Source organism: Crassostrea angulata, chromosome 4, assembly GCF_025612915.1.
Source record: "Crassostrea angulata isolate pt1a10 chromosome 4, ASM2561291v2, whole genome shotgun sequence".
NCBI lineage: Eukaryota > Metazoa > Mollusca > Bivalvia > Ostreida > Ostreidae > Magallana > Magallana angulata.
In genome coordinates, this window is record NC_069114.1 from 21,912,263 (window position 1) to 21,984,351 (window position 72,089).

Below are 72,089 nucleotides of genomic sequence, written 5' to 3' on the forward strand. Positions count from 1 at the left end.
ACAGATCTTAAAACTAAAGATTAAAAAGTAAAAAAGATTGTCAATATTTTTAAAGAAAATTTTCAAAGTCTGTTCTTCCAGAAACCAATTTTAACAACTTATTGTATTGTAAACTGAACCTTTTTTCGTCATTATTACTCCTACTGTACATGTGATTCTTGACTGTGTTTGTGTACATTTGTATAAACTGACTTTGAACCTCAAATACCAGTGAACTGGTCTTGAGTGAATAAAAGAATTGAAAATCTTAGGCCATTCTTTTTTTTCATTTTAAATGCTGAATAGAAATACCAAGTTAAAAATCTTAAGCTGAATGTAATAAACTCATGTGAACAAAATATGACTCAAACCTAGGCGAACTGTGAGCTCTGTATCTTGCTTATAATTCTACGATTGATGCTGAAATTTTGGTTGAACATTAGAAATTCTATATGAATTAGAATATGTTAAATACTTGTACAAACAAAATAAAAGAATGATATTCTGTATATACCTACTCTCTGGGGCCCCCTCTTTAAACAATAATTAATGTGAAATCTACATCAATTTTGATAGTTTTTCAGACACGAGTAAATAAAAACGACATCTATAAAACAGTTTCCATAGTTCTGACACATTTCTGTTGCGGGGATAAAGTATTTATTGCTATTCCTAAGAAAATATCAAAATTATCCTGGTTTGTACGCGAGGTAAATAACAGTCAATAAATTTATAATGGAGAAGACAAATTTAATTTTTGAATGTTTTTAATTTGAGAAATTGAGCACATTGAGGTACAATTTTCTTTTTCACATCTATACATGTAGGATTTTTTAAATAAAAAGCAATAACTATTATATTTTTTTTTTGAAAATGCAATAACTAATAAGTAGTTGATGAAAAAAAATGTACCCATATGCTCTCATATATTTTGATCGCTTTACAAAGTGGGGGGGGGGGGGGGGCAGAACGAAAATATGAGGAATTGGAAGTTAACAACTTAACAGTCTACCCCTACCAAATGTTTAGATTTATATCTTGCATGGGATTTTCTTATTCTGGTAAAAATAGTATTTCATGAAGGTACAATGTCAAAGATTACGTGTATGCAAAAATAAGTGTAAAATTCGAATACTTTACAATATTTATTTTTTGTTATTCTATCGTGGGACCATATGGCACAATATCTTTTGAACGCCAATTGTTGCTCAGGTGAGCGATGTGGCCCCATGGGCCTTTTGTGGTTTGTTTTTTTTTTACGAAAAACACATGTCTCCCCTTCTCCCAAAGGATTGTAATATGGGGCAAATTTGATAGGTGAAAAAGAACGATGTCAGCTATATGTTATATATCATCCATATATGAAACAGGTCATTATTGTAAGGAATATTTTCATGATAATTGAAGTTTTTTCTAATGTGACCTTGAAATAAAAAATTGTTTAAAGTTTGAAGTCCTTATGTCAAAGTATATTTAGGAGTTGAACAATGAAGTTTTTCTAATGTGACCTTGAAATAAAAATTTTGGGTCAAGGTAAAAAATTATGACGGGGTTCAGCTTGGTTATATACTATCTATCTATGATACAAGTTTAAAGTCTGTATGTTGAAGGGGTCTTGTGTTATGGTCTTGACAATATTTTTTTAAATGCTTGACCTTGAAGAATAAAATAGGTCAAGGTCAAAATTTTTAGTGGCTAAACATGATTTGGAAATAGAAGACAAAATCCTGTTTTGTTTCTATAATACATGTATACGAGTTTTGATTGGAAACATTTAGATCCCTCTTGTCCCCTAATTTGACGAATTCAATTTGAGGGGCTAGCCATTTCTTTTTCTCTCTATGTCTTTTTATTCTAAACAAATTTTGTACAATATCTGTTAAGAAATTCGTTACAGTTCTTGAGATATTTGGGAAAGATTGTTTAACAGGCCGACCTTTATCTCCTTATAAGGGACATTAAACGAAACTTTGGTGGTTATATATATAAATATTACAAACGTTATTATGTTATCTCTTCTATAATGCTTTTCAAAATAGTTCTTCTTAAGATATAAATGATCAAAATATCGGAATTCTAGCCTCTTAAAACCCCTAATTATGTAACATATTAGAAAACTTTTAACATACGTTGATAAATAACTGAAAGATAAACAATTTTGCTTCTATAATGCATTACAAAACATTTATGATAAAAGATATATAGATAAAAGCCTTTAGACCCTTATTGGCCTTTAATTTGATGGGCCGGCCCCTATTTCTTCATATCAAAAGAAATGTCGTATTATTCTAAACAAATTTTGTTCATTAAGTGTTTCCAAATTTTTTACCGTTGATGAGATATTCAGGAAAGATTGTTTTTGGGACCGACCCTTTATCTCCTTATAGGGGCCATTAAACGAAACTTTAGTGGTTAAATATTATTACGAACGTTATTCTGAGCATCTTCTCTTCTATAATGCTTTTCAAAATATTTCTTCTTCTTAAGATATAAATGATCAAAATATTGGATTTCTAGCCCCTGAAAACCTCCTATTATGTAACATATCAGAAAACTTTTAACATATATAGATAAATAACTGAAAGATAAACAATTTTACTTCTATAATGCATTACAAAATATTAATGATAAAAGGGATATAGATAACAGATTTTAGCCCCCTCTTTGCCCTAATTTGAGGGGCCAGCCCCTTTTGCTTGGTGTCAGTTGAAAGATCTTTTATAGATAATCTTTTGATGCTCTACATGTGTTAACAAAATATTTCTGAGAAGAAAGATATTCACACTCAAATCTTAAATTTCCCAAAAAATTTCAAAAAATTTAACATCAACATTTTCAGGTCCGGGAGAGCTTTAAGGATAATGACCTCTAGTCAAATCTAAGCAAGCAAATCTACCTTAACCACTCTATCTTGCATATAAATTTCAAGTTTCTATCTATGACAGTTTTTGAGGAGATGCGTGGACAGTATCGTGTACCAAAATACATGAAAAAGGGGGATTATTCAAAAGCGGAAGTGAATTTCTAGAAGTGGGTTGCAAAGAGACATTCACGGAAGACATCATCCCTGTAAAAATCATTAAAATCGATTGAGAAATGGCTGAGAAATTAAGGGTCACTACCAAGAAGAAAAATAATATATAGAAGAATGAGAACGCGTAGAAAAACAGTAAGGTCTTTCGTTGAAGACAGAAGACTTTAATACAAAAGTCGACAAAAACAAGCCTTTGAAAGGGGAGACATAAATATCGAAAGAAATTAGAGAAGTACGAGTAATTGGTCCTTTTTCACATTCCCCAATGCCACATAGTCATACTTCTCCTGATGATATTGATATTGTATAAACATTGTATTTTAAAGTATCCGTTGACTTCAAAAGGTTAAACATAACAATTAATAACTGGAAAAAGAATAATTATATCTTACAAAAAAGAAATCGAAACTCTGTCCAAATATTAAAATCGTATCCCAGCTGAAACTTTGCTTTCATCTTTCAGACTAAGTTTCTATTTCAGTTGCTTTTTCTAACGACATATGAGTGGGCATGCCCTTTTGTTAGAGGAGAACACAGAAGCTCTTTTTCCAAAATTGAAACATACCATTAAATTCAATTCGATCAGCCATCATTGATCTGTCGAAAATGCGTAAAATGAATTGGTTATAACACAGCTGTCTAAATAAAATTAGCATGTTCTTATTCGATTCACTCAAACGAACATAAAATATTTATGAAATAAACACAAACTCATGAGTAGGATGTGAAGCGCTCTGAAAGTGCAGTTTTAATTAATTCCAATATAACAATAATTTCTTTCTTTCAAAACCAAATCTTCCACATCTACAAAATAAAATTGTAAATTTTAGACAGTGGATACATCTATATATTATACAATACGAAGCAAACGGCGGGTGGGTGGTACTTACATGACTGCACGAAAAAGAGCCTTCGAATGGCTTTACTAGTACACAATAACTTTCACGGTCATTCATAGCCCGTAATATGAATTCAATATTGTCACCTGACTAGGTGACAATAATAACAACCAATAGATGTAAAGAATAAACAAACACTACCACGTGTTTAAGTAACATCAATAAATACATCAATACACAGTTTTTCTTTTATTGGCACGACTCGGAGACCTACCGTTCGGAACTATCGAATAATGTATCACAGTGACTAAAACCGGACAAACTTGACCAATCCCACAATGCAACAGATATCAGTGATGTTGATGTTTGTGTTCCTGATTTATCTGGATAAATTCCATCATTGTTCTGCTGGAGCTCTGATAGGCGAGTATGATTACAATATTTCTCTAGAATCCATCTCGTTTAACGAATTCTGTATTACATAGGGCCAAGAAGAACTTTTCTGCAAAAAACCATGAAACTTCTTTTTACATTACATTAAAGGTGACCATTTCTTGTATTCATTTTTTAGGCATCAAAATGTTTATCATTCTGTTATAGTTAACGGAATTAGATTGTCATTTTTCAACTCAGCTCTTCTTCTGAAATTTATGAATAATTATTTTTTCTATTGACTTTGCTTAATTTATCCTTTTCAACAGGAGTATTGTCACGATGGAAATTGTACATTTCATTTGTGGTTTTGAGTCGAGTTACAAACAGAATTCAACGCTCACAATAATGTGTTAATGTAGCCGTTGCTCATGCCATGTTTTTATTTTTTCAATTAGATTTAACTCTCTATTTGCAAATGAATTACACAATCCACCAGTTTCTAGCGTGCGCCAAATAAGTTCTTCTTTTACGTTTGCGAGGTTAAGATCTGGTAAAATAAAATCATTCCAGAGTATCATTTTAGCGCTAAAGATACTTTATGATGGTTGTAATGATTTATTGCTTTATATGCTTTAATTCCAAGCATTTGGAATATGAAGAAAATAAACAATTTCTTGACATTCTTTATCAAATCATTGCAAAAGTAATCGAAATAACTATTTTCAATTTGACATCAATTTAAAGTAGAAGTCAGCTGTTGTCTGTTAAATGTGGGGGTTTTTTGGCGAGACTTTGGGTATTTAAGTTATATTTTATTAGTAAACAAGAGGCCCATGGACCACATCGCCTACCTGATCAACAAGTCTTGTATCTTTGTCAAAATAAAAACACACGGAACTCCTCTGAACTATTATAAAACTCACATAAATTCTTATATGTTTTAAAAATTGATAATACATGACAACATTAATAAAAAAGCTAACATGATCATAAGACCAAAGATGCACAAACTAACCAATCTTATTATCCTTGGCCTCAACGTATTAGATTTAACAAAATCAAAAAAATAAAAAACTATATAAAAATATCTATAAATTTTTTAAAAAGGTCACTTTGACTTTGATATTAGGATATGAAGATGCTTATTCTATATCTTCAGAATTTTTTTTAAAAAGCATTTAGTATTTATATGCTTAACATTTTGACTCCTCCTTTGGGCTCTAGTATTAGTCCGGTGGTAACAATTTTTACGCTTCAGAATTGACACTGTGTGAGGATACTTACGTACTAATCTCATAAATTGTATCAATGTAGTTTTGATAGGAGGGTTTTTAAAACATTTCCCCGCTTTGTTTCTATGTTGAACGTCGAACCCCTTTTAGGCCACTAATATTAGGCCTTTGGTCACTATTTTATTAATAAGAATCTACACTTTCCGAGATTGCTTGTATAATAATCTCTCAAATGGTAGCTTTATAGTTCTAAACCTAAAAAAAATCAAAACATTTTCATAAAATATTTCTTTGTTAAACTTTGATCCCCAATTCATGGCTTTAACTCTTTGGAATCTACACTGTCTGACAAGTCTTGCATATTAATTGTACAAATCGCAGCATTAAACATTTAATTCTTGAAAATAGTTTTAAAGCCCCACAAATCATACGGTAAACTTCGAACCCCTATTGTATTGTCCCATATATTGGTCCCGGTTTTATTAATTTGGAATCTACACTATCTGAGGATGCTTTGTAAGTGATCTAACAATTTGCAGCATTGTATTTTTGAGAAGATTTTAAAAAATATTTTCCCTTCCTTATTTCTTTGTTAAATGTTGAATCCTCTTATGGTCATATTATTGGTCCAAGGGTAATGGTTTTGATATTTTAAAATCAACATCATCTGAGGATGTTTGCACAGTAATGCTAAAATGTACAAAACTCTAAGAATTGTTACTTGTTTCATAGAGTTTACTTTTTATATGACAGTTTAAAATATGATTTTCATTTATATACAAGAATATTTAGGCACCAACACACTTCGTCAAACAAAGCAATTGTTATTATATCTTGAATGTCATAAACTACTTGACACCTTTCAATTACTAGATCTTGACCTTTAGCAACTTTTTTTTACTTTATGACAAGAACCTTAATTAGGAAAAAATGTGTTATGAGCTCTTCAAATCGCATGAAACTTGATAAAATCATATATGAATTTTAAGATAGTCTGAGATCTAAAAATACTATAGTAGATCTAACGATTAATTTTAATTAGTGAAAAAACCAACCTTACAATCGGAATGCTTTAGAACACTTAAAAGCTGCGCCTATTTAAAGGGAAACGATTTTGGTCAAATTTTACTTCTCTGTTTTTACTATTTAGAATGCTCTCGGAATGCATTTATAATGATCACATGGAATTGAGGGTCATGTGTAGAGTTATAAGCAAGATACAGAGCACACAATTCTTTGTCATGTGAGCAAGGTCCGAGCACTGTTTTTGCTTAATACATAGGTGAAATATACCAGTAAAATATCTTTTTCAAGCTGATTTGTCTATTTTCTAATTCATTTAATCAAGCATAAATAAACAGTTTCTAACGTTTAACACAATGATCATTTTAAGGCTAAACTCGAATTTTCACTACAATATTCAATTAGTAATAAAAAGCTTTGATTACCTAGCAAGGAATTGCACGCTCTGTAACTTGCTTATAACTTAACGAATGTCCCTCAAATTTTGGTTGCTCATTGAAAAATCCATGCATAAGCATTGATTACATTAAAATCGGAAAAAGAATTTTTGACTAAAATCGTGACAATTCCCCATTAACTATTCAAACGTGTATGTACAAAACATTGACAAACTTGTCAAACATATTTCTTATCGGAAGTTTTATGTCGATATATGTACAATAGTATACAGACAGTATTTTTTAAACAGCATTGATTTTATTCTTTCAACTTTAGTAAGTGAATAACTAACTTTAAATGCAATTTATTTGGGTTTTTTTCAGATTCAAAGTCGGGTTCGGGTAAGATACAGTCTTGTGTACTTAAGATTACGATTATTCGTGTGATTACGAAGTCTGTTCGGAAATTATAGAGGCATTCTGTCCCATTCGTTAAAAATTTAGATAAACCCTTTAACATTCATCGGAAAAGTAAAACCAAAGTAATTTTTCTGGTCCATGACATCTTTAGATCAATCCCGAGAAGTTAAGTCTATTGATTTGGAGAAAACCGCAGACTAATCGCTATATCACAATTATTCAAAATCTAAATATATATATATATATATATATATATATATATATATATATATATATATATATATATATATATATATATATATATTGAATAATTGTAATCTGATTACAATTTACCTGAATTTCAACATAGTTATGTTGCAAGTCAACATAATTACCTTGCAAGTTTATATTATAATCTCCCATGTCAACACGTTTGATAGAAAAAATAATTTGCACACAATAAGGATTAGTATGTCACCATTCGTTGCATTTCTAATTTGATACATCAAATAGATTTTAAAACTTTTTTTCAAATGATTTGCAAAATACTAGTAGACATTTTGAAATTGCAATGTCTTTTGAGAGAGAGAGAGAGAGAGAGAGAGAGAGAGAGAGAGAGAGAGAGAGTTTAGTTCTAAGATGAAAACGATATCTTTACTGTATGCTGTTATTTTCTCCCAGATTCTTGTTCTGCCGAAGGTAATCTATTAGGAGAGTGCAAACAGTCACGGTTTTGTTTCTGCGACGCTCGACTCAAATGGGTGTGCTCCTTTAATGTACGAACGATATACGGAGATCTTTATGACAAATTCGAGAAAATCTGTACTCATTGTAAGTTCTCTTTTGTGTTCACTTCTTTGTGTGTTCTAAACAGTGTTTCTCATATATATATAATCAAAAACGTTGAATTTAAATATTTACACATTGTTATGAATATCTATTCTAGGCAAGGATGGCTGTGTAAAGGATAACGTTATTAGTAAGTTGTTGTTTTTAATTTTATTAGTAAAATCTTGCATTATGAAATTTGTTTAAAAATTTGCATATTTCTATGTATGTAGTATTTTATGTTTTCCCAAAAATTTAGAAAAATATTTGAGGAGTGGTTTTTTTTACTTAGAGTCCCGACCCCCATTACTTTCGCAATAATATTGAAATATTTACAGCAATATTATTATTTACAATTTGAAAAAGGACGAGCCAATAATGCTCAATGAAATTAACACAAATTAGGCAAATTGTTTCCTTTTAAGTAGGTCGATACACTTCTTAAAAGTTCTCCAAGCAGAGATATTTTATTAGAATAACGCAGTAAATAATTAAATATAAAAAATAGTACCTCAAATTAAAGTATTCTGCATGGTTTAATCAACAGTCGACTTGTTTGGCAAGGTTAATGATAGAAACATTTATAGACTGCATGATTTATTGGACTGCCGTTTTGATTATTTTTATCATTAATGAATGGACATGTAAACTGTTTTCTATTCAATTCAAGACTTAATGCATCTTTTAGCTGAATTGTTTTGTGATTATTTTCAGCTGATTTAAACGTGACATTGCCGTTTTTACTTGAAAGAGAAGCAAATACAGATACAGCAGGTATATATATTTTTGGTTTTAAATTTAGATACTTAAAACCTAATAACATTACTAAATATAATTACCTGTACCTTAACCTGTGAAGATTAACAATGTTTGTACGTTTGTTTTCCCCATTTGTCGTGTTTTTTTAATTTAACTATCAATTGGTTGTTTTGTAATACTCCGAATTCCTAACTCTTCTGTCGTCAAAAAAGGCAAAACATCCCACTTATTATGAAGCAAGCTTTGCAATAAATACATTAACTAAAAATTTTAGAAAGTATTCGGAAAAATTATAATAGTAAGGTAAACTGCATTAAGAAGAAATATTATTAAGGTATCTAACTCCTCACGTTTTGCATTCATTGCGCATATGATCATTTTATTTAAAATAAATATGATATTATTTATTTAATCATCACAGAAAGATAATTGTTTCATAACTACATAACATTCATAAAGAAAATCCATTTGCATTAAGAAAAAATATTATTAAGGTATCTAACTCCTCACGTTTTGCATTCATTGCGCATATGATCATTTTATTTAAAATAAATATGATATTATTTATTTAATCATCACAGAAAGATAAATGTTTCATAACTACATAACATTCATAAAGAAAATCCATTTGCATTAAGAAAAAATATTATTAAGGTATCTAACTCCTCACGTTTTGCATTCATTGCGCATATGATCATTTTATTTAAAATAAATATGATATTATTTATTTAATCATCACAGAAAGATAATTGTTTCATAACTACATAACATTCATAAAGAAAATCCATTTGCATTAAGAAAAAATATTATTAAGGTATCTAACTCCTCACGTTTTGCATTCATTGCGCATATGATCATTTTATTTAAAATAAATATGATATTATTTATTTAATCATCACAGAAAGATAATTGTTTCATAACTACATAACATTCATAAAGAAAATCCATTTGCATTAAGAAAAAATATTATTAAGGTATCTAACTCCTCACGTTTTGCATTCATTGCGCATATGATCATTTTATTTAAAATAAATATGATATTATTTATTTAATCATCACAGAAAGATAATTGTTTCATAACTACATAACATTCATAAAAAATCCATTTGAATTCAAGAAACAAAAAGGTTTTGGGGGAACTATTTTTTGTGCGGAAGGATTTTTAGACAAAAATGACAGAAACAAGCAATTAAATTATGAATTTTCAATATACCTTTCTTTTCAGTTTTATGATACATTATTCATATTTTTAACATTTGGTAGTTTTGTAATATATTCTAGAGGTTCTGTGTGACATATAAATTAAACCTGAGAGAGTGATAGACGTTTACCATAAAGTCATCCAAATATATGAAAGATGTCTGAATCTTTAGCCAAATTTTACGAGAATTTAATCGGAGGCTTGATTTCTATAATTCGACATCACTTATCCCTATTTTTTATTATGTTCAAATGAGACTGAATACATATGTAGGCAAACTGAATCAATCTTGTAAAACTCTTGATATTCAAAATGGGTTTTTTTAAAGTGGCATGGTCAGCATTTTGGTCAAAAATTATTTTCCCGATTTTAATATTTACAATGCTTCAATAAGGCATTTTTAATAGACAACCAAAATTTGAGTGTCATTCGTTGAGATATAAGCGAGTTACATATCTCAAAATTTTTGCTATGTAAACAAAGTTTTGTTTACATTTTGAATGTTAAAATGTAAAAATTCCAGTTTTAGACCTAAAATGAATGTGTTATACGTTAGGAACTGTTTATTTATGCTTGAAATGAATTTCCACGAAAACTCCACGAAAATTGAACCACCACGAATTTTAACGATTCCACAGTAAACTGTAACTCCAACATTTAAAAAAAATGAAATTTCATCTTTTCTTCAGATATATGTAATGTATCAGAGCCGTGTCTTAACAACGGAACATGTGAGTCGGTAGGTAACTCTTACAAATGTCTCTGTGAAGCAGGATGGAATGGAACCTATTGCGAACTAGGTAACTCGTTTTAATTTATAGTTTTATAAATATGTTATATTTATATGTGAAACAGATAATCTTAATTTATTAATACTGAATACTGTTTTTCTAAAAATATGATTCTCAGGTTAAATGAAATATTCATGCATTTCAATGGAACTGTGAACATCATTGTAGATATCGATGAATGTATGGACAACCCTTGTGATACGAACGCCAGTGATTGCATCAACACGTTTGGCTCCTTTCGGTGCATTTGTCCACCTGGGTTTACTGGAGACCTCTGCAAGGATGGTTGTATTAAGATATCCGACATATACAATGTTCTTATGAAGCATTTAGATAAACCCGTCAAAGTGAAATCACAATTATTGCAAAATGTTGAAAATAAAAATCAAGTAGTTGTAGACGTGAACTTAACTGTTAAAGCTGGCATGAAAAATGATCATTAGTACTAACATTTCCTATCTCTCTCACACTACTATCATATTAGTTTTCGATATCTATTGTTACGTTAACCTCTATACACTCTCCATACGAGGGCTGTACGATATGGAATGTGTATTGCACGATTTCTTGAATAGTTCTATTCAATACCTTACAAATGGTGTAGACACAAGGATTCAGCTCCACAACAGTACTAAACTTGTAAACATTTCAATATTTGTAGCTCCAGTTGACCACTGTTTTAAAATGGCCAGGAAAGGGGTTTAACATATCGAAGAAATCAGAGCTTACATTAAACTTTGCATAAACAATTTTCATTCGGTTATGTTGATTTTACTATTCAAGTCGAAATAATTTTGAGATTACATACAATACACATTGCATATTGAACAACCCCTCGCACGAGGACTGGAAAACTATTAGTATACATCTTTCAACGGATACATGCATCATACATGTATATATCCAATACTTACATTGGACGGATAGAATTGAAATGAAGGGTAGAATGTTGTAGAATGTTTATCATGTCAGTTAGTCATTTAAGTATCTCGCTACATTCTAAGAGGTTCCAATGTAGAGTTACAATGTACTGAGCGGCGGATTACGTTGTTTACACATTCTAAAGTACGACTTTTTACGGGAAGCTTGTACAATAGTTTATGTCCGTTTGGATGCTAAATATTTTATCCCTCCCCCTCTCAATTTTTTATTATGTATGTATTAACATCATTAAAAATTAAATTAATTCATTAGTGGTCAATATGTATATTTAGTCCGTAATCAGTGAATTATGCCATATCATGAAATCGTTCTCAATGCACATCACATGAGATACACGGAAATTAATTTAGAACACATAGAAAGACTGATTTCAGAATATAGAGTGACAAATCAGATCCATTTTGGGTGGACTTAATTGGCCTTTTTACATGCATACAACATTTCGTAGCTTAAATTTGAGTTGTGTTATCTTCATGCACATTTGATGTCGTCAAATGTCAATGCATCATTATTAAGTTCAGTTTCTCTTTATTCCTTGTTGTTCTGTTATCTAAGTAACAATACGTAAATTGGTTCATTTAAGATATGTGTAGGTTATCTCATTTAATATCTGTTTTCAAATTCAAATAGGGTTCAATTTAACACCCGTCCCACCCTTATCGATTTAATTCGCCGCCCTAGTATAAACTACCTTCCGATGCCCCTGTGACAAATGAGCCTGGATGTCTGTTCTCTAAGTACTTTGATTTGAGCAGAATACATTTGATATAAAGATTCACGCTATGGCCATTGAAAGAATTGGTTTTCTGATATTTTTACAGATGTGGATGAATGTTCTGATGCGAGTCTTGGAAATGAATCGCTTTGTTTTAATAATGGATCTTGCGTAAACAATCTTGGGTCTTACACATGTAATTGCTCAGCAGAATGGACCGGCTCAAGATGTGAGATAGGTAATGATATAATACAACATTGCCTGATACAGATAGATGATTTATTATATTTTAAAATTTTAAACTGATAAAGTACATTCAAGGATCCAGCGTACATCATTGTTTTCTGTAATCTATCAAACTCTTGGTACATCTAATCTGCCTAGTGGAATAGTTTAAACCAACTTTAATAAAATTAAACTTATTTATAGAACATATAAGATGAGGAAAAAAAGAATCAAGAAGTATCATTGTTAAAGTTATCATTAAACTTATGATAATATGATTTTTGTTGAAAGTTTACGTTAGTTATGAAGGATAAAGTTGAAATTAAGAAATTGTCAAATAAACGATCCATTTTTCATTAAAAAAAATGTATGTAGTAATTTAATTTTTACGGAAACACGATTAAACATGTATTTAGAGTTTTTAAAGAGTATAAGAAAAAATAAAATCAGGTGTAATTATTAAAACTCTCTAAAATAATGCTAATTTTGTTTTGCGGTAATTTTTGTTAGATATGATAGAATGAGGTTTTATCAAATAATTGTCGAATAAAAGATTCGTTTTTCATGGATAAAACAGAAGTTTCTTCCTCGCATAAACAGTATTGAATATGTATTTAGAATTTTCCTATTTTTTAAGCTGAGACCTTCATTGGATAGACAGCTAAGACCACGGAAATATGCCCAAAAAACTTACATTATACAGTTTGTCAATTCGATACGGAGCAAGATTGTTATAAAAAAAAGTAGGAAACTTATTAATTCATGAGTTTTTCTTCTCCATATTGAATAATAGTATGAAATTTCACATAAAATATTATTTCATTATTTTAATTAAGCGTTTTTTTTTTTATGTTTTGATCGTAATCTGGTGATTGAAAAGTCTCCTGTTCTTCATGAGTCTAATGGATGTAAAATGTATTGCAAACGCAAACATCCATATTGAAGAGAAAACATATCGTACATAAATATTTAATTGGTTTGATTCATGGCAAATCATCTTTTGACTATATGCGTGAAAAATGCTGATGAATGAATCTCAAGGATGTTTTAAATTAACATATATGGAATTTTTCACAGATGTTGACGAGTGCATCCGAAATGTTTGCCCCTTGAACACATCCAAAAGCTGTATCAACACATGTGGGTCCTTTCACTGTGTCTGCATGAGTGGATGGACTGGGAATCTGTGCTTGGAAGGTTAACTGCAAATATGCATACTTTTTTTTTAAAGATTAATCGATTTCAAAGTAGTACAAGTTTATTGTCACACTAGTGAGTATTTACATGTAATTATTTAAACAACAAAGCCATTTCTTTAAAAAATGTATGATTGCTAAAAACTATATTCGAAAGTAATTTAAGGGAATTCAAATATTCATACATATATAGTATTATATTTAAGTTGAAACATCAAATAATACCAACAAAGAAACACTAAACTGTGCACTTTAATCATCTTTTCATTAAGGAAAATGACTATCGACACTGTACATTGCATTTGCAATGAAACAAAACCTACACATTTGGTAGTTTAGCAAGCAGTGATTTTGTTTTCAGATATAAATGAATGTGAAAATAACACAATGTGCCTCAATGGTGGTATATGTCACAATACCAATGGATCCTTTGTCTGCAACTGTACCGCTGAATGGGGAGGACCATTGTGTGATTACCGTGAGCTTACGTTTAGTATCTGTATTATAAGATGCATAAACATATAAGATATATACTGTATGATAAAGAAAAAATGTGTTCATTATGAATTATTAAGCCTACAATACCCTTATATCATCAAAGAAACTACTATGAAAACTTATTTTAAGTTTTATTATCCATTTTAAAAATTCAGCTAATCTGTTATATTTCTGATTTGTTAAAAACTGATGTGACGTTTTGTTACCATTCAATCAAAACTTGATTTTCAGCTATATTGTATGCCGAACGAATTATATATTGGAACAACCCAGAAAATCACAAAAGACAAATTGAAAATCTCAATGCTAGTCTTCAACAAATCAAATCTAACCTCACTATCGACAAAAGCCTCTTAACCTCGGAAAGAATAAAAAGAATCAGTGCCCTTGATCATCGGACGTCCGCAGCGATCACTGGATACATCGGTGCCGGGGTGTTGTCGTTTGTATTTGGGTTGTTGCTCTGCTTTGATATAACTGTTTGCTGTACAGTAAAGAAATTCAAGAGATAGAAAAGCTCAGAAATAAACCTTAAAATATTCATGGTTTTCCTCTGATAAAATCAATCGTTTTTACGTGTGTCTGTGTGTGGATCAGCAAACTTCACATACCTTCTCTATTTAACGATATTTAAAAATTGCAGTTTACATTTAATCAATGTCCTTTGACATTCAGTAGAACGATTCATATTTGCACAAATGTGAAAGTTTATTCCGGTATATCTATCCAACCATGATTTAATTGTATAAACTGATTGTTTAGTCAATATTAAAAGAAATGCAGAGTGATTAAGGTGTTTTTTTAAAGTATAGATGTGTGCCATAGCAGATAATAACTTGATGTGATATAATCAATTAGACGACATGCGGTCATTGCGTTTTGAAAATTCAAGATTTTTTGTCCAACCTAGTGTCCGCACAAAAGAATTTGGTGATAAACAGTTTGACGGAAGTGCAGCTGTACGGCAGATCTAGGGCATGAACAACATCCATGTGGTTTGAGGAAAAAAACACCCATTCAAAAATGCATGATGAACTCGTCCTACACTTTTCGTTAATTAATCAATCCGCGTCCTTTGTTACCCCGTTCTGGAAAGTTCTACCCAATTCTCTCACCAGAGGTCGTGCTGTGCAAGCGAATGAGTATTAAAACTAAAATCGCCCACTAAAAAAACGAATTGACTCATTTTATTTATTCAATATTTGTCAAATCTTAACGTCTATGTATTCTTCAAATAGGCTAACAGTAAATATATTCACTCTTTACGTAATCATTCAATATTATTTAATTGCAAGTATATATTTTAATCGAGACTATCCCTGACTTGGATCCGCTAATGTGTGTCCACCTTCTTACTCTCGTTTTTGCTAATTCGGGCTTGTTTATCGAAAATGAAAGAAGGTTTTTGATTAATTTCCTAATAATAACTTATCAGTTAAAATCAGATATACCTAACGGACAGCATCACACGTGTTTAAATACCAAAGGTGTGAGCAAGTACTCTGGTGCAGGCATTTTGTAGTTTGTTTTTTTTTTGGCAAAATGCCTTAATTTATAAGTACGAGATTCGATGATGTCCATCTCAAAGATGTAGAATCGCATAAACTAACTGAGTAACTATAAGTAACAATCTGTCGTGGAACTAACATATCAAACAACATTTGTGTTAATAATTGTATTTCTGTGTTGAATGCTATAATTCTATATGCTTATTTATTGTATTTTTCATGTTTATGTTTGATTAGATATGTTGCATTTCTTTCCCAAACCTTGTAGAGGTCGTTGGCCAATTTCCCTTCAGTGGTCACTGTCCAAGTCTATTTTTAGCCAAATTCCCTAGTCTAAAAACCTCCCAGTGACCTATTATGTAATTAAAAAATAATATGGTGTAATTCTCCCCAAATTAAATTTGATAGCCAATCAAATTAAACGATATGGTCACGTGATTTGATCCGGTCAGTATCTGACCAGTGAGAGTAGGGTCATTCTGTCTTCATCTCTGAGAGTGTAAGCACAAGTAATGTTTTGATACACCCACCTCCATCCCCGTTTCACCAATCCAATATTTGAAAGTTGCATATATATACAAAATATTGTTATTCTGTATATTTTATTTTTGAGGTGCCATCTTTTTGCTGGTTTTGTATATATTGTATATAATTTTGAACGAAATATTGTTTTTCTGTAATTTAAGGGGATCAGCATATTAATAAGTTATTTAACGTTTAACATTTTGTGTGAGCAGTTTTGGGGTCTGATACCCTACTATGTTGATTATATTTTTCTTTACTTTCTTCAGTTTTAATAAATGACATATTTCATCATGCACAAGTGTTGAGTTCATTTATCAGACAGCAAAAACAGAGCTGCGGTGAGGTTGCGCAGCATGAGAAAACATAAAATTCTATCTAAAGCATATGCAAAATTGGGTCTAATGCACAAGGTAAAATATATACATTCCTTAGATAGAAATAGTCTTCAAAAATTGTACTTCTCCTTTATTAGACCTGGCTCCACCGTTACCAAAATTTTCAAATTCCTCACTCGTTCCTCAACTCAAACCCTTTAAAGGAAAGTTCATAAATTTGAGGTAAAACCTCAGATTTGAGGCTGAGTATTGAATTGAGAAAGTTGGTGACGGCGGGGTCAGGCCTGGAATATGCCGATACTATTTGGGACAATATACCAGAATATCTAAGTCTTAACATCGAGAAAATTCTGCTTGAAGCGGTGCAAATAATAATCGTGACAGGCTCCAAAACTCTCCTATTTAAAGAAACAGGCAGGGTTCCTTCATCTAAGCGTTGGTAAGACCACTGGCTTATTTTGTTGTTTAAAATGTTCCACGGTAAAGTTCCTAATCATCTATGAAACTTTTTGCAGACTCAGATTCAGCTTCCAATAGATCACATAATACAAGACGCACAAACTCAATACGAGAAATCTACGCAAGATCTCAGCTATATTACAACTCTTTTCTTCCAAATACCAGTCGACTTTTGCACACAATACCAAGCAATGTACAGAACAATCCTTCCATAAGAAGCTTCAAATCAAAGTACTAAAGTACTCACGGGAGTTGATTTTATAGATTGTTATTTATTTTAAAATCAACGATATGTGTTTTGCATGGCAAGAAATTCCTATAAGTATTTGAATTTATATAATATGAATCCTACAGGAATTTCGTGAAAATCCAATATCAATCATGTTGTGTAATATTCAAAGAATTATTTCATCAAACTACGTATTAGTTATCAAAATAGTTATGAGCAATTGTATTAATCCAAGCAAAATCTACTCTCGTTCAATCAGACTCTCAGCTGTATCCGTTAATCTCCGACAAGCAAGAGAGACTCTATACTTGTCGGAGATTTACGGAGACAGCCGAGCGTCTGGTTGAACGACACTATATTGAACTCTGGCGTAGGAATACATAAAATGTACGACTTCAAAAAATATCTTAATTGTTCGTACCATTTAAAATCTGACTATTTACAAGGTATCTATTAATGAGTTTCCTTGAAGAACAATGCTTAAGAACTCATTACATCGAATTTATTGATTAGAACTAAATGTTGTCAGCGGTGTTAATTTGTGCTTAGGTCCAAACTCTGTTTCACTTTCGGTTTGCCTGAGTAACTGCATAGGAGAGTTGATTAAAATCAACTCCCAAACCAACATAACTATTCCCGAATACTATCATATAGGGTCTCGTATGGTTCAAATTCTCCATTCTCAACTACGTTTAGAATGTAGTATTTTAAAACTCCATATGTAAACATAAACCTTTGTCCATCCCCTCTTTGTTCGTGTGGGTCAGTAGAAAACACTGATCATTATCTTCTACACTGTCCAAAATATGATACAATACGAAATATAATAATAAACACACTCGCAAACTCTACAGATCCTAACTAACTACAATGTACTCTACGGATCTAATTTTCTTAGCACTGTAGAAATGAACAAATTTTTCACACCGTACAAAGATGTATACTTGCTAGTAAAAGATTTAGCAACCATGATATCACGTAGAATGTTGTACAATAATAATACCTTTTTTCAATTGTCTGTTTTTCTTATTCCCACAATGCATTTATATTTATGACAATAGTTAATGAAAGTCGGCAAATCCTATGGTTTTTTTATGATGTGTTAGCACATGTATTAAGTTAAAATTTCAGACGAAAATAAAATAAATGTTCGTACTGAAAACGTACACAGAACTGAGATGTAAGAAATAAAGCCACTTTTCCCTTTGTATGGGTGTGTATGAACATTATCACATGATCATGTATACTATATATCTGTTATGATGTTCAACCAACGAATATATTTTCGTGTGATATCTTATTTTATTATACTTTCATGTCAGATACTGAAATCCGATTGGTTTAGACACAGTTGGTAATCCGTTCTATTACCCTCAGTCTTACCAACACACTTGGCAACTGGTAACACAACAAATTGTTACATGTGCGTAAATTATGCGCGTACGCATCTTAAAATCTTATTTTATTATACTTTCATGTCAGATACTGAAATCCGATTGGTTTGGACACAGTTGGTAATCCGTTCTATTACCCTCAGTCTTACCAACACACTTGGCAACTGGTAACACAACAAATTGTTACATGTGCGTAAATTATGCGCGTACGGTTCGCCGTAGAATTCACTTCATATCGGTATAAAATCAGTAAAATTTTCTTTAAAAAATAAGACATTCAGAATAATAAAATAAACAGTGCCTGTTTAGGAGGGTAACTGTTGTAATTGGCACCCCTTGAAAACCATTGTCAACCTCTGCTTCGCGTCGGTTGACAATTGTTTTCTCGGGGTGTCAATTTCAATAGTTACCCTCCCAAACAGGCACTATTTATATATTGTTGACTTTTTTCATTATCTCATAAAAAGTGTTTCCAACTTTGATTTTTGACATATATTTTTATTTTTTGTTCCGTGTATTTACATCACATTTACACCTCTTATTTCTGCAGTGTATGCAAGATAGGGATTAATATAAGCCCTATGGCTTGTTTCCCGATCTTACAGTTGTAATTATCATTATGTTAATGTATTGAATCTTTAATGAATAAATATTGATTAAACTACAAAAGATAATGATTCCAATTTTAATTTTAATAGTGCTGTTTTAACGCTTATATTATACTAATTTTTATTGGGACATCATTTTCTAATCTTTTTTTTCCTTTTTACTGTATGTTTTTTTTTAAACAAGAAGTCCTATTTACGTTCGAAAGTAGAAAGTTCCATTTTTTTGTGCCACTGAATGTATGGAAGGCCGGTATCGTTATAAATACAGTTTTACTTTCTAGAGTCAAAATATGATGCTACTCGAAAACATAGAATACTATGAAATAAAACGCGCATTTTATTATGCCTTTTATGTAGCTAATAACTTTAAATACTGTGTGGACATTTAAAATTACTTCCTTTCTTGAGAACATTAACTTGTGAACAAAATTTTAGATGTATTCAATTGCCACAAACGTCATATTGACTCCAATTTACACAGCTGCCGTAAACATTTTCCTAGTTACCATTTATTGCAATCACAACACACAGTAAAATTGACATCCAAACTACAAGTATCTCCTGGTACTGGTACTTGGCCAGATGTTTTGACTTGTGCACTATGTTCCTGGTTTGGGATTTAAACAAACTGTTGCCGTTGCTTTTCCTTTTGATGAATTTGGAGCTTTGCCTCTACTATTTGTTTTCTCAAACTTAGTGTCCTATTCTAGTTTTTGCTTCTTAATCTCATAGAATTTTAAAATGTAACTATTGGATTCTTCTAGATTCCCAGCGAGAAATGGTGTCACAAACTTTTTTTGTTCATTATCTGTTGATAGCTGTGCTACTGCGTTACCCATCCGCTCTTTGTGCTCCGTCGGTTGTGTTTCATCATGGGCATAGATGGTCGCAGGTGATGTTGATTCAGGCTTTGTGTCAAAAATTGCAGGTTTTAGAGGAAAGATTCCTGTTGTTCTGAAGGAGGAAACAAGACTATAGAAGGACAGCTGCTTAATTTAGCAATTTCATAATTTGTTACTGTGGCTCTTGGATTCTGCTGCATTCACCTAACAAAACTTCTAGGTCTTCACTCTGATAGATAGAAAAATTTGAAAATAACGAATTTAAATAAAGTGAAATTTTAAACGTGTCATACCTGATATGTCTTCTCATCAATAGCACAGATAAAAAAGACCGATTGAAATCAATTACCTGTGACAAAACGTCAAAACAAAAACAATGCTTTGTATGATTGGCATTTTTTTCTAATTGATATAAGTCTTTAGTAATAGTTTTAAGGACCCGTCACAATTGGCGCACCAGCAATTTACAACACATTGCAATCAAAATGTTTGAGCTTCGCATGAGCTGTCGAATACGTTGCATGGTGTCTCGCATTCGCTGTATGCGTTTTAGTGTTTGCATAAAGTCTCCTCAAAATATTTGGCATGCACACCATTCAGACACGACCAAATGCGATCCAAGTTTAAGCAATGCACTACCTCAAGAAAAGCAGGCATCTAACTCTAATGTGAATACCAATTGCACTTCCCGCTGTGATTATTGCTTTTGTTGAAGACATTGACGATGGCACACTGTGTGGGACATGATATGGTGTTATTCCTGTTTCATCAATATTGATAATCCAGTTTGGTTTATCTACTAAATTCTTTGCAACCATTATTGTGGTAAGTTCTTTAAAGTATGCTCTTTTTTTCTTGTAAGGTTTCTATGATTTAACAATCTTCAATTCATTATGGCCACCTGCTCTTAAAATGATAAAACCGGTTATTGCTGACATTACTCCAATTTTGTTGTCAGTGTCTTTTTCAAGGACAAGGCATAATATTTTGCAATTGTTTTAATGCTGCTTTTTGTGTAACCATATCCTGCATCGGTCATATAAGTTAAATGATCTACAAAATCTTTTTTCTTTACTTTCATTGAACAGTGGTTCCTTCCCTACTTTTGCCATACTTTCATCAGTTTATCTAGTTCTGTCCCTTAGAGTAGACTCTGGAACAAGAATATTATTGCAGCTCTATATACTGAATACTCTATATTCTGCAATAATATCTTAAACATTACAACAAATCTAAATGCAAATTTTTAGACTTTTTATTTTTGATAATCAAATTTTATTTCCTAAGTGTGTTCCATACTTTTTTCTTAAGCATCACGTCACTTGACATAACGCATCTAAACTCAACAATCAGGTGACAGACTGACAATTCATTAACAATTTATAATTTAAACTAAATGCCACAAATGACAAGTATGTAATTTCTTGTAAATGATCATTTATCATTAGAATATGATGTAATTTGAACACAATATAACACAAAAAAGACTTACAGACACGTACCTCATCTTTTTTTTTACATTACTAGCATTGACATTGATACCTTATATATCCTTAATCTGCAGTCTTATTACTCAAGGTGGCGCTAAATCGCAAACTAATCAGATGAGCTATGTTGCGAAATATACCGCGATAACGCGATACAATGGACCAGCGATATAATAAGAAAGGGGTATATTAAGGGAGTGGTTAATAACTAGGTATTCAATTGTTTAATTTTGTAATCCTCCAAAAAATATATCAAAGATATGAAGCTATAATACTAAACAAAAGTTGGTAAGCAATACTTTTTACTAACGCTTTTTAATAATACCTGAACTTTATAGTTTCGCACAGCTTACAAAGTTGTTTCGAAGAATTATTTGATACTGTTTACATCACGACATAACTATTTGATGAGTTTCACCGCAATAATGTATTACATTCATTACATTGGACGGAGTTTTGTAGAAATGCATTTGAACAAAAATAATATGACAAAAACTGCACTGGTAGTGAACACCAATGAAAGACGAAACAAAACTCCAAACACGTATTTAAATCAATCCTTGAAAATTGTTGAAGGTTTACCTGTGTCTTATTGTTATAAAATCGCACTTACGCAAACCAAACACAGTAGCAGATCTAGCTGTGACATTATGGACTTTAGAAAACATAGCGTTGAGGGTTTTTTTTGGGGGGGGGGTTTGGTTTGTTTGTTGTTGTTTTTTTTTTTGGCTTTTTATCTTTTTGTTTTGTTTTGTTTTGTTTTGTTTTTTGTATGGGTTTTTTTTTGGTAGAAACTGGTACATGTAACAACGACGATTGTTTTTTTTTTCTTGGATTTATTTTCACTTTTACTGTGTTTGATGTAGTGCGGCCCAGGTCTACAATATGCACTCTGTATGAACGGTTTGTTCTTGTTTAGCACACATTTGAAATTAGGCATCGAAAAAATGTGGGCGAAACGGGAATTTGACCAGATGAGATAATTGCTTAATTGCTATAGTCTATATCACAATTCTTGCGAGGGCACTTGCCAATAAAATAAATAAAACGTAACTACTCGCAAATGATATTTACATTTATTTTATGTTACAATATTACTTGCATAAAAGCACATTTACATAATAATTGACATCCATATTCATGAATTTGATTTCAAACATTAATTTGGTAATGAACAATTTCATTTTTTTTTTAAATAAGAAAGATTATTGCAAAAAAGTTGAATATATAGCGCCTTTGTTTAACTTACTGCCTATAGGAAGTACATGTACATGCTAAAAGTTTGAAGAGAAAATATCATATGTAAATATTTAATTATTGCGTTTACTGACTTGTACCATAGCTTGGCGAGTTTCCTATTGTTAAAAGTGTGGGTTATATGTACATACCCCACACTTTTTTTTAACTCCGCCTACTATCCGAGTAAAAACAACATCAACAAAGTTGTTTTAGCGCGTCCATAATACGCCACAGTAAGAGGTCCCTCCAGATCAAAATTGCAGACACTCAACACGGATAAATGACTCGACTAACTTAGTTTGCCGAACAAATCTCATTTTAGCTCGAGAGAAAACAATACCGGCAATGGCTTTGCCAGGAAGACTATTTTAATATTCCTCTCCATGTGTCACAAGTAGAGAAACGCGTGTTAAATGAAATAGGGGTATCCTGTTTGAAGGTTTTATTGAAAATCAATCACGTGTTAGGAACGCGTTTGAATAGAAAACTTGTTTTGTGGACAGAGTGAATAGCGGTAGCCAATCGAATTTGACATTAACAATTCACGGTTTCGCAACATGCTTATTGATTGATTTTGTTCAATAAATGTATTTACATGTTTTTCAGCCACTTTTTCAAAAAATACAAGTATATTATTGATATAGAGTATCAAATAAGGTTTTAAAAAACTAATTGCCTTCATCAATTTAAATTTAATTTCAATAGTTTAAACAGAAGCATTGCACAATTTAGGGTTCGGCAAAATATGGGTTTGTACATATGAGATTGTGTTAAAATGTTTTTTTCTTTGAACCAAATATTGATACAATAAGTCGGAAAATGAATGAATATGAAATTAAAACATGACAATGAAAAGTCGATCTATTCACTAGGGCTATGACTTTTTTTTTTTAAAAAAATTGAAAAATAATTAATTTTTGTCGGGGATATAGATATTCATTTTGAAAATTCGAAAGTACAATGTACAAATATAAAGAAAAACGAATTTGCTCGGTATTATTTAGAGCCACGTGCAATCCCGATAACTATAATAAGAAAATATAATGAATAATCGTAAACTATGGTACAAGTAACTTACCCCATATAATACTGTTGATTATGTGCAGATACCCGATGGGCGTGGTCATAACAACACTCAGGAGCTACGCTCCCTCGTGTCATTATGACCACGCCCATCGGGTATTTGCACATAACCAACACTATTATATGGGGTAACTACTACATATAACATGGATCGGAGGAAATGTGTATAGTGAAAACTCTGCTAAATATTTTTCATTTATGTTGTGGCTTGAATAATCGAAGAAAATAGACAAACTGTATGATGATAAATCGGCAATTTTATATGCCTCAAAAACTGTTTAAATTATTTCACAAAACTATCAAATGTAGACCTAATTCATGCATTTTCAACCTTTTTCAGTTTGAGGTATATCGCATCATTATTAAAGTAAATCCAGTGTTCTGTGATGTCATACTTTTTTGTAAAACATTGAATTTTTTAAAATTTGTGCAATATAGTTTTATGTATTTTATGTGAATAATTATATGGAAGTAATTAGAATAATTGTGAAGTTCAAGATATTTTTGCAGCTTGGCTTTATACTAAATTTCCAATTTTTATACATGTTATCTATGTTATGGGGAAATGACTCTTCATCTGACTTTTCTCTCAGTTGTGTGTCTAAATGCTATAATTTTTCTTATCCTAACAAGTAATTTTAAAATATGTTTGTAGTTTTAGTTTTCTGACACAGTTGGCTAAAAAATTAAACAAGATAAACAAGTTTCTGCCTACAAAGATTTTACTTTTAAACAAAAAAAGTATGGTTTTCTGGTGCTAAAATATGCTTTAGTTTATGTTTGTCTGACGTCTCAAAAAGTTTGATGACATGTATATTTTTTCTAATAATTGATGAAATTTAAGTCTATTAAGTTGAAATAAGTTCTGTTTTTCAACTTTCATCAGAGAATTTTATGACTATGGAGTTACCTTAAAATTTTATGTTTGTCAGATTTTTTTTATGTATTTAACCTCTGATTTGAAAAACTAGAAAGTGACCCGCCATATACTAAAGCGGTGATGTCATAAGAACTACTATCAAGGTCGCTACTTCAAGGATTGATATATTTTGTGATAAAGATCTGTTTTCTTTCATAATATTCTTTCTGTTGATACCAAACAATAAATTACAAACATGCGTTTTCACATAATTTGCAACTCAGTTGTAAAAAGAGACACGGAGTACCCCATATGACTGTCTATGTAGTTTTCCCCTTCGTCATATAATTATCCATTGAATCAGCTTCCAATTGGCTTGGGACCAGCAATGTTTCCTAATTCAGTGGTTTTATTTTCAAGGTAAATGGACAAAAATGTGAAAGTCAAATCATCTAATCATTATTCTTTTTTATCAGTGTGCGGAAATTGAAGACTTTTTAAATATATCATTATCTTTATTTTATCAAACTAAAAAAATGGTGATAGTTATTAGTTATTAGACCTAAAACACAACATAATATCTATATTCTTGTTGTTTTATAGTTAAAGGGGCATGGTCACGATTTTGGTCAAATTCTATTTTTATGTTTTTATTACTTACAATGCTTTAGAAATGCATTTCTGATAATCAAATAAAATTTGAGAGTCATTCGTAGAGTTATAAGCAAGATACGGGGCGCACAATTCTCTGTCATGCAAACAAGGCTCGTGCCCTGTTTTTGTTTACATAGGTTCAGTATACCATTAAAAAAAACATTTTCCAGCTTATTTGTCTATCTTTTTATTTATTTTAAGCATAGATAAGCAGTTCCTAACGTTTAACACATTCGTTTTAGATTTAAAACTGGAATATTTACTTCAACGTTAAAAATGTAAACAAACGCTTTGTTTACATAGCGAAGAATTTCAAGCTCTGTAACTCGCTTATAACTCAACATATGACACCCAAATTCCGGTTGCCTATTAAGAATGCCTTTCTGAAACATTGTAGAAATTAAAACCGTAAAAATAATTTTTGACCAAAATCGTGACCATGCCCCTTTTTGTTGCATGCAGTTGTTACTAATAATAGGCACGGTATTCAAGAATAATAGACCTCAAAGTACAATACTCTATTTTTTAGAGAATTTTTAAAATATCAGTCTGCTTCCAGATAATCCTTTATATGTCAAATTTTTAAACATTTCTGTTTTTAAACTCTTATAAAAATGAAATGTAATAAAGTTTGAAAATGAAAAACAAAATTATCATGATTGAAGTTTGTATGATTTTTATTGGAATCCATTTAAATATGAAAATAAATTATCCTTTTAAGGCAAACTGCTGGATGAAGTCCCACAAAAATCTGAAAATAGAAACAATATATGTTGGTTAATGAGATGAAAGAAAGAAATTGAATGGAATTGAAAAATTAAAAGAAATACTGAATTATTGCAAAAATCTTGGTTTGAAAGATCCTGTTTAAGAGTTGTCTTTCTTGACTTTACTTGGTCTCAAATATCTTGGGACCAATTTTCTAATAAAAAAAATCACGAAGAAAAATTTTTAAAAGGTACAACTATATGCTAAAATGTAGGAATAAGGTTAGTAGTGCTTATGTTAATGTTTGAATCTGAAAAAATATATTTTTTATGAATGCATTATATTTATATTTAACTCTTTAAAACAAAATGTTAGTAGTTACATTGCCTTTTACTTTTTTATATACAATACAAATTATAAACAACCATATGCATATTTTATACATACATTAGATGTCCATAGTGATACACATGTACGTGTGGTAATTAAAAACATGCTCTTTTTCAAGATTCTGTCGTTCCCTCATTTGGCTTGCAAATCCGTGCTTCCACTGCTGTTGCTACCTAGCTCTATCTATTTTAATTAAATAAAAATACATTAGTTAAGTGTCAAAATTTCAATGCAAGTCTTATACTGCAAATGTTTTAAATTTGGGAAGTTGGGATCAATGAATACAAGAGATGGTACTAAGGAACTTCAGTTTTAAATTAATCATGCATATATGGTTCAAGTGAAAATATCATATTTGCTTACCTTTATCGATAATCCGTCACATATTTATGATCGTCTGTTGCAGATGACATGACAAATATGTATTGCCAATAGCAGGGAAACAGTACATTATTTCGATTTAACGTTTTCTGTACATAACAGCTGATAATCAATGTAGTAGCTTTAATCACGAAGGGAATTGTCATATTTTCGAAGCGTTTTGGTGATTTCATTCTTATCTCATCTCCCTCATTAGAAGAGTTCAATTGAACGGTGTATAGTTATTTTGTACCACGATATAATGCTATCAATCCGGAACAAAATGGTGTTTCAAATGGATGTCAAACATATTGTGACGATGTTGCCTTCCACCTTAAGGCGCTGATAAAACACAGGCAAAAACCCAGGTAAAATCTTTGACCGAAAGCAGACTATAATTGTTATCACAACACAAATCACACCTATTGTTCTATTCCCAATTATCAAATGTGTACAAGACGGGAACCATGTATCTGTGCAAGATAGTACGGATACCTTGGAAATTCTTTCAAAGAATATACCGTCCTTTATATTTTATTGTAATTTCCTTTATTTTTTTCTCTAACATATTACTTCAACGGAAATGCATTTTGAAGTCCGTACAACATGAATGCCTCGGAAAGCAATCGAGCGTAAACTTTCTATACCGCTATATATACTCCAGCGACTGTTGAGGAATTATGTTTCGAAACTAATATGGTGACCAACTGTTTTGATAAATTCATGTAAGCTTCAATTTAAGGTATCAAAAGTTACAGGAATTGAAATACATGTCATTAACTGGACGTTTTAGAGGAGTCTTCTCTTGATTTTTAAGGGAAAAAATTGATCTCAAATCGATATCGTTGATATTTTCCAGAAATTGTCAGTTTAGAGAGCGAATATGATAATTATTTATTAGCGTATACTGCGTTTACTGATGCATTTTTGATGAAACAAACACGAGTGAATGCTGTGATGTCATAGCTCTCAAAGCGCCGCGAGATTAAACCTGGGCAGGCACTATTTTTTTTATTTATTCATTGTTTTGGGGTTTTTATTGGAAACAAATTACTATATACTGTATTTTTAAATTATTTCAAAATATACAAATCATATGCTTATATGATAATGAATTACTTTCTCCTGGAATTATTCTCCATACCTGTTTAGTGAATCAGAAGTTTTATACATGTTACGCAACGTTATGAAATTATAAAGATACGATTTTTTTACAGTTGCTTAATAATTTAAAATCGATCTACCCACGCACATTCACTATTCAAACAAAAATAATAGTTAAACCAACTGATAGAAAATATACCTTTTTAAGGAATTGTATGTTTTACGCAATTTAACACAGTAATGTTAAACTGAAAAATATACAAATATACCATCTCCCTACATTGAATATATGTGTCGATTGCTATTTCACGGGTAAGTGGACAATTTGTAGAAAGTGTAGCACTCATTTGTAAAGGAAGATAATGTCACATTCATTAGATAGAATATTTAACAAGGCTTTCACAATGAATTTCGTTTTTATGCATTCAACTTGTAGAGTTCCTCTTAGATAATTAAAAGCCAGCTCAAAAAAATGGATTATGAATATGAAGGATAACATCTTTTCCTGTCTCAGTGGGAAAACAAAAGATTGTTTCGTCACAACACTCTTTAATAAAACATATTCTATGAATATTAATGAGAACCAAAACGTTCAGTTAACCACGCAGAACTTCAAGGCGATTATTTTTCTGTTGACAGATGATGTATTAGTTTGCAAGTTTAAACATCAACGATGAAGAGAATTCAGATTCATGGAATCAACATATCTTTGAATATTTATTATCCTTTATATGTTGACTTATATAAAAACGTAGCTGTAAAATTAAATGAAACATGTTTTCTTCTTTGTGTTCAAGAACTAAAAAAGAAATTATTATCTAAATTGTGTTTGCCCGTATTGGTTGATTTTTAAAAATCGATTGATTAAATAAATACGAAACAAGCCATAATAAATTTTGTTTTTTCCATTTCAATAAATGTTGATGTACATATCTAGTTTTGTCTGACATACCTGGAGCAGATACACCAAAAAGAGACTTTTGAACAGCAGTTATCGAACACTCCAACATAGTCTGCTTTAACTTCAAACACGCCACAATGTCCGACAGAACAATCTCTCATATTTCCATCGAAATTATTCAGAGAAAATGGCATGAGGAGATCATTCGTCAAGTTGACTCCGCTTGACCATTTCCAGACCTTGTTGCCGGGTACCTGAGTATTGTTCAATCCGATTTGAAACGTTCTTCTTGTTGTTGTTGTAAAATAAACTATCAAAGAAAAGGATGAAAGAAAACCTACAAACTTTATATTTTTTTAATGTTAAAAGATCCGGGTTTATGGGTTACAAAGTTATTATCCAAACAAAATAGGACTGACATATTCGGCAGACTGTTTTTGTAACACAAATGTGTATACTTTTAGTTATTGGTTTTTTAATCGTTAGTTTTGTTCGAATGAAGCAGGTTGAATATCAGTGTAACAAAATGATTAAAGATTTTGTCACTCGAAGGTAGTGTTTAATAAATAGTTGTTTCCTTAAAAAAACACATTAATAAGTTATTCACATTTCTTTTCATTTGTTTTCATGATTGTACACTGACAGAATAGTTGGTATTTTTGCCCTTTATATTATTTCAATTGTTCATTATGCAACGGTGGTAGTTTATACGTGAACAGTGTAATTTTGAAATAATTTGTTCGTTGAATATGTAGAGCGCATATTTTTTTTTAAAAAAAATGTTTAATGGCTTTAACCACTTTTAATTTTAACTCAAAATTAAACAATGTTGGATATTTGTTCCAATACCAGTGTTGCATAAATATATTCATATATGACGCAGTTTCTTCAAAGTCGATATATTGATCATTTCAAGGACATATTGTTCAACATTTTAAAAAAGATAAACGCTTTTAACTGTGGTTCTATAAATGTTTAAAACTCAATTATCAATAGAAGTATTTGCCAAATAAAACAACTACAATTTTTGAATTATTTTATTTCGCATTATAATTTGATTAAAAACATCATTTGACAAGTAAGATTTGAAGTAAGATACTTACAGTGATTACGAATGTACTCGGTCACAAAGGCTATTCTTTGGTTGGTATCTAAAGCAATCAACACTCCATTTGTCTGTCTGCATGCCTCCATGGCGTACATAGAAGTGATGTTACTTGTCTGGAAGACATTGAAACAGTGACCTCCTGCTCTATTGTGTACAAATTGTGAATCACTGCATGAAGCTGAAATTATTTAGTAAAAATTACACATTCTGTAAACATAGGATACACATGTACTAATTGCTAGCGTAGACTCAAACACAAAAAGGTTATAACAAAAAAAGATGTACATGCAAATAAAAAATATCAAAAACAATTCTCATGCAAGACTTACAGTAAATTTCGTATATTTCTGTGCCATTTTCGCTTTTTATTGGAGTGTACTCCCCAATGGAATAATTATACAAGAAACAATTTCCTGCCAGGGGTTGGTTAAAAATAGTTTGACAAAATTCATCAGAAATACAAACGCTTCCACATCCATTCAAAGTGAACGTCCCTCTCTTTAAAACAGTTCCAGATATTGGCAAAATATCTTTGTAATCCAGATTCATCTTAAAGTGCTCAGCTCTTTTATTTGTGATTGCAGTGTCTGAAACTATATCAAGATACATTTTTTCAATGAGCAATAAAAAATATATTATCATAGAATTAAAATTCAATTTGAAAAACTCACTTACCATCAGTACAAAATATACAAAATAAAATCCAAAGACTAAACGATTCAATCATATCTAACAAATATGCAGTATTTAGTAATACCAAATTTGTTATTCACTGTCGTTAACTAATTTGTTTGTGAATGTTAAAAAAAACACTTTGGCTGCATCCCTAACATAAAATGAAATATGACATTGTATGTTGTATGCTTGCTTACACGTTTCTGATTAAACACAAGCACGGTACATTTCGAAAATCAATTGCAAGAGTAGTCATGTATATTTGTAAATATTATATTCAGTGAACCCGCCTTATTTATGGAGTCGAAACACTGTCATTCATTTAAATATTTGAAGCATTCCCTAAAGATCACTCGATTTTTATTACGAAATTGCAAATTTGTTTTAAATACATTGGAAATAAACTAGTATGTACTAAGTTCTTTTTGTTCTATCAGTCTTGAATTTAGGTCTAAATTATATATTTCTTGGACATAGCTTTAAAAAGTACAAAAAAGTAAAAAGAACTGGAACAAAGCTCTACGAAAGCCGAGAAGGATCATTCGATATTCGAGATTCAAAATACGAGATTCGAAATACAAGATTCGAGATTCGAGATTCAATATCTAAATTAACCAATCAAATCATGGATCTGAAACCTGTATCCTAGCAACATCAAACTGTTCTAAATAAAGATCATTCGTACATGCTCTTTCCTACAAATAAATGCTTTGTTCACTTCTCCCTACCTAACTAAATAATTATTTGTATTTACTTTTACACAGAATATCTAAGTAGACTAGTAATAATGCAGTGTGCTTCGCGGATCTAAGTGATTTTGTTTGCCCTGGTGCATTTCCACCTGATGCATTTGAACCCTTGGGTATTTCACCACCAGTAATAGTTTAAAACCCGGGTTTATTCACCCCTTTTGTGTAAAAATGCGGTTATGGTAGAGAACTTCATAAGCGTAGCTAATTTTTTCTGTAGGGGATCCTAGGCCAATTTTTAAAAAATTAAATTAATAAGCTCCAATTTTCCCGAGGAGGGGGTCCAGATCCCCTGACCCCCTCCTTTCTAGATCCCCGCATGAAGATTAGTACATGTATCTAAATAATCTAAATATAAATAATCTGTCCTGTTTCACTAATAAATATAAGCATTACTTATCGTTTTTATGTATGCATACAGTGATACACTAGTACTATGATTATAAACAAATCATTGAGATATTATCACATCATACGGAATTATTAATAAATACAATTTTTTCTCCTTTTCCTCAGTAATTACTTATTATGAGTCTTACTTTTGGAATTGTTTTCAATATAGAAGGATACCTACTCTCTACAATTAAAGGTAGGGATGATAGGGTGCCAATTTGTTCACATTGCCGATTTCTTGTGCAGAAAACAGTAAAACTTTTTAAAAATTTGATTGTGCATGAATATTTCAAAATTAATTGGTGTACATGTATTTTGTTATAATTCATTTATTGATGTATCAACAAGAAAGAATAAAATCATATGTTTCACAGCCAAGTTAATTTTTTCTGTAGTTTCCTACCCCCCCCCCCCCCCCCGCACCAAAATTGACAATAATTACATATAAGTCATACAAATGTTTACTTTTTTGTAAGTAAATCTCTAAAGATGTAAATAAGCACTGCAAACAAAGATGTGTGTATTTAATATACTACTACATTACACTTAGCCAGATAAAATGTAATCAGGATGAAAAGATGGCGGCAAATTATCTCAAATAATCAGTGCAAAAACCCACAAATAGGCTGTTATTTGTTACCTATCCTGCAAAAACATTGATAAAAAATGTTATCGTCCCATAACATAGCCGATTAAGTTAATGTGTACATATGGTCAACGTACATGTAATTTTAATATACAAGAAGGCGGACGTATCAGGCGGGGATCCAGAAAATTAAATTTCAAAAATGATCGGTTGAATTACATTAAATGCTTTGAAAATTGTTTTAAACTATAGCACGGGTCAAAATGCATGATAGAAGCTATGTACAGTGTCATTGGAAACTTTCATTTTATATCAATATGTAGTATTACCTATTATAACAAATGAGAGTATAGCACAACTGCCACAAGCAATACATGTCCTTTACCGGCACCACCTCCCTCCCCATAAAAAATGAAACAATTGTCGTTTTATTTGCTAAAATGTGTGTGGTTCAAGATTTTTCTAAAGGACATACCCGATTAGAATTGAAAAAGAGTCGTACGTTTAAAACTAATTATGTCAAAATTTTTAGATTCATTTGGTTATATTTTGGTCCATTTGGGTAAATAGATGCACCAGCGCAGCTCTAATTTATATATAATCAGGCCATAAATTCAAAATATTTTCAAAAATTAATAGCTTTAAATCCAGTGGATGAAAAAAAGGAAAGCAAGTCGAACTCGATGAGTGCTAATACCTGTGTGGAATGAATGGTACAGTAGGATATGCGCAAAAAAGTCCCGTCTACTCTTCCTACCCTATATTTATTGGAATATTAAATCCGATTATAAGAGTCAAATTAAAAATCAAGTACGGATATGTACCTGTTTATCAAAAGTAAAACTACTCATAATTTATCTACAATGCATCGTTATGGAGCTACACAGAAATTTTATATTAATTTGCCGAACCAGATAAAAAAAACCTGGAAAACGAAGAGAAAACAAAGTGGGGACAGAATAACTGGCAAACTAATTAGGACTTTAAAGCCCCACCCCCCCCCCCCCCCCTCTTGAAATGTATATACTGAAAACAGATTATTGGAGTACAACATCCGCACACAATTTAAAGAACATTTCATGTTTTTTTTTATCATTTTCGCTAGCTAATGTAAGACATCACAAATACCCCAAACCCCCTCACGGAAAAGGAAATCTCTCATCACCTAGCATTTCCTTTTCCCTGAGGGGGTTTGGGGTATTTGTTATGTCTTACATTAGCTTGCGAAAATGATAAAAAAAAAAAAAACATGAAATATTCCTATTCCTATCTGGATTGTTGTCGTTGAGGTTGTAAATCATTATATCTTCTATGGTTTAAAACTTTATGATAACCTATATTTTGACATGTCGATTATTTCATTGAATTTCGTTTCATAGCTAAAACCACACTCAGTTTTTATTTTTTAGATTAATCAGATCTTTCTTCGCGAGCCGATTTTTACACAGTTGGGGCGAATACACAACGGGTTAAAATGGTTCGGGGGGAAAATACATACAGGACAAACAAAATCACACAGATTTGCAAAGCCCACAGTGTTATCACTAATTTAATTGTTTATCCTGTGTGGGGTCAATTTATCAATGTTAATTTAACCATTTTATAACCACAATATAAGAGCTATTAAGACATTTATTTGTAGGAAAGAGCATGACTTTTGTACGAATGATCTTTATTTAGAACAGTTTGATGTTGCTAGGATACAGGTTTCAGATCCATGATTTGATTGGTTAATTTAGATATTGAATCTCGAATTTCGAATTTCGAATCTCGTATTTCGAATCTCGTATTTTGAATCTCGAATCTCGAATGATCTTTCTCGGCTTTCGTAAAGCTCACTGTAAAAGCAACGTGTAAGTCTTCCGTCAGTGTTGAAGGTTGCATTTCGAAAGATACCTCTAAAATAAAGCGTCATTTCCACATCAAACATTATAAATTTTTTAATGCTTCACTTAAAAAGTGTGACATCTTGCCCTTTTTACGGATAACCTTTATAATGTTGATGATTTAAGCATACACTTACAATTCCAAATGATTATTACATATAGGTGCATTACGGACAGTACATATTTGCACCTGGTTACTTCCATAGAGACAGGCTTAGCTTGTCTTTGGAGTAAACAGCGCCATTTTTAGGTGTCAGGCTTGATCAATTATGTAAAGGTCATTACCAATCATATAAACTAATTGAGAAAATCCCCATCATGGAAGAATTCAATAGTTATGAAAGAATGCGTAATTAAAAGTTCATCAAACGGAAGAATTCACAAAGATATTTAAGAGAAAACAAACTAATTGGATAAGAGCCAGCATTTCTGAAAAGGGATTAAAAGGCAGAGGGAACCAACATTGTATATAAATATTTACATCTTCAAAGTATAATTTCCTCGATTTCTTACGGAAGGTTATAGTTAATTCATAGCCCTATAGAAACAGCCAGACTGAAATCTACACGCCCCATTTATCGATTGGTCGAAATCTACAGCGGCTGAAAGTGACAGGACTGAAATTGACACGCCCTGTTTATCGATTGGTCTGAACCTACAGCGACTTAAGTAAAATCACGGACTGAATGAAATAATCATGATGATGCCAGACTCAAAGTATCACAGGAGATACTCATTGTCGGAAAAGAAACATTGTCGAAATGGTATTGCACACTCTATTTTTAAGATCAAGAGAGGCCAATATACTAACTTTGGCAACGGATTCCACATTCATCAGGATCTTGATCACATAATACGTTGTTTGTATATGGCTAATAATTCGTTTAACTTTTGTTTGTTACGAGTGCTGTTCGGAAATTATTGAGACAGTCACTCTTACTTCCTTGAGAAAAAGATAAATCACTGAAATCTGGCCAGAAAGTAAATCAGGATACTTTTTATTAACGTTAAAATTTTAAAGTTAATGACATCATTTATTTCTAGTAAGCTAACAAACTTGCCTACATCTATTGACCCGGAGCAACCACAACATCATCGCAACGTCATCACAACGTTTCTCTTTGTTCTTATGTTTAAAACACCTTACAAACGAACGAAAAAATTAACTATTTTTCATCTTTCATCCTTTCTTATTCTAAAATTTCAACAGTTACATATTCTCCCTATTCTTGATTTTTGTGACAAAAAATCGAGTTATTTCTTCCCAAAAGTCAGCTTACTGTGAAACGTCTCATACATTCATTCTGTATATATCTAAGAAATGTTGAATTCAGTCTGTGTGTAAAAAGTACTTGATATTATTTTAGTCTCTTTGTTTCAATTCTAGTTAAAAAAAATCAGTAAATGAACCCCCAATTAACTAAAGTTTTATTTTTTGTTTAAGCAAATTCTTGGTCAGAAAAGATCCTCTTTCGAGATTCCCACCCGTTTGATATATATTCGCTGCGCCGCCTTGATGTCAAAATTTAATAATCATCGCAGTCAGATTTCTGTTCCTTGGTACATATTTTTGCACTATCTCCGTAGTTTAAATGGAACACTAATGAAACTTGCACAACGGTTATCGTGAATTGTAGATCTATCAACACTTAAAATGTAGATGTTTTAAGTATTTTAAACTTCGAGTTGGGGCTTGCGCTGGATACTCCGACCACCGATTTGTTTATATACCGTCGTAAACAAATTATTAATTGAGGATGCAATGTTGAAGTCATTCACAAATGACAGAAATTAAATTAGACCGTGTTAAACGGCAGAGCAGGTAATGAATCTGACCCCAGTGTAGAAGATTAGCGACAAAAAAGGGTGATATTGAATATCTACTGGACAGGGAAACTTGGGCTTAATTGGTGTTGACAGGTAATGTAAGCAAACTGGCAAATTTAAAGTGCATTTCACAGTGATAGAAAGTTGATGCTATATGCCAGTTTACAAATGTTTGAGATATTTATTAATCCTTCAATCAGTTTTTTAAAACGATGTTTTGTGTTTAAAAGAGAGAGAGAGAGAGAGAGAGAGAGAGAGAGAGAGAGAGAGAGAGAGAGAGTGGTTCTGGTTGTTCGTTTTAAAGCTAATCACTTTAGTGTTTGCATGATTAATTCATTCCTTGGCAATAGTACGGTCAGAGATGTACTTGCAAGTCATATGTATTTACATGTACTGTGTATTTATACATGGATTAAATCAATTAAACGTAAAAAGTCGGTCACTTGTCTTATATATTTTCCATATGAGTATTCCGTACCGTAAACATAAAAAAAAGCACCGGATAAAAGAAATCAATAAAAATTCAATGTAAGTTTTAAAAAAAATGAGAATTAGAAAAATTTTAAAATCTGAGGCCCAAAATTTTTGAAGAGGCAAAATTTGGGGCAAGACAAAATTTTGGCCCAGGCCAGTGGGGCTAGGTCTGGCCAGTTTTTGAACTTTGCTCTCGCAAAGCGAGGCTTAATGGTACACATTACATAACAGTATTAGAAAACTTAAAAGAAATTGGAATTTTAAAAAGGACAACTCAATACAACCACCAGGGAATGTTGCTGAAATATTGTAATTAACATTAAATGATGCTCGAAAGAATTTTTAAAGGCAAAATATAACCCGAATTGGAGTAAATTGATTAACTAATACATTTTCAACGACTGTTAAAAAGAGTCCATTTGTCGTGTGTAAACGTTTTTTTTAGCGTTTCACCAAAATCAGCTTAAAGGGGTTTTGGCATGTTAGTTTATCCGAGTATTCCTTCCAATGAAGGCAGGCATTTGAAATTCTCTGGATTTATCTTAAACCTTTGTAGAAATCTGTTCAAGAAAAGAAATAGTTCCATTCTGGCGAGTGATTGTCCCAAACACGATCTGTGTCCTGTGCCAGTAAAATAAATTAAGAAATGCCTTCTGAATGCTAATAAAAACATTAAAGAACATGATTAATAGTGTAAGAAAAACAAAATTGAAATATATTACCAATAGAAAACGAAATAAATTTTCCTTCCGATCCCCATCCTCAGGAAAAATCTTTCTGGTTTAAATTGAACAAAATATTCTTCTCAAGAACCATTTGGCCAGGAAAGCTGAAACTTGCGTGAAAGCATCTTCAGGTTGTGTAGATTCAAAGTTGTGAAAATCATGACCTGGGGGTAGGGTGGTGCCACAATGGGGGGGGGGGGGGGTCGATTTGTTATTATACATAGGAATATTTAGAGTAAATCTTTAAAAATCTTCTTCTCAGAAACTAATGAGCCAGGAAAGCTGTATCAAGTATTCTGTTTTTACGAAACACAAACTAGTCGATAGGGTACCCGGCCCGGCGCAGACATAAACTCGGCAATTAAAAAAAATAACCTACTTACAAAGTGTCTGTAAACCTAAAGTTGATAGGAAATCACAATAATTAAAGAAAGCATTTTAAAATGGTCAACATCTAAATTCCTTTTAATCTAAATCGCAGGTAGTCTTCAAACCAACAGAAAGATTGCTTCTTTATTTAAAATTCCAAGTATTTTTTCATTAAAAATACTGCATTATTTGAGACTTATTTTATTTGATAAACAAGGACTGGTACATTTAAAATTGATATGTCACAAAGAAAACACGTTTTCGTTTCATTCAATCTTTAGAGAATTCTTCAATTGCAATTCCCTGCATCAAATTTGATTGATTAACATAGAATTTTACATTATAAATTAATATTTTATACAGAAAAACAGATTGTGTTCGAACTAAAATTCAAAAACTTCTTTCTTTAATTGCAAACTCCTGCAACTATTTTAATTGATTTACACGGAATGGTTCATTATGAAATGAATGTTTTATACAGAACATTCAGAGATTTCTTAATTGCAATCTCCTGCAACAGTTTGATAATTTCACAGAAAGGTACAAAGGTAAAAATTAAAAAAAAGAATTATCGCAATTCTTTGCATCTTTGTGATTTACATGGAATAGTACGCTGGTCCATTATGAAATTATTATTTTATGAATAAAACATAATTTAAGATCGTTTTTGATTGATGAAATATGTTTGATGATAAATTAATTCAGAAATTCGCAAAACATTTTTCATTCACAAATGAAAGGACTGGTACAAGGTCTACTTTATTTAAAATTCCAAGTATTTTTTCATTACAATCATCTGCATTATTTGGGGGTTATTCAACTCAAGAGAAACATTTATTATTCTTAAACATGCTTCATTTTTTAAACAAAATAATTCATTTAAGAGGGATCCAAATTCCAAATCAAGTACTCCCCTTGATATCCTAAACTGCTACCTTTAACTTACACTGACATTCTATGGAAATATATCTTGTTTTAAAATTGGAAAGCTTATGCAATTCTGAGAAAAAGTATGCCTCATATTGCCAATTCCATTGAGATATAAGGGAAATATGGCCATTTAAGTGAACCCACCATTTCCACTTTCCTCTATTTAACACAGATCCATAGGGCTTTCCTTCAGTAAAACATATTTACTTAATCTGTCAGAGGTCAGTTGTTGTTCAACCTCGTTGAATAAGAAACCTTACAATATTATAAACATCTACATGATATCATGCTAAAAGCATTACATCTCTAAGAAATACCCTTACATGTATACCCTCCCTCTATCTTTTGATTTTAATTAAAGGCATTAGTTTGAAATATTTTACCTAATATTATGAAACATATGGTCATTTCCTTGAGTCATTTCTCACACATATTTGAAATGATCATCACTGATGAAAAAACTGCTTCTTTGAATTGGTTTAATGGATATAATGATTTGTAGCATTATTTTTATTCACATATATAATATATATATTATATATGTGTATATAATGTATATATATATATTACACATATATACATTATAGACATGCCGTCCTGCATGTGGTTTCTTGTTTCCGTGGTAAAGAAAGCTAACAATCATATTTAGTGAATATCTCAATATCTATTCTGGTCTCTAGTCTCCTTCTATCAAACCGTGCAAAAATAAAAGCAAGACCTACAAATGTGATGCCTGTCTTAAATTAAAAAAAATTCAATTACACCAGGGTAGCTGGAGACGAATAAGAATTTCATGAAAAATGTCTAAACTTAACATGTGTTTCTACATTTTTTTATGCAGATATACAATAAAAGGGTAAAAATATGATGATTCTTGTTCATTTCAATAGTAATAATTTTGATGTTATTTGAAGGTCAAATGTACATGTACATTTACATATCCTACATGTTATGTTAATGGAGACAATTGGAAAAATGGGGGGGGGGGTTCAACTATGTATATAAAACAACTAAAATATCACTTTTGGACAGGAAGAGGCATAAACTTTGGTTTTTAGAGATTTTGTAAACTATTATAACTGCATTTATCTAGATGTAAACTACATTTGAAAGAAAATTATTTTTTTTTAAATTGGGTTATATAAGTCATAAAATCAGACAGCAAAATTGCTGCATATTTATTAATTTAATGGTTAAAATGATTAAAACTGTTTTAAAGTATTTATTCTTATCTCAGTAATTAACTAAAGCCTATAATTGTCACTAGGATAGAAAACTCCTGCTTTCTATGCCAATTTACTTATGAAGAAGTATATTATTATCCATGGAACAATAACTTTTTAAGCCTAAAGGCATGGGTCACATATTTTTTTTCCATGTGAAAGCCATGGGATATGTCAATTTTTTGATAGATTTTTTTTTGTACCGGTTCTATCATAAATTTTGCCTGGTCCCTTACATTGAAATCATTATACTCAGAGATTTACCATCCGTTATTGCTTAGATTTATCATTCACACCTATAACATTTACATCTACCGAGTATTTTCTCCTCCATTTCTTAAGCAAACCATTTGTTATTAACAGCTCTATAGATATCACCTGATGTATGGGTACATGAACAATCTATACAACTATATTAAAATAACAGACTCGAATTTTGGGGCTTTAATACCGGGAAATTGAAGATTACCAATTTGTTTTTATTTTTCTCAATCAAGCTTCGCTAAACTTGATATTATTTAATCAATGAAAATTCCTTTTAAAAATCCGGAAATCATCTGGATTTTTTGATTTTACAATCTTGCACATATCAATAATATCAAGAAAATGTATACTGATATAATTTGCAAATTATTGACCATTTATCATTTTGATATTAATTAAAATATGTCGATAATAAAGTAAAATATAATTTTCTGTTCGAGTTCTCTCAGTACTTTGATAAATTTCATAATTGGCTGCTAGCTTCTACGGGCTTAGTGGCTGCTGTTAGTGACTGCTTGCTTCATCCTGGTAATATATTCTGTTCATTAAAAAAAAAATACGGGGGATAACTCTAACTCAATGTCAACATGGTGTGTAAATTTGAAGCGAGATACAATTAGCGTTAGTGAAAAAGTTTAATTCTTCATTAATATGAGTTCAATGTTTTTGATAAAAGGCATGTACAGCCTCAAAATGGTTATGAATAATTTGACTAAATATAAACTAAATTGGTCAAATGCCATATCATATAGATTTTACTATTTTAACATAACAGTGGTACAATATCAGAGTTGGACTGGCTGTCAACAAAGAAGGATCCGGTAAGATGCTCTCGCCACTCACCGGTGCATCATCTCTAGTTTGATATTACAATCGACGTTCCCACTGTTTACTTATCCAGTCAACACTGTGTGAGAAGGGAATATATTCAATACATAGATCTGTGTTCAAGACCCAACATTTAGCACTGTCAATAGAAACCATTAACAACCTACGTGAACGATCCATTAATGCACTTTCTCTTTATAAAACAAATCAAAAAATGTTCCTGGGGTACATATTTTGCATTAGCGTCATTCATTTTATCAAAAAGCAATTCAATACCCAAGAAGATGTCGATGTAAAGTGTTCCTTTATTTATTTTACCGAAAAAACAATTTTGATGTTGAAAATAATATTTGATTTTTTTTTGTCCTGACGTTTAAAATAGATACCATCATTTTTAGGATCGTGTATATGAATCAATGAGTCAATTTCATACTAGATTAGACATTCTGCTACTGATGTGGACAAAATTTGCATTCTTCTGAATCTGAAATATCGTGGAAAACATAATGTTGCGCATATTCTTTATGGCATTTTATCTGTGTACAAACATTTATATTTGTCGAACTGGTAAGTGTTATCAAAGTCTGTGAACGAACTAGAAATAGTATAATGATAAATAATTAAAGGGCATAAGGCATAAGGAAACTTTAGTGATTTGCTATTAATAGTATCGTACAAAGATTGTGTACGCTTAGCTAACTTAATAAGAACTTTCTCCTAATAATTTTAGTGTGAATTATTTAAGATATCTCAATTGTGTTTGGCATATGAAACGCATGCTTTATATTATTTTACTAACCTTGAATTTATTGAAGGACGTGTGGTGAGGCCATCCTAAAAAATGGTTTGTTTCGAATTGCCGCCTAGGAGATTTTAGACACAGGAGGATGGGAGGGGTTTTTATTCAAATAAGAAGTTTACTTAATTGAAAATTGGTGAAATTTTTTTTAATCTCTATAAACAGAGGAAATGTTTATTTCTTTCCTTTGATTTCTATTAAAAAAAATATTTTGACGAACAATCTAAATTGTAAATATCGTACCATGAAATAAAACAATAAAAAATTTGTTTGTTTTTTGCTAATAAAATTTTATGAGCGGGGGTATTTCACCTCTTGGCGGGATGTAATTTCAAACAAACAATAATTTAATTTTGGCCAAAAAAAAATTTCTTTAATTTCAGTTTCTTTATTGTAATTGTTTGTTATGCATTTACTTTAAAAGACGAATTAACGTCTCGTGCAGTTCTTTCCATCTTCTTAACATAAACAAAAATTTGAAATAATGAATAGAGTATGATTTATTTTAAAAAAGAGAGATTATTTATCTCATGGCCAGTAACTAAAGTCCGACGATTTTTGCAAGACGCATTTTATTGCAAAACCTTTTCCTATTACTATGCACATATGTAATTCTGTACTACTCGTTGCGTTATTTGTAAAAAGGCAGTACGTTTGTTACCTGCTAATTCTATAAAAACTTGGCATGGACGTGGGCTTTCAAATGTTTTTAATTGTAGAAGAACTATGCGACTGTGATTGTGATTTTGATGCCAAAATCGACTACTGGAGTAACTTAACCAATCAGGTTGCCCAGTACAACGAACTGAGCGCCACCCTGGCCGAAATCAAGAAACAGCTGGCGGTGGAGACCAGAAACCTTTCTTCTTTCCTCAATTCAAAGCGAAGTGCGACCGACAACCGGGAATCTGCTGTCTTTACTGGGATCGTTGGAGCATCATTTATTGTGTTCGCTAGTAGTGCACTCATTCTTATAGATTTATCAAGGCTTATAATATACAGTCAACGAAAAAAATGATGAACATGTAATTGATTTATGTAAATAAATACACTTCTGAACATAATGCATTTCTTTTATTTCTATAACATGCTTCATTTCCCCAAGTTCACGGGCAACTGTTAATCCTCTGTAGTTGACTAAATACTTGTAAGTGGAATGATCATTTGAAAGTTTAAATGATGGAGAAACCTGATATATGCTACTAAATTTCGTAAAACGATGAAACCGTGAATATATAAATGAAATATCGATCATATTCTAGACGCGTGTGAAAATACATGGGTCAATTTTCAAATGCATGTACAGAATGCTAATCCCGTATACTTTATATATACATGTAGAGTCTAACTCATTTTAGTTTAAAACTTTTAAGAATGAAATTATTTCTGTAAAAAATTGTATGTATGCTACTTCTTTTCACGCATTTAAGGAATAATTAAAGAACAAATATTTCTTTATCAGTTTATATTACAAATTGATAACCTAATGCTATATTTCGAACAAAAAATTATCAACCTCAAATATGTAAACAAAGAACAGAAAAAATAAAAGTTTTCTTCTGGAGGCAAAGTAAACATGGTCATTAGTCTTTGCTCAATTTTATTAATTCTGATGTCTGAATTCTGCATTCCATTTGTAACACCGACATTTTGCTTGTTTCTTGCTTCCTTCATAAGCGTAAAAAATCTCTGTGGAATTTTAAATCAATTTTTGTTAAGCATACATAACTTGGTGCTTCAAATTTTCAGCGACATGGAATAGCAGATCTATATAACACTATTTTTTCACACAACGATTTCCAATTTGCATCTGACAAATGACCACTGTTTACCGATCGTTTCTGTGTCGATTGTTTGTGTCATGATACATACAGGCTTCCTGTTACGACACACACTGAATACTCCCGATCTAGTTCTGTCGAGATGAGTGATATTTATCTGCAAAATGCATTGTTTCGCCCGATAATGATGGTATAAAATATACCTTATCTTTTAAAATCTGAGCCAAAAAAAAATGATTGATAGTATTTGCATGACAAATTCAGAACAAATACGATTATAATCTCCATGCACCTGATGCTGCGACTGATTACTCGGCTCGTTGGCAAACGGCTTCATCAACGGTTGTCTTCAGTAGGCAACAGTTTAATTTTTCTATCAGCGGTTGTCTTTGGTATGTACCATTTCAACTTTTCTATTTTTTCCGGTTGTTAATGTCATATTTATTTTAACTGAGCATAAACCATTGTAAACCACGGCTTTGGAATCTTTGCAAAGTACAATGTATATATAATGTCTACAGTTATACATTTGATCTTTATAATAATTAAGTTCATAAATGGAAGTTTTCTTTTTTTGAGATAATATTTCAAATTTGCGCATGTTCAAAATATTTACCGTACAGAAAGTTTGTCTTAATTAATTGTAGCATTCAATGGATATTTAGCACCGAGTTATTTTGTGCAACGTTAATCTTCTAATGAATGATCCTGAATTACAGATTATAAAACCTCGATCTCATATATACTGTATTCTAAAGATAAATTAAATTATTAATACCATTTGTCGTATTATGACAAATGTAACAAATTTACATGTATCATAATTTCAGATAAAGTATCCATTTAACATTTGGTCAAGGGTACATGAACCTAATTTATTTCTTGCTTTAAAAAACCGCAATGACAAGTGGAGTTTTTGGCTGTTTTCTGTTAAATTAAACAATCTTAAAATTACAATACATGTAATGTGGTTGCTTTGGAGGACCACCCAGTCTCCTTCGAGTATTTGTGGGGGCTATAAAGTTTTAAATGCAACTAGTGGTTGAAAAAATCAAGAGAGTGAAATAAGCATGCAAAAATATTGAAGTTTTGGTTTAAATAGTGTTAAAACGTGTATATACAGCATGATTTGGTTGTTTACAAAACCTGCAGCTCGCGGAATGATTACTTTGATTAATAAATGATTTTATTATCATTTGAAATATCATTATGTTTGTACTTTGATTGTATCTGACAAGAAATTTGTCTTTCATCTCTCTCCCTATCTTTCAATCTTTTTCTGTCTTATTCTCTCTGTCTGAACCCTTTTTTATTTAGTTCTCTCTCTTTTTTCACATGTCTTTTTTTTTCTTTTGTAGATATGATTCAAGATGCATGCTAAAGTACTGCTTATAGTTGTAATTTTAAAAGGACTTGCACAAGGTGAAGAAGGGAAGATGCGTCACATACTTTAATGGTTATTGGGCTAATATTTTGAATTTAGAATTATACAACAGCTTGTATTAATATCAGAAATATAGAAGATTTTCTTTCTTTTTTTCGTCCTTTGAAGAATGTATTGCGGGGCTGATAAAGGGCCTATGTGACTGCAATAAATACGATATGTGTGTGGACGGGCACTGGGTGGAGCAGACGGTACAAAATAAGTACGCCGACATTTGTGAAAACTGTACGGAAGAAAACACTCGCAACGGGTGCTCCGGTAATGCAACTTTCCATTGATAAAAACTTCAGTTTTTATGAGATTGTCTGTTCTATAACATCTTTTTTTTTAAATCCTGTCTCAGAATACACTTTTTTCATTGCCATCAAATGGTATTGGAGAGGTTTTTATGCCAAGATATTGGGAATTTATTGTGAATGATAACATTCCTACTCTGTATATTACGGTCCAGACAAGGAGACATGTTTAACACGCAATTTCAAGGGTAAGGACTCCTTTTAAAAATGCAACACAAGGCCCCCTACTCCCTCACTTGTTTTTACCTACGTGAGGGCTTAAGGTAAATGGTTAAGACAAGATTTGAGCTCAAAATTTTAATTTTATTTCTCCAGTTTGGGTGTTTAGAAGGGTTAATATGGGTACATTTGATTGCTTTGTCAATCTTTGAAAATCAAAAGTTGTTAGCAAAATACAGAGTTTGAAATTCCTTGTTTTGTAAACAAAGTTCGAGCCTTGTTATTGTTTACATGAGTTTTATTGGTTTCAACTAAATGTTTCTTTCTTCTGTTTATTTATGAACACATTGAATCAGTTTATTTTGTTTGCCTTGAGTCATTTTGTCACAGAAATGGTACTTCCACATTTTAGATTATTTGTAAGCAAATATAAGACTCGAGCTTTGTTTACATAACAATGTATTTTTACCTCTGAATATTTTATACTTTGACTTCTAAGATTCAAAATTTGGTCAATCGTTTAAAATGTGCAAGTAAACCATTGTATACATGAAATATTGAAAATAAAATGTTGGTTTAATATCGTGTCCAACTCCCTTAAACAATGCATAGACCTTGCAACGTACTGAAGTGGTATTAAATTCAATTAATGCTGTCAAGGTTACCTAGTCTGTCAATTGCTTTTGATGGAAAGCGATCGACAGATTAATTTATTATACTTTCATGATAAATACTGAAATATGATTGGTTTAGACGCAGTTGGTAATCCGTTTATTACCCTCAGCGTTAGCAACACACTTGGCAACGGGTAACACAACGAATTGTTACATGCGCGTAAATTATGCGCGTACGGTTCTCCGTAGAATTCACTTTATTTCTGTATAAAAGCAGTAAAATTTTCTTTAAAATTAAAACATTCAGTATAATAAAATAAATAGTGCCGGTTTGGGAGGGTAACTGTTGAAATTGTCACCCCGAGAAAACCATTGTCAACCTCCGCTTTGCGTCGGTTGACAATGGTTTTCTCGGGGTGTCAATTTCAACAGTTACCCTTCCAAACAGGCACTATTTATATAATGTCTCACTGAAACCAAGTGTCATCAGTCAGTGAAAGAATTAAGCAAAAAATCCACATTTCAACTGTAGTTGGAAACGATCAAGAAATGACTTAAAGGTTTCAAATTAGTTACCTAAAGTTTTATCAGGATCTTGTAGAAAGATAGATATCTTTCTTTATCTTTTTGTGAAATCTAATTTTATGAGAAATGAAAAAGAAAACAAAATCGTACTTGGCGTAATCTGTTGGAGCTTTCATGACTCATGAATATGCATATTTTTGTGTTGGCAGCTAGTCAGAGTGAAGTGGTGTGCGCGACCAGCAACTCTATTCAAAGTAAGGAATTTCGGGCACGATGGGTAGTTTTTTAGATTTTGATTTGTAAATTTATTCCTCTGTTTGATGTGGTCTCTAAAAATACCAATCATCGTTATATCATACCCCACACAACAAGTTAGGAGAAGTATAATGATGTTTTGTTTGTTTGTTTGTTTTTTGTTTGTTTGTTTTTTGTTAAGTTTGTTTTGTTTTGTTTGTTTGTTTGTTTACTTTTTTAACTGCTGCATGGAGGTATTTTGGACAAAATGTGTACCTAGATCAGTAGATGTGCATATTATGGGGAAATTCTAATTCTATTATTCTTCTGGGAATCTCGTTTATCATCTGGAAAATGTGATCTTGCTCGCCTTTTCTTTCATTTTAAAATAAAAAACGAAACAAATAAAGGCAAACACAAATCAGAAATAACAAAACAAAGGAGAATATGATTAATTCATTCTTGAACTTTTTCAGACCACACATCACCAAACAGCGAAGAATCGACAGGTTCAACGACATTCGCCTCAATATCAGAAGACACAACAGGTAACGTTTTGTTACATGCTTCAGCATAATAATGTTACGCCGACAAAAAACATACATGTAAAAACTTTCAATATTAACGTTTATGTACATAGGATTTTTTAAGCTCACGTAAACATACAATGTATATATTTAATTCTAGTTACATGTCCGTGAATTGATACGTTATCTTTTTCATTTGAATCACACTTTTGATAATCAAAAATTTGCTTTGTCACATATTTAGCAACCACCGACGTTCAAATGTGTCCATGCCCATGCGAACTTGAAGACCAGATTGCCTTCTGGGAAAATTCATCCACCCGAGGAGATGTTGAAAAAATGCTTGTGTCTAAACTAAACCAACTTAAAAATGAATTAACAATCAACGTCAGTGAGCTAACCGCGAGCAAAATCAAGAAGACATGCGCCCCGGACGACCGGGTGTCGGCCTCAGTGACCGGATATGTGGGTCTGGTCTTCATGGTGGTGGTCCTAGGGGCTGTCGTCATCCTTGACATGCCTACCTTAATCCTGCAACTCCGCGGGCTCCTCAGAAGACTCAAGTGTAAACACTGAGTCGTCGTGCAGTTCTATTCTATCTTTTAACAAATTAGTGAATTGGTCGTAAAGAGTAAGATCGATCAAGTAACTATATAATAACTCAAAGGTTTATAGGGGAGCGGAGTGTAACAAAACCCCTTGACTAACAAAGAATTGTTCCTTTCAAAGTCTGGTTGTTGTTTTCTTTTCAGGCACGTAGCATCGTTTTTGAAAGTGGGGGGGGGGGGGGGGGCTGACCCATCCAAAGAATCTTGACAAGCAAAAATAAAAAATAAAAATTTAAAGTTTCCAAAAATCTTCAAAATCCTAATCCGTGTGTGTGTGTGGGGGGGGGGGGGGGGGGGGGGGGGGACTCAACTTTACTTCTAAAAAATAAATTTTTCCCTACCAAAATTTTTTTCCCTCCAGATCATGAAATTCCTAATCCGTGGGGGGGGGGGGGGGGGGGGGGTAAAATCAATTTGACTACTCATTTCCTTATTTTCATCTCAATTTTTTACTAACTTACAAAAAAGTGGGGGGCCAACTCCATTATTATTCATTTTTCATTATGTAAATTTACAAAAATTTGTTGCTGCGAGAAAAAGTGGGGGAGGGGGGGGGGGCCAGCCCCCCCCCCCCCCCCCCCGATGCTACGTGCCTGCTTTTAATAAAAGGACAATTTCTAACCATGTGCATAGACATATTTTCAAGAACACAACGTACATTTTAAAAAAAAGGTTGATAGTATCAAACCCTCAACCTAAATGCTTGTTTTTATAAGGTTTTAAAAGGTTTTGTGCACAAACCATTAAGCCATTTCAGTCATAATGATGATAATATCATGAATGTTATTTAATTGCTATACATGCGCGGATCCAGAAAATTTTTCCAGGGGGGGTCCGAAGGATAATTGTGTTTGCCAGGGGGGGGTCCGAAGCATATTTTCGCGATAATTTTACTATGTAAATTTAATAAATTTTCATTTTCCAGGGGGGGTCGGGACCCCCCCCCCCCCCGACCCCCCCTCTAGATCCGCGCATGGCTATATGAGACTTTCGCCACGAATTTACGAACTTGGATTATTTTCCTAAAATGTTCAATTGTTTGGATACAAAATGATTTTTTTTTCAGATTCAAACATTATCATAAGCACTCCTAACCTTATTTCTACATGTTAGCATATACTTGTACCTTTTTTTAATTTTCATTCGTGATTTATTATTTATTAGAATATTTAAGACCAAGTAAAATCAAGAAAGATAACTCTTAAACAGGAACTTTCAAACCAAGATTTTTGCAGTAATTCAGTATTTCTTTTAATTTTTCAATTTTATTCAATTTCCTTTTTTTTTCATCTCATTAACCAACGAATATTGTTTCCATTTTCAGATTTTTGTGGGATTTCATCCCGCGGTTTGCCTTAAAAGAATTTTTATATATTTTAGTTTCTTATATGTGGATTCCAATAAAAATCATACAAACTTCATTAATGATTATTTTGTTTTTCATTTTCAAACTTCATAAAATTTTACTTTCATATGAGTTTTAAAACAGAAATGTTTAAAAATTTGACATATAAGGGGTTATCTGGAAGCAGACTGATATTTTAAAAATTCTCTAAAAAATAGAGTATTATACAAATGCATGTAGCAAAAATCTCCTACACTTATTTGGTGTAGACACCCCCCTTAAGAGAACTTTTTCTTTGTTTTTGATTTTTTTTTATTAACATTTATTTACACATATACGTACACGTCGCCCGTTTGTTCTCAATTAACTCTGTATGTAATTTTTAACATGCAAGTACAACTTTATAAGTTTTCTTTCTCAGACACGTGTTAGCATCATGTTCTCAACATTGATAAATGGGCGGGTCTATATAAATGCGCCAATCAGAATATTTGTTGCGAATCGCAATTATAGAAGAACAAAAAAAAACCCCACATTTTAGCCAATATTTGGACACGAAACAGAAGGTTAATTAAATCATAATACTTCCAAAGTCGGGAAAAATGACCTATTTGGTTTTCTTATTGCCTTCATTCGTGACGTCGTCTTGCAACGCATCATAATATCATGACGTCACAAACGTTGCGAGTTATTATCGTTGTCTAACAACACCAAAACAAACGCTCTTGTTGGAACCTTGTCTAAAAAGTTTGATTGATTTGTAAATATGGAGAAGGTTGGATTCGAGACTCGATTGCGTTCACTTCTGATGGAATACGTGTCCACCACAAACACACGGACAATGACTCCCGTGGTGTGTTTGCTTTTTATATCCTAGCTGTTTATTTTTGTTTTGGTAGACTGAAACATCTTTATAAATTATATTAATATCTTTGCATAAACTGACTTTCTTGGTTTCTGGACTATAGTTTTTAAAATTGTTTCACAGAGAAGACACATTCTGTTTGTATAAACGTCCATGAACTTACAGACTGGTTTCTGAACTTCAGTATTTTTTACTGTTTTGTTTTACAGACAAAACACATCCTGCAGCTATTGATGTTTCTGTACGGAGAAGAGAGTTTCAGGGAAACTGGTGGATTCTCTTATTCTAAGAACAAAAATGTTGCTGGTATGCAAATACATGTGTAACAAATCTTTCAATCTAATCTTCTGAAAAAAATTTCGATTCCCTTTTCTGATGATCTATAATTATAAATTGATTAAATTAATCAAAATTATAATCTTCAATTTCAGACCTTCAGAAGAAGTACGTTCTGTATGGCTATCTGTTCATGGAGGCATTGAAGAAAAACACGATAACTGAGACAGACTTGACCACACTCCAGAGAATGTGGGGGCAGCATCTCCTGTCCCTGGTCAACAGCGGTATGATACATTATGTTTTTATTTGGCTTTGGTCATTTTTTTTAAAATTAAAATCTTTCACAATAAATTTTTGCTCCATTTTTATGCATGTCTTTTCCCTCTCCGTAGAACTGGTAAAGACAGCTGAGAAATACGAGAGAATTCTTCATGACAGCGGGGAGACAGTTTTTAACGTAAATATATATATATATATACATTTCATCAAAATTTAACGTTAAAATTGTAAACGATTTTTTCCATCGGTCAATTCATTTCTACCTAATTGCTTTGGCAATGCTGAACATCACGTTTAATCAAATGATTTATTCTCTATCCTGTAGATCAAACGATTTCAGCGACATCTAGAGATAATGAAAACCAGTGATCCAAATGCAGAGGACAGAACGAAATCCAAAAGTCACGTGACAAAATTTGGAGTTGGCCCGTTTTGCTTCCGAAGACCCAGATTTCTTGAGAGACTCACAGTGTCACTGAAGAATAAGTTTGGCCGAGGAGATCCGAGAGATTTCTTGATGCTGAAGTTCCAAGACATTCAGTAAATTATGTGGCGTTTTAGTCACCTGGCTATTGATCTTACTTGTGGCGTTTAATTAAGTCACGTTGCTGTTGAACTTTTAATACGGATTTTCGTTGTGGCGTTTTAGTCACCTGTCTATGGATCTTTGCTGTGGCGTTATAGTCACCTGGCTATTGAACTTTGTTTTCGTGTATGGATTATTCGTTGTGGCGTTTTAGTCACCTGACTTGGTCTATGGATTATTGTTGTGGCGTTCTAGTCACATGACTATATGGATTTTTGTTGTGGCGTTTTAGTCATTTGACCATGAATTTTTGTGGTGGCGTTTTAGTCACCAATGAATTGACTTAATTTTTTTTTCTTGTTTTGTTCTTATTTTTTTTTTTTTAATATTCATCTATATGATAATATACTAACAAATGTTTTGAAATAAATCCATTAAAGTTGTAGATAATTGTTACATGTCGAACGATTAAATGTACACGAATTGCGAAAAAACATGTATCACTGAAACAATAAAAATTAATTATTTCTTTTGGTGATTCATGCGGGATTCATGATGAAGGTGACAATATTGCAGTGTTAGCGGCTAATGTAATTTTTCTCTGTAATGATCGCTACCTTCATAACCCGCATGAATCATTTATGAAAAACATTTCAATGTTAATATTTACATTTCTCTCTAAATAAATTAATAAATTGATTTGAAAAAGTAAGTTAGCTATAAGAAACTGCCAAACCGTCTCCTATGGGAATTTGAGTCTGACATCATCATGATTATTTCGTGCAGTCCGTGGTTTTTCTAAGGTCGCTGTAGGTTTCGCGCAATCGATAAACGGGGCGTGTAGATTTTAGTCTGGTTGATTCTATATAGTATATTTACATTCAACTGTGTTTTTCCATTAAATTCTGTGCTCTTTAATTAAATGCTTCTAAATGCAACAACTAATCACTGCGTATGAATTTACATGTAATTTACATAAGTAGTTCTCAAGCAATGATTTCTATCCTATCGGTTAAAAAATATATTTCATGAATGTTGACAAAACACCATGTTTTACAATTAATCACCATAAAGGTTGACTTTATTGTTAAAAACAAAATTTCAAGAGTTATTTTTCATGGATTATATTTTCATGCTCGTCGATCTCAACACTCTACGTCTTAACCAGTTTAAACCGGTTTTGTAAACAGCTGTTCTTGCTGTTACTCATTTACTCCCTCCGTGATGTACAATTTATATCGATTTATTTAAGTAAATAATTTATTTCATCAGTAAGGGAATGTAAATATAAGCATTAAATGATTTATTTTTTATGTCGTTGTGTCAATAACTGCCGTCAGTTGAGCAGACAAGTTATAATAACGCGCTAACGCGCGTTATTCAATTTGTCTGCTCACCTGACGGCAGTTATTGACACGACGACGTCAAAAATAAATCATTCAATGCTACTGGCACTGTACCAGTTATCGGCTAAAATTTAACGTTTTCTTTTCGTAATTCCTTATTTCTTGATATTTTTGGATAAAACTTGACATACTTTAAAAAGTGAACTCCTTATTTATTAATCTGTTAGTTTATATCATTATTTAGAACCCAAAACATCTTGTTTTGTGCTTTAAAGCACGCCCCGAATTTGCCGAGTTTTTACGATTTACTGTACCAGTTATCGGCTTCGTGATAACAACATAGTAAAAATCCGTGTTCATGTTGATTTTATACTCTGTATTTTGAATTATGCCCCTTGTGAGGTCAGACTAACGTATTCGGGGTCATGAAACATTATAAACAAAACTCATAAAATAATTCGTTTATTATCATACGGTAATACACCAAAATCGTATACTGTTCAATACATAATTGTGCAATCAGGCGTTCAATTGCGCTACGAATCTCTCGGAAATTCGTGAATTCCTTTTGTTTATACATGTTAAATGTATTGATTTTATATGTCAAATTAATGAAGGGATATAATAACGTATCACAAAGAGGTAATATTCTATTTTTAACTTATTACGTCACTTCCCCCACTGCTGAAATTGCAAAGGTAAACAATGATCGTTTAAGCTCATGTATAAAACATATTCAAGAAAGTTTTCAAGCAAACTTACTTTTCTTTATTCGAAAAAGACGACTGAATTAAAAAATCTTGGATTGTCGCATGCAATAAACCCTAACTCTCAGTTTAGCCGATAACTGGTACAGTACCAGTATACTAAAAATGAACATGGCCATCGAGCCATCTTATCGCAAATCTAACATGGGTGTACACGATGCGACCGATCGAGTGATGCGTTGAGTATGACACTATTGAGTGAATGTAACTGGTTAACAATTTGAATCGCGAGTTGCAGTTTATAAAACAAGCATTTTCATTGGCCGTTTTATTACCCCGCTCACTCTGACATGCTTACGTGGTTTTAATAATTTATGCACCAACTGCCGACAGTGTCCTTTCAAAACTCTGTATCAGGACTGCAAAAACTCATTCACTGCATGCAATAATTGACTAAGAGTTCTCACAACAATCGCTTCTTGTTTTTTATGGTGTAAACAATTGTTAAAAACACACTATTTAAACATGTTCCCCATTTTATTTTTCAGCGTTATGCTTCACCGATAAATTCAATCATTAATACTGCCTGAACTTACATCGACGTAAGTTCAGGCAGTATTTATTTTGTTGTAGCTTATTCCAGATACTGACAATAAATATTACATAAACTGCCTGTTATTGAACTTCAACCGATCAATGACACAAACACCTACTTTTACAAGTGTGCATCTGTTTTCAAACATAAACAAAACTTGAAATTTACGGCACGAACGTATTCAATTTTGGACTGATCTGTGATTAACCAGATTTTTTTTTAAACTCAGCCAGTCTGTAAAAACATTAATTTCATTACATGTAGGCCTACCTCAAAATTTACTACAGATGTTGACGCTTTACTTGCCGCTGACTTTCAAACACGCCAACAGACGTCGAATTTAAAATTCACGTGCAGATCGAGTTGCCATTTTACATTGTTATACTTTCATGTTAAATACTGAAATCTGATTGGTTAAGACGCAGTTAATAATATTTACTATTACCCTCAGCGTTAGCAACGCACTTGGCAACGGGTAACATTAAAAAATGTTACATGCGCGAAAACTATGCGCGTTCGGTTCGCTGTAGAATTCACGTTATTCCTTTATAAAAGCAGTAAAATTTTCTTAAAATTTTAAAAAAGACATTCAGTATAACAAAATAAATAGTGCTTGTTTGTGAGGATAACAGTTGAAATTGACACCCCTCGAAAACCATTGTCAACCTCCGCTTCGCGTCGGTTGACAATGGTTTTCTCGGGGTGTCAATTTCAACTGTTACCCTCCCAAACAGGCACTATTTATATAATATAACATGTATATAAACAAACCAAACAGTTCTTCATTTTGCAAAGCTAGTGGCGTAGGTTAGTAGGTTTCAATGATTTTCAGTAAATGTCATAAAACCTTCAACGGATTTCACGGTGTGTCTATCCGAATTTTCCATCGATTTGTAATCCTTAAATAAGTTCAATATACATTATATACATATATATATTTGAAGGATTGTGTATCTTACATAACATTAGGAAATGATATTGAATCACACAAGATCTTTGTTGAAAACACTATCACTGTTGTGAAGAAAGATAACTCGTGTATGCTTTCTCTGAATGAGTAACTGTATTTCAAAAAACACAAAAAATGAGTTGTAACGAACGCTTTCTGTTTACTAACAGAAGAAGGATTTTTATCTGTACATGTACATATAGATCAGGTATCGCTTCAATTATTGAATTGAAATTATAAACGGAATATATTAGTGCATGTCGATCATCGCCGTATAATGATGTATCGCATTATACTGAATGGATGCTATTGTGTATAGGCCTAGTTCATTAGTTCAGAGACATAAATCGCATTATACTGAATGGATGCTAGTGTGTATAGGCCTAGTTCATTAGTTCAGAGACATAATTAACATGTTATTTATGTCTCTGATTAGTTTGATAAAGAAAAAAATATAATTCGTTAAGTTTAAAAATGTTTAGAGTCAAATTTTAGTGCGTGTTTTAGATGTAGCTCGAGAATCATGAACCTGCATTCATGAATGGAGAATATTTGATTCAGTGTCCAACGCACATTTAATTTTGATATTTCATAACATGATGACGAGAAATTCCTTTTACTTGATATGCACTTATGTATGGCACTAAAAATAATGTATACTTGTATAATTCAATTTGTTCATTCTGAAAATAAACTCACAGACCTGCATTTGTAAATGTAAATATTTGGCATTCAAATATCAATAGCTGCATGAACTGGTGAAATAAAAGCCTCGGTAAAAAAAATAATTATCAATTTAAATATAGAAGAAAAGATGTTATAGAATAGATATTAGATAAACAAATAAAGAAGAACAGAGAGAATATGTTCCTGCGAGTGTGAAGGTAGTCATACAACAAATATGCAACTGTACGCGTTACTACCCTTGAAAATAAAGAGTTAATTTCCTGACAGATGGCGCGAACGGGATATTCGGAAGTGACGTCAATATTATTTGCTGGCATGCAAAGGCGGAGCGTAAGAGGTTTTGATAAAAATATGGGATAGATCTTGAAAACATGGATATATTGTGATTGTATGTGGAATTTATCTTAACTATTATGCAATGCAAATGTTAGAGTATAGCAGTTGATCTGTTTAGCGTGAGATGGAGGGGAGTTACACGAAAGTGCTACTTGTTAGCGCTAATGTGGGATCTATATTTGAGGACGTGAGTACTCCATACAGCCAGACTACACATATACACACGATACTACAAATGACTTAATTAACTCTGTGTTACTTTTTCAATTGTCTTATGTGTAGCCCTGATATTTTTAATTCTTGCACATACGATAACATTACATTGAATGATTGACTTAAACCGGTTGCAGACATGCAGTTTGTGCACCTGGGGCTCGTAACAAGTAGGGTCATTAGTAGGAATTAGGCGGAATCTTAGGACCTACATAAGTTATGCTTAAATATGTCTTATACCGTAACATAAAGCAAACTTAGCAATGTCTTAGTTAAGTTATGTTTCTGTTAAAAAGTAAAAAGTTAACATATTTTTCATTTCTTTTGTCGAATTTGGATGTATTGGTTTTTATAGATACACGTGCATGACAGCTTTGATTTTTGATGGGGTAGATGAAAATGTACAGACACACTATTCGAGGTGGCATGAGTATATATACATATGTGCCTAAAATTTTTAAAAAGCTCAAAGCGATGGATCTCGGACAATATATTCAGTCTATTGTTGTTGCTTGTTTATTTTGACGAATATTCAATATTTTAGTCGTTCTCGAAGACTACCTGTGGCATAATATTGCGCTGCCGCTAGAACTTGATATAATTATATAGTGGATTTCTTTTTATCTTTTGTTCTACCTCTTACCTCACTAATGAAGCAATTCACATATTTTGGGTATAATTTCTTCATTAAGTCGATATATTAAAATGAGGCAATCATTGTCTTTAAAATCGCTAAGGATTTTTCTGTCTTCGAACGTCCTTTTTTAATTTCAAGTTTCGCGAGTTAATATATGCAGTTACTTCTTGTAAACCGACCATTACGTGTTTACAACCTATTCAGCAGTCCACTTGCATATACTACCAGTTTATGGAAAATGTTACAGATCATTACGACGACTATTAATATTTATATCAATCAAATCAAAAAATTTGTATTGGTGAATATCTAGATAATATCATAATGTGATTAATACTCTGTAATAATATGCTGAATTGAAATAATTAACAATAAAACTTCTAAATGTGTGAAAACAATACTTAAGACATACTTACATGTAAGTCACCTCTACCGGCCGCCTAAGTTTTGGGTAAATTGTCTTAGCTAAGCACTCTTCTAGTTACAGACTTAAGTCTTAGAATGTACATAAGTCCTTCTTAAGCACTGTCTTAGACTTAAGTACCCTTTAAGTTACGAGCCCCTGGTCACTGTCATTTAGTGTGAATACATTGTATAGGTGTACATGTATGAGTGTTGGGGTGGAGGGGATTTAATGCATATTGTAGTCCAAAATATAAGGACTCCGAACATTTGTATATGTTCTCATAGCCTAAGTATAGGATAGAAGTTCCACAATAATTTCCATTAATGTGTGCATTTAATTATAAAATCATGATAATTGCATGATTGACTAAAACAAGTTTAAATTGAATAATCTATATTGCTTATAATACATTCATTAAAATAGTACCGGTAATTCTTTTCACGAAGGTCAGCCCCCCTCTATTGCCAAACTTGAACGTTGCATGCAAAATCTTTAGTGTCAAAACATATACTTTAATGTCCAATGGTCACAAGAACCCCCAAGTTGGAATAAAAAATACATAAACTACTTTGGAACATAAAATGCAACAGTATTACCTAGCTATTATGTTTTCAACCCCATATAATTACTTGGTACCATCAAGTTTAGGACTTCTATATGGTTATCAGAGCATGTGCTTTTATACAAGTCAAAAAGGAAAATCAGACATACCTGAAAACTTTTATTTGAAGATGAATACTGATATAATTTTAATTTTGACCTTCTTATAATAATGCATACTGTGGACTCATTAAATTTCATGGTGGCTCAATTTTCGTGGAATTTGTGGGTATATACTTCTCATCCATGAATTAACATCCTCCACGGATTAATGAATTAGGATTATAAATACATATCTTTTGTATGTATAAGATAATACACAAAATTACGTCCACACAAACCTGTTAGTTTTAAGCAATCCACGAAAATTGGCCCCCACGAATTTTATTGATTCCACAGTATGTACCTGACTAAGAAAATGCAAAAACCTCTCTGTTGTTAGTTCTGCGGCTTGGTCATTATATGGTGAAGGATAATGTACTGATGGAGGTATCCATCTCTGCAGTAGTGAATTCTTACGTTTTTTTAAAATCAAATGTCTGTGCAGTCATGAATCTTGCGATTTCATACTAGTATTTCATAATCTGAATAACTTCTTTATTTCCCTATTTCTATTTTCAAACATAGACAAAAGATATTATTGAGAGCAGAAAAAGGTGTAATTTAATGTGTAATCAACAATCTAATTCAAACTAGAATTTCCAGGAATGCAACTTAGCAAAAACCGAGGAAGCGTTTTTGCTATGGTGTGTGGCTGGAAGCTCTTACAGAACAATGTATAATAAAAACTTAAATAAATGTACGTAGTTGAATTACATAATCATTATAGACCCTATTTAATTTCTTAGATTGAACTATAATTTCAATTTTATTTTTATTTTTTTTCAGCCAGAGCATATGTTGAAGTTATGGTTAAGAGAATTCTTAAAAGTAAGTATTTATTAGTGAGCTGTAGATTTTGGGATTTTTGGGGGGTTTTGGGTTTTTTTTGGGGGGGGGGGGGCAACAGGGATACATTTTAAACTGCATTATATTATTTGACACCACTGAGATTCAGTTGAGAGAGTGATCAACAGAGACTTGTTGGTTTTGTAAATTGTACACCATTAAAATTTGATTTCAATTTCATACCCATGCATTGTGGTAGATAAGGATATAAAGTTTAATTAATTTCATAATACTTTTTTAGGTTATTTTTAATGTAAATCAATGTTACATGAGATAAATTCCTCTCAACTCTAGCAACTAAATGCCAATACAACCCAGGAATGTCAGTAAATATGTAGTCAAATTATATGCCAGCAAATCATAATGTCGCTTGAAAATGTCATGGTGTTTAGCTTATTGCCTTTGATATATCTAGATCTATACTATGCATATTTTCCATATTTAGTGCCCCTAATCCCTATAAGCGCTTACCTAGGTCATGACCATAGCTGTTTTCATATTTTTTTCCTAGTAAAATTTAAGTAAAAAATACTTATCTACTGTTAGAGACAAGTTGTTATGTAGTGTTAGTTTATTAGTAAAACTGACCCTGGCTTTCTGTGTTGCAGTGTGTTTCGTATTATGAACCAGAGTTTGTGGCCCTGCATTGCCAGGAGGTGGGCGGCAAAAACTATGAGGCCTCTATGCAGCATGTCAACCAGTTTGTCAAGTAAGTTTTGTGTCATGTTCTGGTGGTCGAAGATCTCCATTCTGTCTCCAAGATTTACTCAGGCTTAGTAGCATTTCCCACTCTCCGAGATATAGAAAAACATGCCATGTATTGTATAGCATGCATGAGACCTGACTTATGTGATAGAGATATGTAATATGAACCAATATATAAACCAAAACATAATACAGTCAAACTTTCTTATCTCGAACTAGATGGGGCTTTTTAAAAACTGAGATATATGAGTTACTGAGATAACAAGGGTAAAATATTTAAAAAATAAATGGTTGGGACTTTCAAATCACTTCGACATATCCATTGTATTCGAGATAACAGTGTTTGAGATATCGAAGTTCAACTGTACTATTCTTCAGACTTTTTTTTTTAAAAGTAATGGAAATATTTTGAAACGGACAACATGCTGTTAAAAAGTTCAGAAGATAAAAAAAATGTAAATATGCATTTGTAGTAGATTGCAACATTAGACCATCCTTACGCATTTATGGAAATTAATAGTAATTTGTACCATAGACTGTATCAACAAGTAAATTTACATTAAAATGGTTAATAAGCAACTTGTTAGATTTTTATTCATATGTACAATGTATATAGATCTATATTTCACATACTGTATAAATTAAGCTTGTAAGCTACGTGTTAAGTTATGCACGGGACTGACATCTGGTTAACCTTTAGATGCCCATGTTATCATGTTTACAAACAACTTGAATGCATGTACACAATTCATGCACACAATTATAATTGTTGAAGGTGTGAACATGTTTCCTCCTATTGTCATCCATGAATGCAGTTAGTGTGTTCCTGCTATGACTTACATGTAATTAATTGATTGATCACTGAAGTACATGAATGTTATTCCATGCTTTTTTCAAAGCATTTTAATTTCAATTCATTTAAGTTCAAATAAAAGCAAATTGAAGGAAATTGGCATGAAATCAACAAACAATGGTGATTCATGGACTAAGTTGTAAGCTTTGGAAATTAATGTTAGTATTGAGATGGAAGAAAATTTCCAATTTCTGTCTTACTGGGTGATGCAATATTTAATTGTACTGAATGCCTTGTTGCAAACTTACACAATTTCCTTTTGGGCTAATTTCCGAATGCTTAAGAAATAAAAAATAAGCCCATGTGTAAATTATGCATAGATTGCCATGATTTATTTATAGAATTATTAATTGTTCAGTTATTTTCAGCTGCATCAGTTTTTGTGTACTGTTTATATATGAATGATAATGTCAAAACCATACAAATTAACATGAAGGATAATCATTCTCATTAGGATGTGGAATGCACAGTACTGCATGCTATCATCTGATTATCTGAGTATGTAACACATGTAATTAGGACACAATCATGTAATCCTAGTACTTACAGTCTTATCTGTCTACCTGTACACAGATGACTGATGCCTGTACTGACCCAGGCCTTTATCAAACTATCTCCCCTCATCTCCACAGACCTTACAGTGCCCAGAGTAAATTATGTAGCATCACCTGTTAATGTTTGACCTGATAGGTGGTACAGATTGCAGCTAGATGCCGGCTAGGGAGTGCTATATGACGCCTCAGATTTACTAGCCTGTGTAAAATTTGGTATGGTCATCACATGGAAGGACACTTGGAGCAGACAATTTGATACCGAGATTGATTTAGTTCACTGCAGAATTTTAGGAATTCTAGTTTGAGAGTCTTAGAATTTTGGTTCAGAAGTAATTTCAAACTCAATTTTTTTTTTTATATAAAATGTCCAACTGTTTGATATCACATATTAAAATGACATTGTTTGTGGAGGAATATTCATATTATCTCCATGTTCATTGTGTTTCTGCATATGAAATGAATGGCATGTCTAAAGGGTACAATTTGATATAGAGTGAGGGGTGTTTAGCATGCTAGATATGGTGGAATAACTGATCCAATCATGATCAATCCAGCTGTTCAGAGTGTGTATTATTATATGCTGAGATTGCCTTATGGCTCATCACTTTGATAAACTTCATAAAAAAATCATTTGAATTTCTAAATCAACCAGGGTTTGGAAAGCTGTCTCATTTTATCAAATCAACTAATTTTTATCCTGATGGTTCATTATGCTGTTACTAACCTCCCACGCATATGTAAATGCAATACCAGCAAAACCTAATTTGGTATTTTAAAAATTTACTTTCTTTACCGTCTTATTTACTCAAGATATCATTTAAGTCTTGTCAACAGAAGCCCAACATTTTCTAGAATTAATGTAGACTTTTTTCTTCCACTGTTTGAATAACAGGTTACATAAAAGTTTTGAATTGACTCTTTGTGAAGCAAACGTGAAATGTTTTGAATTACTATCGGGCCTTTTGAATTTGATTTTTTTCCTTCAGGTGCATCATGCAGTTTTTCATTAGAAAAATAAATATAACAAGCCTAGATTATAGAACACTTTATGCACTTGATTTAGTTGTTAGCCTGAGCTGTTTGATGCATCAAAAATGTTATGATCCTTCAGGTCTTGGCTGTCTGGAAAAGCTAGAAATAGACATTTCATGACGGATTAGAGATTTAGCTCTGCATTCAGCAGGAAGAAGTGAATCTCCAGACCTTCTAGAGCCTATCTCAGCAAAGAAAAAACAAATCAGAAATTTACTACCGCTTTACTACTCACTGCTAGATCGGTTCCATTCTCTGTCTATTAAGTGACTTTTAAAGGCTCTTGAAATGTCAGATATGAAGTGCTTCTGGTTCATTAACGGTGTCTGTTGTAGGTTGTTGGCTCTTTCGTGTTACCTTGAATTTGCATTTCTATAATTATTATAAAATGTACTGCTCTGCAGACTTGCACATAACTATAGGTATTGCCGTTAAACTGATTGAATGTTGGTGAGTAGGAGAGAAGTTATATACAGTCATCAAATATTCTACATCTTTTCATTTGCCTTTGAAAACTTGCATTACTTTTAATGGACAGTATTTTGATTGTACCAATCAAAGTGGCTTGTATTGACATGGGCATGCAGCCAGTACTATATATAATGTGGATAGAAAAGTCATATCTAACTCAACTATTTTCTAATTATCATTTTGGACTCATTATACACAATGCTAAGGTGCTGCTGTCAGAGGAGCTTAAGAGAACACTATGCTATATTCTTAAACTGTGAACAATGCATATCACATTTACATCTGGTAGAAATTTAGTAGACCTGGTACATAAACTACTTTGCACAGAGAAATTGACATACAGAACATGCACTCTTTAACATATCACTAGTTTTACAGTGACTATTTCTGACTGAAGTATCATAAATACATGTATGAAAAAAATGCAAGCCTTTAATGTATACACAACAAGGATTTTTAATGTACATATAACGGGTACATGTACTAAAGCCATGGATGCATTATTTCAACACGACATTCATCAGGACATAATGAATAGTCGCACGTGTGTGTATTTTAAATAATACAACAAATGTGGTCAGGTTTGTAAAGTATCTAATATCCAGGATGTCCACGCATATATAATTATGAATAACTACTGTTCATATAGGCATTGTGATTCATTGTAAATGGTTGACAATTTAATATTTCTAAACAATATCAAAAATATATTCTTACGTACATGTATTATGTATACTGAAGTCGAAATTACACATGTATACATACTGATATGTTCTTCTGTACACACCTGCTGAACTACGGAATAAACTTACCCTTTCTATTGCAAACTTGTGGTGGTTTTTTATTGTGTGTCATGAATAAATGTAGACAGTAACAGAGATGGATGTATACAACAAGGAATCAAGAAAACACGAGTCTCTGATATCTCAAGGGACTGTTATCATAGGTTTACCTGTGAATAAACTCCATATTGGTATATTGTAATCATCGTGGAATGGAAGTCCTTGTCTGTCATCAACAGCAACATTCCGTCAGACATATAAAAAAAATATGATAAATATTGTATTTCAAAGTCAGGCTTTTCAGATTAATTCATTATGTATTTCTTGGTCATGGGGTCAGGAAGTGTGAGGATAGCCTTTACACTTTTGATTTGGCTGATGATGATGATGACTGTGATGACTATCGTTGATTGCTGTGTTCTGTTTTTCAGGGCCATGCTTGGTTGTGAGGAACTTCAAAAGTATGACAGAGCTAGAGTGTTTCTGGATGAAGACTACACTGCAGCCGACAAATTCACAGTAAGCTGCCTTTCATAAGAAAATCCAGTCCTTGCTCTCTCTTAGACATGGTGATCATCTGAGATTCTTTAGAAGTTGTTTAAATTTACACAGTTCATACATATTCATAACTGACTCTGTCAAACAATTTGGAGTCGGATATTAGGTATTTTACCCAATAAGTCCATGTTCATATATTCAGTGAATGCCCATGCAATGCTGATTTTTTTCTACAGTCACTTGTCTAAATTAGATTTCTCTTCTCTTGACTTATAAATTTACCTACAGATTGCTTTTGGATACAGGGTATTGGATGTTCAGTGACTTTTCTAGATCTTACTAGGTAAAGGTCAGAAAACATTTCTGTTTGAAATCCTTCTCCAGAGCATATTTTCTGTCCTGTTGGCCCTGTCTTGCTCTTACTTCACCCACAAAGTGCCTGTAGGTGAAGATTGAGTAGAAAACCTGTAGTAGGTTTGAAGGTCAGAGGTAAGGGTCATACCAGATCTATGTGAAAAATGTTTGTCCAGAACATATTTTCTGTTTCTATAGGTCTCATCATTTAGCTCAACCAAAGAATGCTCACATTAAAGTAAGAGAGAGGAGTGACCTTGAACTGGAACTTTTCTGAGTTCAAAATAATCCCCTCCAGAAACACTTCGCAGTCCTTCTCATACAAATCCCATTTATATTACTGTCCTTAATAAAGGAAGGTCCTTAAAGATGACTGAAACTCAAATTTATCTAGTTTAAGGTTTATAAGAAAGCGCTTTTTAAACAAAAAGATATTGTACAACATGACCAGCGCCTACTCTGGGTCTGAATATGAAATTCATCGTCAGATTTGTTAAAGAGGCAATGATGTACTACTGTACATGTTTTAAAGCATTACAAACACATATTAAGTGTTTTTATCATATTGGCATGTATTACCAGGATGAATATATGCATTTTGTGTTCCTAGACTGATTCAGGTGTCTTTAGACAAAGGTAAAAAAGCGTACTGCTTCAGCCAGCAATTTGCACATGTATTCTTTTCTTTGATGTTATTTTAAACTGCCAGTACACATGTTCAGACAGTAAAAGTAATTCAGAACTGTTGGAATCATCTCAGAATTTAGTGTTTACATGAATAGGCTCTGGTTAGAAATCACAGAACAATGTATTGCAGTTATGAACAGTTACAGATTGAATAACAATAGCTTGCTCATTGAGGGAGTTAATGGTTGTGTTTTGCAGGCACTAGGAAACCTGTACTTCATCCATGAGAGCCTAGAAGATGTGTCAATTTGGGATTTTGTGGGTGAGTATCTGTAGAATCAGAGAAAAAGTCCAAAGATTGGCAGCAATGTATTGATTTCACAACAGAGACAAACAGCTTCATAAAAAACAAAGCCAAAAACAACCCTTTAATTTTGTTGGCTGTGCATTGGGAATAAAACAAGTTCATTGGCTTAACAGTTCTTTCCTTGCGTTCTATAGGTGCTTGTAAGTGCTTCTCCCTTAAAAAAATGTTTTAAAGGAAGTGATTATGACCTTTCTTATGACCATGACTTTTCTTTATTTTGCGTCGAAGTCCATTTTAAAAAATATGTTATAAAGACATATCTGAAACTTCATACTTTGATAAATATATTTTGTGAGAGCAATGCAACAATGTAATTATTTTTTTTCACCTTGAATGGCCCTACTATGACCTTGACTTCACTAGAAGTTCTTTTTTTTTTACATATATATGTATAGTAGTATCAAAAAACTTTAAGGCATTTTCATCAAACTTCTCTTTCTTGGAAGGTAAGAATAGATCTTGAAAATTATTTTTTCTGTTATTTGTTTTATATCTTTGCCAATGCAGTTAATGTGAATATAGGTTATATATGTATTTTTTTAATCATATTTAAACTTCATTTGACAATACTTGTGATCTCATTGATTGCTTGTGAAAAGTTTCAAATTTATAGTTCAAAGCCAGTTTGGAAACTCACAATGCATACCCCAGGACTAAAATGGACTGTGGTGCTTAATTTACTCCATGGCTTCAGGTCAGGTTTGGAGTTATTTCTTTCACAGGAAATATGGAATGAGTGCTGAGTAAATGTTTTACTGAAACCCTGTGCCAGAGACCTAAAGGGTGTATTACACCCCCCCCCCCCCCCTTGAAAATTAAAAGTTAATAAGTTTTTTAAAAATAAGCTCCTTCATCCCTCCCCCCCCCCCCCCCACTCATTAATCACCCCCCTTTTTAAATATGTTAATTAATCCATATAGAATGAACTTTTTTAAGTTAATGTATTTTTATTAAATGCTGAAAACTGTTGCACAAATTAAATTTCTTGGAATTCTACAGCCATATTTTGGCTTATTTATAGTAAATGGAAATCATGAACTTTACTTTTGATGGACACTAACAGCATAATGAGAATGGTTGAGAGTAAATTTGCAACTAAATAGTTCAAAGGAGACCATTATAAAAATGTCAAAAATAATACAGAAGCTAATGCCTTGTATTATGCTAGGTTCCCAGTGGGAACTTCCCACTGTCCTGCAATTTGTCCCAAACACCTTAATTGACAAATCATAACTGATCTTGGAACTGCACTGGAGTTTTAGGCTTCGGTACAAGGTGATGCGAGTTGATATGACCCTATGGGATTTGTTGAGCCTTGATACATTAGGGTCAGGATAGACATATTTCAGCACAATAAATTTGACATGCTGCACTTGGTATTGATGCAGAGATCTAATATGGTGATAATGAATGATTAAAATTGTAAATTAATCTTGTTAATAAGAAAAAAAATTTGAGAGTCAACAAATTTCTACAACATACCCAAAGATTGGGTGAGAATTGATTCGATTATTTTAGTTAAATATATCATTTCAATTGCACTGCAAATCGTGACAGTGTGAAGGTATCATTTAAACCTAGCCAGCCTAAATCAGACCACACTGTAATACTGAAAAAAGTTTAAAAAAATCTAATACTAATACAGAACCAGAGACTATTTTGTGGGTAGGGATGTGTGTTGGGGACAATATATTTACTTGTTTTATGATTATAATGTCTGAAATTAGTATTTGACTTTGGTTAATACACAAATACAATGTCATATATTAACAAAATTTCCAGTGTAAAAATACTGGTAAAGTTAAAAAGTTGAAACCTATTGCTGCAATATTTAATTGGCATGCTATTATGTACCAGGTACAGTTCACAAACACTAGTGTAAAATTTAATGTTTTAAAATTCATGTAGGAGTTTTTTATTATAAAGTTGACTGAGAAAATTAACATATGGTATTATTTCTGTTGCTAATTTTTTGTGGACATTAAAAGCTATTTATAGGCTCCAAATGCCAGTAAAATTACATAATTGTTGTCCTCGCTGAACATTATATATTTTATTCTTATTAAATCTCATTTATTAAAAAGGTTTTATTGGAAGTTTTATGCAGAATTATTTGAAAGTCGGTTGTATGGTATGCAGCAAAAATTTGGAAAAATACAGCACATAATCTGTAAGAAGATGTATTGATTTTAGTGAAACATAATAGAAGTTGTTTATTTTTTTTCCAGAATGCAAGTTTATTACTGTGGAAGGAAGAGAGGTAAATACATTCTACAGTAATGAGTTGTTGAAAATATTATTACTGGTATGTAGAATGATTAAGCCATTGTACATGTGAACATAATGACTAGTGAAGGTCATATAAGGCAGGTTGTCGGAAATACAGATTCATACATATATATTTATCATAGATTTTATATAAGTAAATTAAGAAATGTATGATGTGCTGTCAATGTTTATTTTAACTGCGTTGGAGTTTTCTTCAAGTCCTTTTAAAAGTCTGCATGGTTTGTTGTACATACAGTAGCTTCATGTAACCGAAAATGACATTATGTGTACTATATGTAACGCCTATAGGGATAAAAAAAAAAGAATTGGAAGAAATATTTGTATGAGTAGTTATACATAGTCATCTAGGCAGTTTGCATCATTGTCTCTAATTCAGTGTTAAACTTGAGTGTCCATGCAATGATGACTTGTTTTCTTGTCTTTTGTTGATATAATATAGTTATCATAGTTATGGGTGTAAATCAAGTGTGGCTTAATGGAGGAAAGTAGCTGCTACTTGTATAGAGGGATGGATAGTAAAAGGGTTGATCTGTTTGCTGGCTACCAATGTCTATATTACAGGATCATTCACTTAAATATTTTGAAAATTTTTCTTCATAAATGTTGGTCATTTCATTACTGTAGATTCCTTATTATACGCGAGTACTTAATTCCGCGATTCAGTGATTTTCCACCAAATTGCAAGAACATTCAATCGCAAATGTCGAAATTTTATCACAATATCATGTAGATTACATGTGTCTGAAAATTAAAAGAGAGATTTTAGAATTTGAGAAACGTGCTTCTCGCGATTTTACGCGCATATTAATTCCTCGCTTTTAATTAGGAATTTACAGTACTGTCTAAAATGTAGGCATTTGTTGTTTGTTTTTGTTTTTTTTGGGGGGGGGGGGTGTTTGTTTTGTTGTTAAAGGGTATCAATTAAAATATGGTTGGTATTTTCAGAAAGAAAATGCCCCATAGCTGCCATTCCTTTCTGTGGGTCTGTGCATTTCCAGGTGACTTGTTGTGGATTTGTCTCCTATATTCAATCTTTTACAGGTGTTATCTGGAAACATCGAGAATGTTCAGATCAAGGAAAAGGCAAAATTTCCACAAGACTTTTTTCCGGAGGTGTGTATTAAATTGTGTTGTTATGCAATATTCCTCAACAGTTTATTGATTTGGAGGCTTCACGAATCAGTCTTTATAAGGTTCTCTCCTATGTAAGATGTACAGTTATTATAGAGGTTTTATTGGAGAAAAAGATTAGAATTTTTATTTGATATTTTATTTGTAATGCATGTTTCCGTATTGCCAAAACTGAATAATGAAAGAGCTATCTGATTATTATTTCATGATGATAAAGTCATTAGATGATTGGATGAGATTTGAAGCGTTAGTGTGAAATCTGAACAGAGTATTGAGCATTATCCTAGTCTAGGATTTCAACATTGGCAAACACGATTACAATAAAACAGTTTTGAATGGCCTGGTTTAGCATTCAAAAAGCATGCAATCATGAAGGGTATTTTCAATCATAGCAAGATAAAAATTAGTTAAAATTCATTTTTGAATTTTTTCAAATAAACACTTTTTATACCCTACTCTAGCTCCTATAAAGATAAGATAAACACTTTACAGTAATATGTTTCATAGATTCAATGTTTAATATATCTTTCATAGTTGCATATTATAAATACATGCAATAAAGTCATTCAATAAAGGGCATATGGTGCGGCACAAAGACATCCATAGACAGTATTCATTAGAGTAACAGAGTGTGGGGAGGGTGGGGGGTATGGATTCTGTTACCTGTCTGTTTAATATGAAACCCCTTAATATGTCAGTTAAACAACTAGAAATGAACAGGCAGTCTGTGTCATTGCTGTGTTTCTTTCTCTTGCAGTTCAAATGGTCAAGGAAAGGCTTCATCAGAACGAGATGGAATGTTAAAAACTGGTAAATCATTGATTGATTGTCATAATACAACTCACTCCTGTCTCCACTATTTACTCTTTTTCTTAATTATTTTACAGAGAGACATATGTTAAACATTTTAATCACCCAATCAAGAAAATTAATTGGCATTAACCTGAAGCTGTCAGTGTTAAGAGATAAGAAATGAATGTGCATTTTTAGATAAATTTTGTGTGAGCTTTGGCTATAGAGGAATGATGCTGTATTTATTGGTAGATACTCTGTATCAGCATTCTACCAAGTTGAAATCAATCAGCACTGCCTCTGTTGGCTGTAGATATTTTCCACAAATAACTCTCTCGTACCATCTATACTCCCCGAGTTCATAAGGTGACATTAAATCCTCTGATAAGAGTATCACACCTGATCAACTTTTTCAAGTCTACAGAAAGATGTTGTTGTCTCTGTTATGGAATGCACATTTATTTGGTACATGTTTAGTGCAGTAACATTTTTTTAAATGTGGAATGAAGGGGTTTGAGAGGTTAATTTGAGACATATACAGTCATGTACATCAATGAAACCATTTTCAGAACATTCTCGTTGAAATGTTTCAATAAATTGACTGAATACTCTGAACTAACTTGAATAATGTCAAAAGATGCACTAGATTCATAATGGTCTCAAAAGTTTCAAAAATTCTCAATGTTTTATGAATTTTTGTTTCAAATGGATTGGTTGCCCTTAATCTACATTTTAAATTTGCTGCAAGAGCATATAACAGCTTATGAAAATTTTTAGAAAAGATTTAAATTGTTGGATACTTACAGGTATCTATTATTTAAAATATGGTGTTCTATGTACAGTATATACTTATGTTGAAACAGATAGTAGATATACCTATTTATGTTTTTACAGTCTGTATGACCTGGTCAACATTCATCTGTTCCACGATGCCTCCAACATAGTAGCCATGCAGAGAGTGAGTATAACTGTCTTAGATAGGGAAGGGGGCTGGCTGTGATAGGCTACCAATGGTCAGCAATGAATTGCCTTTTACAGTGTATATTATGGTACAGGTTCTGGCCTTTCCTAGTTTTTATAAACATCAACCAAAGTCCAACACATCTAGTTCCATAAAGTGAAAGAAAATTACTCCTATTTATGTTTAATATCTATATAGCAGGTAAAATGTAAATGTGCTTTGAAATTGATAAGAGCTGTGAACGTTCAGGCTTTTGTGATTCATTGACTGTATCACGGATCGTGACACCCAAATGATGGAAGCAGTTTCTAAAATGATTGTTAAATGTACCATGCAAGCACAGCTGTAATGTATCAGTGAATATTCAGTGTCTATTTTTGGTGGGATTTGCACTGTATGCATGTAGATTTAACTTTACAAAAGGTACCCGTTGTTTGTGGGTTACCCTGTGTCTCTGGCCCAGACCAGTGTTCATAGAAATGTTGATTCCATTGAAAGATAAAATCATCAAGTCTGTATGTAAACATTTAGGTTAGAGTTCCTGAAATGAAAACATTTACCTTTGATTTAATGCAGGCTCGGCTATTGATGTGAAATGAGAAGTTTGGTTGGGAAATTTAAAATTACTTATGAAAGGTGAAATTTAAAAAAAAAATTTCCTAAATCCTTATATGAGATGGAAAATTTACATAAAAAGCTTTCATAATTAAACTAATCAGACATGTTCCTATTTTATACCTCTTAATACAAACCTATTTTGAGGGTGTTTATTTGAGATTCAAGTGTTATTTGCACTCATTGCTGATGATATCAAATAAAGGGTCCATTATAATTCCATAAAATTTAAATCACTCATCATGCATGTATAGATTTGTTCAATACAACAATGATAAAGTTTTTTGGGGGGGTTTTATGAAGGGGGGGGTAGAAGTACATAGGGTGTAAAGTTCCTAGCATGATGGTTCATATATATCTGAATTTAGATTGTACATATCCTGTATGAACCAGTTAACAAGACCATGCATGGACTTTGGATACTTTTTGTCTCACAAAAATATGGAGGAGACCTGTTTATTTCATTATTTGCTTCTCAGTCATTGGCCAATAGAAATTGACATGTTACTTAACTCTATTCTCTGTCTCCATTATCAGTACATACAACATTTAAGGCGGGCCTCTTTTAGCTTAAATTAGATACATAATTCCAAATGTCCATGGTCCTTCAAAAATTAACTCTGTTTACTACAGTACAGAGAATATCAGATACATGTTTTACAATTACAGTTTAATTAACTCATCCAAGATCCGCCTATATTGCTTGTCAATTACAAAGAATTGCAAAGAACTCTATACCACGATATTTGAATAAAAGTCCATAAGATAATAGACAAAAATGTGGAGACAAATATAGATTCTGAGCTAGTGGAAATGGCCAGCTCACTTGATCTCCATTCCATTTGGGATATTGTATACGTGACAGGCTTTGATTAATGATTTGGTATGAAGTAGCTGTCCTTCAGGGATGGTGATTTTCGAGTCGATCAGGATTATAGTATGGCAACACCTATTGATTTTAGATCTTCTAGAGAGGATTCTCCAGCACTTGCATGAGCTCCCTGAAATTTTATTGTCAGGTTATGCTGAAACTTATAATGAGCTTTTGTGTTGTGCAGTCCTATGAACAAAGTTATTAACATTCTGCAAAATCAATCCCTAAGGGGATACAGTGGGATATGTTGTACATGAAGTTCACAATTCTTATGCAATAACTGATGATAACCATATGTCTCATTCATCATTATTAGTGAGTTACTTGACCATTTCAGTTTGATT

General features: G+C 32.1%; 5 protein-coding genes and 1 long non-coding RNA gene across 7 annotated transcripts in view; 5 read left to right on the forward strand and 1 right to left on the reverse strand.

Moving 5' to 3' along the window:
• The first annotated feature begins 11,026 nt into the window (after nt 1-11,026).
• LOC128181510 (uncharacterized) lies at nt 11,027-16,717 on the forward strand. 2 transcript variants are annotated; one of them, XR_008243329.1, is made up of 5 exons: nt 11,027-11,122; nt 12,601-12,732; nt 13,797-13,916; nt 14,277-14,393; nt 14,645-16,717. It is a non-coding gene; the product is annotated as an uncharacterized LOC128181510 (long non-coding RNA). The 2 variants fall into 2 exon arrangements; XR_008243328.1 differs by having other exon boundaries at nt 11,038-12,732.
• A 12,091-nt stretch (nt 16,718-28,808) lies between these two features.
• LOC128179411 (uncharacterized) lies at nt 28,809-31,018 on the reverse strand. The gene is made up of 4 exons (XM_052846819.1): nt 30,882-31,018; nt 30,536-30,799; nt 30,202-30,384; nt 28,809-29,408 (listed from the first exon to the last, which is right to left on the reverse strand). Exons 1-4 carry the CDS (start codon nt 30,931-30,933, stop codon nt 29,131-29,133), a joined length of 777 nt encoding a protein of 258 aa, XP_052702779.1. The 5' UTR covers nt 30,934-31,018; the 3' UTR covers nt 28,809-29,130.
• A 10,523-nt stretch (nt 31,019-41,541) lies between these two features.
• LOC128182582 (uncharacterized) lies at nt 41,542-42,988 on the forward strand. Its single transcript, XM_052851299.1, has 2 exons — nt 41,542-41,702; nt 42,654-42,988. The coding sequence occupies exons 1-2, from the start codon at nt 41,642-41,644 to the stop codon at nt 42,950-42,952; spliced, it is 360 nt and encodes a 119-aa protein (XP_052707259.1). The 5' UTR covers nt 41,542-41,641; the 3' UTR covers nt 42,953-42,988.
• Nucleotides 42,989-44,040: 1,052 nt separating this feature from the next.
• Nucleotides 44,041-48,252, forward strand: LOC128182001 (uncharacterized). Its single transcript, XM_052850590.1, has 6 exons — nt 44,041-44,107; nt 45,074-45,142; nt 45,264-45,417; nt 46,963-47,007; nt 47,464-47,535; nt 47,759-48,252. Exons 2-6 carry the CDS (start codon nt 45,086-45,088, stop codon nt 48,088-48,090), a joined length of 660 nt encoding a protein of 219 aa, XP_052706550.1. The 5' UTR covers nt 44,041-44,107; nt 45,074-45,085; the 3' UTR covers nt 48,091-48,252.
• A 1,727-nt stretch (nt 48,253-49,979) lies between these two features.
• LOC128182401 (uncharacterized) lies at nt 49,980-51,715 on the forward strand. Its single transcript, XM_052851015.1, has 5 exons — nt 49,980-50,320; nt 50,542-50,638; nt 50,764-50,895; nt 51,004-51,068; nt 51,216-51,715. The coding sequence occupies exons 1-5, from the start codon at nt 50,234-50,236 to the stop codon at nt 51,432-51,434; spliced, it is 600 nt and encodes a 199-aa protein (XP_052706975.1). The 5' UTR covers nt 49,980-50,233; the 3' UTR covers nt 51,435-51,715.
• Nucleotides 51,716-55,985: 4,270 nt separating this feature from the next.
• The window catches only part of LOC128180637 (inositol polyphosphate-5-phosphatase A-like), a 23,864-nt gene continuing 7,760 nt past the window's right edge, over nt 55,986-72,089 (forward strand). Inside the window, 9 exon segments of the mRNA XM_052848783.1 lie at nt 55,986-56,223; nt 58,781-58,822; nt 59,449-59,549; nt 63,669-63,756; nt 64,975-65,038; nt 67,312-67,343; nt 68,414-68,485; nt 69,261-69,313; nt 70,190-70,253. Of these exon segments, the coding sequence (XP_052704743.1) occupies nt 56,161-56,223; nt 58,781-58,822; nt 59,449-59,549; nt 63,669-63,756; nt 64,975-65,038; nt 67,312-67,343; nt 68,414-68,485; nt 69,261-69,313; nt 70,190-70,253 (579 nt within the window). The 5' untranslated portion in view covers nt 55,986-56,160.

What these genes read in the sequence shown, in the direction of transcription:
- LOC128179411 (XM_052846819.1), bottom strand. Translation starts at nt 30,933, where the DNA reads ATGATTGAATCGTTTAGTCTTTGGATTTTATTTTGTATATTTTGTACT. An exon ending in TTGTATATTTTGTACTGATG is followed by an intron (nt 30,800 to 30,881) that starts GTAAGTGAGTTT and finishes ATCTTGATATAG; the next exon opens with TTTCAGACACTGCAATCACA. An exon ending in CGAGTACATTCGTAATCACT is followed by an intron (nt 29,409 to 30,201) that starts GTAAGTATCTTA and finishes TTTCTTTGATAG; the next exon opens with TTTATTTTACAACAACAACA.
- LOC128182582 (XM_052851299.1), top strand. Translation starts at nt 41,642, where the DNA reads ATGTTGCGCATATTCTTTATGGCATTTTATCTGTGTACAAACATTTAT. An exon ending in CATTTATATTTGTCGAACTG is followed by an intron (nt 41,703 to 42,653) that starts GTAAGTGTTATC and finishes TTTTAATTGTAG; the next exon opens with AAGAACTATGCGACTGTGAT.
- LOC128182001 (XM_052850590.1), top strand. Translation starts at nt 45,086, where the DNA reads ATGCATGCTAAAGTACTGCTTATAGTTGTAATTTTAAAAGGACTTGCA. An exon ending in AAGGACTTGCACAAGGTGAA is followed by an intron (nt 45,143 to 45,263) that starts GAAGGGAAGATG and finishes TTTTCGTCCTTT; the next exon opens with GAAGAATGTATTGCGGGGCT. An exon ending in CACTCGCAACGGGTGCTCCG is followed by an intron (nt 45,418 to 46,962) that starts GTAATGCAACTT and finishes TTGTGTTGGCAG; the next exon opens with CTAGTCAGAGTGAAGTGGTG.
- LOC128182401 (XM_052851015.1), top strand. Translation starts at nt 50,234, where the DNA reads ATGGAGAAGGTTGGATTCGAGACTCGATTGCGTTCACTTCTGATGGAA. An exon ending in CACGGACAATGACTCCCGTG is followed by an intron (nt 50,321 to 50,541) that starts GTGTGTTTGCTT and finishes TTTGTTTTACAG; the next exon opens with ACAAAACACATCCTGCAGCT. An exon ending in CCTGTCCCTGGTCAACAGCG is followed by an intron (nt 50,896 to 51,003) that starts GTATGATACATT and finishes CCCTCTCCGTAG; the next exon opens with AACTGGTAAAGACAGCTGAG.